The sequence below is a fragment of the Megalobrama amblycephala genome, linkage group LG6, assembly GCF_018812025.1.
Source record: "Megalobrama amblycephala isolate DHTTF-2021 linkage group LG6, ASM1881202v1, whole genome shotgun sequence".
Classification (NCBI taxonomy): domain Eukaryota; kingdom Metazoa; phylum Chordata; class Actinopteri; order Cypriniformes; family Xenocyprididae; genus Megalobrama; species Megalobrama amblycephala.
In genome coordinates, this window is record NC_063049.1 from 31,724,338 (window position 1) to 31,786,157 (window position 61,820).

General features: G+C 36.1%; 5 protein-coding genes and 1 long non-coding RNA gene across 11 annotated transcripts in view; 4 read left to right on the forward strand and 2 right to left on the reverse strand.

The window, feature by feature from the left end:
* The window catches only part of LOC125270432 (ribosyldihydronicotinamide dehydrogenase [quinone]), a 10,810-nt gene extending 6,385 nt beyond the window's left edge, over positions 1–4,425 (forward strand). The window contains exons 4-8 of the mRNA XM_048194040.1: positions 3,113–3,280; positions 3,391–3,521; positions 3,616–3,729; positions 3,867–3,968; positions 4,082–4,425. Of these exons, the coding sequence (XP_048049997.1) occupies positions 3,113–3,280; positions 3,391–3,521; positions 3,616–3,729; positions 3,867–3,968; positions 4,082–4,258 (692 nt within the window). The 3' untranslated portion in view covers positions 4,259–4,425. The remainder of the gene's footprint in view (positions 1–3,112; positions 3,281–3,390; positions 3,522–3,615; positions 3,730–3,866; positions 3,969–4,081) is intronic.
* Positions 4,426–12,601: 8,176 nt separating this feature from the next.
* ackr3a (atypical chemokine receptor 3a) lies at positions 12,602–19,518 on the forward strand. Of its 2 annotated transcripts, none has more exons than XM_048194038.1 (2): positions 12,602–12,912; positions 17,172–19,518. In XM_048194038.1, the coding sequence occupies exons 1-2, from the start codon at positions 12,904–12,906 to the stop codon at positions 18,318–18,320; spliced, it is 1,158 nt and encodes a 385-aa protein (XP_048049995.1). In that variant the 5' UTR covers positions 12,602–12,903; the 3' UTR covers positions 18,321–19,518. The 2 variants fall into 2 exon arrangements, with proteins under 2 accessions (XP_048049995.1, XP_048049996.1); XM_048194039.1 differs by lacking the exon at positions 12,602–12,912 and adding an exon at positions 15,914–15,974.
* Positions 19,519–29,416: 9,898 nt separating this feature from the next.
* rpe (ribulose-5-phosphate-3-epimerase) lies at positions 29,417–36,823 on the forward strand. The gene is made up of 6 exons (XM_048194041.1): positions 29,417–29,590; positions 32,871–32,950; positions 33,194–33,333; positions 35,722–35,856; positions 35,939–36,025; positions 36,130–36,823. Exons 1-6 carry the CDS (start codon positions 29,469–29,471, stop codon positions 36,250–36,252), a joined length of 687 nt encoding a protein of 228 aa, XP_048049998.1. The 5' UTR covers positions 29,417–29,468; the 3' UTR covers positions 36,253–36,823.
* Positions 36,824–36,850: 27 nt separating this feature from the next.
* prlh (prolactin releasing hormone) lies at positions 36,851–38,103 on the reverse strand. Its single transcript, XM_048194042.1, is given in 5 exon segments — positions 36,851–36,904; positions 36,907–36,941; positions 37,148–37,228; positions 37,320–37,458; positions 37,832–38,103. Coding segments are annotated over 4 exon segments (276 nt in total). The 5' UTR covers positions 37,426–37,458; positions 37,832–38,103.
* Positions 38,104–38,243: 140 nt separating this feature from the next.
* mlphb (melanophilin b) lies at positions 38,244–58,783 on the reverse strand. Of its 5 annotated transcripts, XM_048194034.1 has the most exons (15): positions 57,442–58,782; positions 55,772–55,911; positions 49,191–49,412; positions 46,719–46,858; positions 45,426–45,467; positions 44,208–44,278; positions 43,514–43,606; positions 42,744–42,912; positions 42,215–42,426; positions 41,901–41,999; positions 40,308–40,553; positions 40,052–40,198; positions 39,873–39,944; positions 39,623–39,662; positions 38,244–38,666 (listed from the first exon to the last, which is right to left on the reverse strand). In XM_048194034.1, the coding sequence occupies exons 2-15, from the start codon at positions 55,909–55,911 to the stop codon at positions 38,620–38,622; spliced, it is 1,740 nt and encodes a 579-aa protein (XP_048049991.1). In that variant the 5' UTR covers positions 57,442–58,782; the 3' UTR covers positions 38,244–38,619. The 5 variants fall into 5 exon arrangements, with proteins under 5 accessions (XP_048049991.1, XP_048049993.1, XP_048049994.1 ...); XM_048194036.1 differs by having other exon boundaries at positions 40,154–40,198; positions 55,772–58,783; XM_048194037.1 differs by having other exon boundaries at positions 40,154–40,198; positions 40,314–40,553; positions 55,772–58,782.
* On the forward strand, positions 47,580–49,735 carry LOC125270435. The gene is made up of 3 exons (XR_007185345.1): positions 47,580–47,799; positions 49,183–49,379; positions 49,704–49,735. It is a non-coding gene; the product is annotated as an uncharacterized LOC125270435 (long non-coding RNA).
* Positions 58,784–61,820: the final 3,037 nt, after the last annotated feature.

Below are 61,820 nucleotides of genomic sequence, written 5' to 3' on the forward strand. Positions count from 1 at the left end.
TGAATTCTTATTTTGATGATAATTTTCTTTATGATTCTGTACCATTGTCGCACAACATTGAGGCAATGAAAAAATATTTTGGGGTTGTGGGAGGGTGGGGGCAAACATTTTTTTTTTTAATTAATAATAAAACGTTCCCAAATGAACCAAAAAATTATGTGGAATTTTTTTTTTTTTTTTCATGTGCCATCAATATGTGTGCAGTAGAGGGATAAGTTAATAAGATAAATAGATAAAATGAAATACTGTACAACTATATATCTTTTCTTATGCACTTTTGCCCATTGATTTTATCTTATACAAAGTGAGATTCTTTGACTTAATTTAAAAAGTACTTAGATATCTAAAATTGTGGTCATATAAAATCTTCTAGACCCAGTTGTGGATGTTACTACAGTCCGCACCCAAAGAGTTGTCCGAGACATTGTCTTCTTGGTGGATGGATCTAGCTATGTTGGAAGTAACTTTCAATCTGTGCTGGATTTCATAACTGGCGTGGTGAACAGACTAGACGTTCGACCTGAGCGAGTGCGCATTGGACTAATGCAGTTTGCAGAGGGGCAGAAAACTGAGTTTTATCTGAACACTCACAACACCAAACAGGATGTTCTCTCTGCCATTGATCAGCTGATTATGATGGGAGGACGTGCATTGAACACTGGTGCAGCCCTACAGTATGCCCTTCCAGCCCGCAGCCGGGTCTCGTAGGAGACAGGGGATCCAGCAGGTACTGGTGCTAATAGGAGGACCATCTCAAGATGAAGTGAAGTGGGTAGAGAGTGTTTTGACTTTTGCTGTTGGAACTGGCAAAGTGGAAGAGCGTTTCCTGAAAACTATTGCATTTGCTGAAGGTTTGGCATACTACAGAAGTAATTTTGCTGACTTGTCAAGTGTTGTTGAGCAGATTATGACACCACTGATCACTGTTGTTGGGGAGACTGATACAACAATAACAGGTGAGCTGAATCATGCTGACATGACTTCATAAAAATCTTTCAGTTTATTATTAAAGGGCCATTGCCCTAATGGTGGTAATTCCAAATGTGGAAAAGACAACAACATTTAGTTTCTTATATTAATTCCATGTTAAAAGTGGAATGTGGCAAAAAATGGCATCCAAGTAGAACCTCTAAGAACATTTGCTAAAATTACCGTTCTCTGAAAAACTTGCCTGGAGCTCACAAAATGAACCAACAAGTTTTGTAAAATAATGTTTTAGTTAATAAATGTAGATGTGTATAAGGAATAACAGAAAATAATTATATTAATATAATATAAAAATAGGTGAGGTGATTACAGTATTACTGTAAAGTCTGAGAACAAATTACTTTTTGCACCTCTCTATTTTTTTTAACACTTTTAGTGTTTTACTTTTGTATTCAGAAATGTACAATGTAACTTGATGTAGATATTTAAGCATTTTATTGTATTTCATTAATATTTTTTTTCTTTTTTCTTTCTTTCTTTCTTTTTTTAAGAAAGCTGTAATTTATGCCATTAAAGGATTAGTTCACCCAGAAATGAAAATTATGTCATTAATTACTCACCCTCATATCGTTCCACACCCATAAGACCTTTGTTCATCTTCGGAACACAAATTAAGATATTTTTGATAAAATCCAATGGCTCAGTGAGGCCGCCATTGCCAGCAATAACACTCCCTTTTTCAATGCCGAAAGCTACTAAAAACATATTTAAAACAGTTTATGTGACTACAGTGGTTCAACCTTAATATTATAAAGCGACTAGAATACTTTTTGTGCACCAAAAATAACAAAATAGCGACTTTATTCAACAATATCTAGTGATGGGCTTTTTCAAAACACTGCTTCATGAAGCTTCAAAGCTTTACGAATATATTTGTTTTGATTACGGATGTACTGTGTCTCATGTCTCTGGACCAGAGCAGACTGTTGTGCTCACTCTGCGGCAGTTCACGTGACAAACGGACTGCATTCGCATTAATGTTTGGTTCAGGTGTCCAGCATGTGTAGCGATGCCCTGATGAGAAGTACCAAGAAACTGTGTCTTGGCTACAGTCAAGCATGGTGGTGGTAGCATAATAGTCTGGGGCTGCATGATTGCTGCTGATACGGGGGAGCTCTGCTTCACTGAGGGGAACATGGATTCCAACATGTGCTGTGACATTCTGAAGCAGAACATGATGCCATCCCTTCAGAAACTGGGCCGAACGGCAGTTTTCCAACATGATAACGACCTCAAACACACCGCCAGGATGACAACTGCATTGCTGTGGAAGCTGAAGGTGATGGAGTGGCCAAGTATGTCTCCACACCTGAACCTTATTTGAGCACCTGTGGGGTATCCTCAAGCAGAAGGTGGAGAAGCGTCATGTGTCTAACATCCAGCAGCTCTGTTATGTCATTATGGAGGATTGGAAGAGGATCCCAGCAACAACCCGTGCGGCTCTGGTGAATTCCATGCCCAGGAGGATTAAGGCAGTGCTAGACAACAGTGGTGTCAAAATATTGACACTTTGGACACAGTTTTGACATGTTCACTTAGGGTGTCACTCACTTTTGTTGCCAGCAATTTAGACAATGATGGCTGTATGTTGAGTTATTTTTAGAGGACAGTAAATCTGTACTACTATACAAGCAGCACTAAAGTATATACAATTTTCATTTCTAGAGTACTGTCGCTTGAGAAGATATACTAAAATGTGAGGGGTGTACTCACTTTTGTGAGATACTGTATGCGTTTTATTTGTATGACTCAGACATGTGTATAGCTTCAGTTGCTGGTGCATGTTGACATCTAGTGGCAAAAAGTTAAACTTAGAATGCAATTCTAGGTGTTTTTGTTTGTTTGTTTAAAAAAAAAAAAAAAGATTCATATGCTGCTTTTGAAAATAAATGCATCCAGTTAAGAAACACTTATTTATTTATTTATTTTTATTGGCCTAAAATTTTAGTTTTTGGTAGGCTGCCATTATTGAAATTACTCAGCTATGCTCAGGTGATTGAGATTTTAAAAGAAGCTCATGAAGCTGTTTGTGTTTAGTAGATGCTTTGAGGCGTGTGTGTCTATACATAACATATACATTTTATGTGTTTGTTTGTTTGTTTATCCTTTGGATTTTTCTTTCCAGATTCAAAGACAGTGTTGATCGTGTACGCGCACCAGAGTGCAGGATCTTTCAATGCGGCCGCGAAAGATGCTGCTGTGGATGTGCTGAAGAAACAGGGCTTCAATGTGCTTGTGTCTGACCTGTATGAAATGAGATTCAAGGCCACAGCAACCAAAGAAGATATTACTGGTGTGGGAGGCAGTGTTATATTTGTTTATAAAATATTAAACTTAGAACGTGTGCCTGTATCTGAGCGAAATGGCAGTTCTTGCACTTTTATTTTTTTTTGTTTGTTTCAGGACCATTGAAGAACCCAGAACACTTTTGCTATGAAGAAGAGACCATGCTGGCCTGGCAGGATGGGCGACTAGCTTCTGATATCTTAGAGGAGCAAAAGAAACTAAAAGAAGCAGATATTGTTATCTTTCAGGTAAGGCACTTTTTTCAAGAGGGAGGGGAGGGGGTGTACTTGTAGGTTTTTTTTTTTTTTTTTTTACTACTATGTTTTATTGTTTCTCTACCAATTTCCCATGTACTGGTTCTCTGTTCCTGCCATCATGAAAGGTTGGATGGATCGGGTCCTTACCCTTGGTTTTGCTTACACTTTGGAAAAACGCTACAGTGAGGGCATCTTCAGGGTGGGGCCTAAAAATCACAACATTTTTTTTTTCTTTTCATTACATGCATTCATCACAAAAGGTTAACATGTTGGTTTAATGAAATATGAGAGGGCTGTTAGTATCGGTGTAATATGAGTGTTGTTTTTTTATTTCAGGAAAAGAAAGCCATGTTATCCTTCACCACTGGCTCCCATGAGACCATGTTCAACTCCAATGGGATCAATGGAGACATGAATGTTACTCTGTGGCCAGTTCAGGTAAGAAGCTTCATCCCTTATTCTCTTACCTCAACCAGGCTTAATTTTACACTCTATTAATGAGTTTGCATGTAATACTAACCTGAGACTGTTGTTAATGTTTTCTTTTATAGAATGGTGTCCTCAACTACTGTGGCTTCCAGGTCCTCGCACCACAGATCTTCCGGACACCGACACATCTCTCTGCTGAGGCTCGTGGCAGCCTGTTGGAAGGCTGGCGTACTCGTCTTCAAGGTCTCTTTAGTGAAGTGCCACTCGCCTTCCCACCAGTAGACTTGTCTCAAAGCTAATTTTTTTTTGTAGTGCTTTACCTGGATAACAGTAGTTTAATCCATGGAATCACAGAGCTTGACAGTGAAAAGTCTGTATTGCACATATTTAAGAGCAGGTAAACAGGCAGCTCATACATGGAGAATCTCTTTGTGAACATTAAAAATAAAAGCAAAAGTATAATAAACTTGTAGCGCAGACTTGTCAACTACTTTTCCTTGCACAGTTACACAGTCTCTTAAAGGCACCCTGCATACTAATGTAATATATGTAAATACCTTGTTTTGGCTGTTACAGTCTTCCTATAGGGGCTTTAACCAAACAATTCTATGGTCGGTCCACATACCAAGTATGTTTGTTTCAGAATAAGCAGCACCTTAATGGGGCACATAAATTGCCTTCATTTACTCTTGGAAAGGTATTTGTCTCCCAGCTGTGCACAGATTTCCAATTTCCTGTGGAAATTCCTTGGAGGCCTGTACTTTTCTGCAGCAAAGTTCTTCGGCAGATGTCTGCTGATAACGCTTTGATATGCGTTCATCATACGGAAGGCAAGCCTGCAACCTTTAGCCAAAAAATGGATGTCAATGGATGAGAGGCTTCACTATGCTGATTAAACAGCTTTTGTGGGCAAATAGCTAATCATTTAATTATTCGATAACCTGTTTGCTTATCTTCAGCATGTTTTACACTAAACAATACTTTAGTTGAGAACTATATGTAGATTTTGTCTTGATAAAAATGTATTTTTTCAAGAGAAGGCAGACTAGGGAATGTTGCGACTGATGTCACTGCCATTACACGATAGGCTGAGAGGTGAGCACGTGATTAAGTTAGCCGTTACGCTTTCTCCAATGGTAAGAGATACAGACCTTCTCATCTCCCTATAATATACAATCTCTGTTTCTAGTAATCCTGAATACCTTGATTAGCTTGTTCAGGTGTACTTGATTAGGGTTGGAGCTAAACTCTGCAGGACAGTGGCCCTCCTGGACTGAAGTTGCCCTGCATTGCCCTGCCTCTTGTGGTGGCACTGAGTATATGCTCAAATATCCAAGGGTGCCAGGTTTGACTGGTTAGCATGGTCTTTAACATCATTTTTCTTGTTAAATCTATATCTTTTTTCATAATAACGACATATGTCATAAAGACAATGTTTTTTTCCCATTATAACAAGATATTAAAAACAACATATTTTGTATATGACGTGACAAAATACTCCATGTGCACTAAATCAAAATTCTTCCTGAAAGTAATGCACTCACATAGACATAAAAACATCTTTTTCCTAATCTAGTTTTTAATAAACTTGGCATTGTATATTACAAATATAATTGCCTCTGTGACAAATTGCTTTGTTCTTCTGTAAATAGCTTTGGGTAAAAGCGCCTGCAAGGATCCAATTTTGAGTAGATTATAAATCAATGCATGTCTGACACACATGCTGGAATGCATAGCTAAACTTTGATGGCTCTGCTGAATAAAACAAATCATCTTCTGGCTCTGTTCACAAGGTGGTTTGTATTAATATATCTAATTGCTGTATGGAAAACCACATCCAACAACAATGTTAACCAAGAAATGATGCAGCTAAATTTATTTTGGAAGAGATCTCTCTCTAAACAATGGTCATAGAATAGGTCACAAACAAACCTTCTACACATTTCACAATCTTAATCTTCAGTGTCTTTGTTGCATGACAAAATGCAGCAGTTATATTGTCAAAAGATAGAGAAGCAGGTGACAGAAATTATTCATTTAGTCAAGACAGTTATGTGGCTCTGCAAGGGAAGCATTTGCGGTTTAGGTGACAGTCTTGTTGCACAATCTCCTGGGCGTAGTGCAGTTTTTGCATCCACCACACCTTTCCTGATGTGCCAGTCCATAACAGACACTCTCAGTACTCTCGCATGCAAACCACAAGCAAGTCTAGCATTTAAATGCACAGGACATTTTCAGAGACAACTGTGTAAAATTAATAATAAATTCTGAAAGTGACAGTTGAAGGCTTCTACTAGTTAGCTATAGTATAATGCTTATATAGAAAAGACAGTTGTTAACCCTAAATTAAGCCTTCAACTTACATTCCCAAGATGCACCTAAAAGAGAAGCTTTATGCAAAAGCATAAAGATGACCAATTTTTTTTTTTTTTTTTTTTTTTTTTTTGTGGGACCATAACAATCAGTTTTTCATGAGACCACTAATAGAATTAAACTGATTGTCAAAACTGATCAATTATTTGGTGTTTGACAATGGATGAATTACATCTTTGAATATAGATGTAAAGCACATGATGGGATTGTTCTGTTTTGTTTTTTGTAGCGTGCAACACATAAGGAATCTCTTATATAATGTTTCCATTACCAAAAACAAGGAGCCAATTAGAGACTTCAAAACAGCACACAGTATTCCGCCATGTGCATGTGGTATATCAAAGGAGCTTCCTCAGTAAAGAGACTGTCCTTCTGGGAAAAACGTGAAAGCTTGACATGGTTTTGGGTTCTGTCCTCAGAGTTATTAGATGAAGTCATTTAAACTTATGGCCTTTCATTCAAAGATCCTGATGGTGAATTTTGAACATTGAGAAAATCAAGTAACAACAGGCATACCAAATTTGTAATTTGGTTTATTCTAAGGACAAAAGATGAGAACATTTTTGACAAATGATGGAAACGTTTCTTCCTAAATGTATTAGCATTGCTTTCACTTATTTTAGTTGTTTGTTATTTTCAATACTGTTAAAGGGATAGTTCATCCAAAAATTAAGAGTATGTTTACATGACAACTTTGTGTTAGTGAGGCCATTAGGGGGTGCTCACCCTCATCCTGTGGTCTGTGTGGGTCCTAACGCCCTAGTATAGTGATGGGGACACTATACTGTCAAAAGCACCATCCTTCAGATGAGGCATTAAACCCAGGTCCTGACTCTCTGTGGTCATTAAAAATCCCAGGATGTCCTTCGAAAAAGAGTTGGGGTATAACTCCGGCATCCTGGCCAAATTTGCCCATTGGCCTCTGTCCAAAATGGCCTCCTAATCATCCCCATACACTGATTGGCTTCATCACTCTGTTTCCTCTCCACCGATAAGCTGGTGTGTGGTGGGTGTTCTGGCGCAATATGGCTTCCGTCGCATCATCAAGGTGGGTGCTGCACATAGGGTGAGGAAATTCCAGCCTTCAATGTGAAGCACTTAGAGTGCCTAGAAAAGTGCCATATAAATGTAACTAATTATTATTGTTATAATTAATTATTATTAATTATTAACTTTGTCAAAACAGTCCCTGTTTACACGGATCCACAAAAACTATTAAAAATGCTGTATTATGCATGCCAGGCCAGTAGTTGGTGAGGTCACTTTGTAAAGAAAAACGATGTGCCTATTGACTGAACATTTAATACGCATGCGCATGACGTCACCGTTTTCACAAATTCACGTTTTTGTAGTTTACACAGGGATAATAACAGTATAGTTTTCAAAAACTTGCACTTTGAAACCTGTTTTCAGAGTTTTCAGGACCCCAAAACGCTGTTGTCATCTAAATGAACTGCCAAAACGCATAAAATGTTTTTCGTTTTTAGTTGTGTAAATGGCCCCTCAAATTCTGTCTTCATTTTCTCACCATCATTTGGTTCCAAACCAATATGTTTTTGTGTGTGTTTGAACTTTTTTGTAGTTTTTGTCCATAAAACTGCCAATAGTCAACGTGGACTAAAAAACAATATCAGACCATATTGATTTTCATTATATTGCCCAAAAGAGGGACCAACATTTTTCAAAAGATGAGCATGAGTGAATGATGAAAGAATTTTAATTTCTGTGTGAACTATCTCTTAAATATCTTGTATACAGTCTTAAAAAGGTTTCACCTTTAGTATACTCAAAGTTTCATTGCTCTGTGGTCACAGCTGTTTTGGTAACACAACGGAGGGAGCTTTCATCTTAAAATTTCAGAGTGCACAGTAATATTTAATTACACTGTGCTTTCTGAGTCAGGATGGAACAAAATGAGGCAGTTTTATATTATTAACACCAATGAGGATGGAGTTTTTCCATTAATAGCACAGACTGGGAGTCACATACTGTAAATTCCCGTCTCCAATAAACTGTCTCATTCAGTTAACACAACTAACACATGAGCTCCTGATGTCATATGGAGTGCTGGTCCATCCCCCACACTGCTTTCAGCCCTTCATGGCACTGAGAATGCACACCAGGGAGGCTTGAAACTGGAACCACCTGGAACACAATGGCGTGGCCTGGAGTCTGTTTTCCTCACACGATGGCACTCACCACATGTGCATATTTCACAGCAGTGCTTCTTTCTGCGGGCTAAAGTTTTTTTTTGATGTATGCCCCTTCTGCGTGATCTTTGTTAATTGATGGAACAGCAACTCAGCTGCTGCAATGTGCTGAAATACAGAATATTATTTCTTTACTGAATGAAACCATTAATAACCTCCATTTGTGCACATGCAACACTAAATATTTAAATTAAGCTTGTATACTATCATTCAAAAATACTGTAAAAACAGTAATATTGTAAGATATTATTTTCTATCCATTTTTCATCACATATTTTAAAATGTAATTTATTTCTGTGATGGTAAAGCTGAATTTCAGCGGCCATTACTCCAGTCTTTGGTGTCACAGGATCATTCTCATTTCAGTCATTCTAATTCATGCTGGTTTGGTGATCAAGTATTATTATGATCAGTGTTGAAACTAGTTGTGTTGTGAAATATCTTGTGAATTTTTTTTTTTTCCAGAATTAATAGAAAGTTCAAAAGAAGATCATTTGTTGGAAACAGAAATGTGACCCTGGACCACAAAACCAGTCATAAGGATACATTTTTTGAAATTGAGATTTATATATCATCTGAATGCTGAATGAATAAGCTTTCCATTGATGTATGGTTTGTTAGGATAATATTTGGCCAAGATACAACTATTTAAAAAATCTGGAATCTCAGGGTGCAAAAAAAAAAAGAAAAAAAAAAGAAAAAGAAAATTGCCTTTAAAATTGTCCAAATTAAGTCCTTAGTGATGCATATCCACTCACAAAAATCATTTTTTGATATATTTATGGTAGGAACTTTACAAAATATCTTCATGGAACATGATCTTTACTTAATATCCTAATTATTTTTGGCATAAAAGAAAAATCGATAATTTTGATAATTTATTGTTGGCTATTGCTACACATATACCCGTGCGACTTATGACTGGTTTTGTGGTCCAGGGTCACAAATCTTTTGTAACATTATAAATGTCTTCACTGTAAATTTTGATCAATTTAATGCATCCTTGTTGAATAAAAGTACTATTTAAATAAATAAAAATTTCACTGACTCCAAATTATGAATGTGTATGTTAAAGTAATTTGTTTTGTTTATTTATGCCACATGGCATTAATAACACTATAGCATTCAGTTTATTATTTAGAAATGAAAGTTTGCAGACCCCCAATATTTGCACATGAAACACAATGCAAACTGTTTCCTCCTCTTCCAAACTGAGAGTATAGACTTTTCCTGGTGCTGTTCATCACACTAATGAAGTGTATTCAGTGTTTGTGAGAGAAGCAGTATAACCCGTAACCAAACACCAAGACCATGCTTAGCAAATTGCTGCCATGGGAGCTGATATTGGTTACACTATATAACTGCCCAAATGTACCAGCTGAGGTGTTTTTCAACCAATTAGAGAGAGTGAGCTGTTGAGGGTCTGGGAGCTGTAGAATAATTGGACTGAAACTGGCCAGACAGAAACTGATCAATCAAACCACTGTAAATGTACTTTCCTAAAATAGCAATATAGTAATGGAATGATGCAATGACTTATATGAAAACTGCAAAGGTCACTAGTTCTAGTTCATATTTTTACAATACCCAATAACTGTGGAAATTAAATTTGGATTTTCAAACATCCCTTAAAAGTTATATCATTAATTTCTTGATTTGTTGTAGCAATGCTGTTGTAAAATGAAAATAATTAATGTTTCATGCTGTCAAATGATGGATTCCATGCGATTTGTTTTTGATTTTCCTCTTTTCAGTCTCTGAAAAGTCTCAGACATATTAAAGTCAAATTAATACCAAGCCCACAAGCCAGAAAAATGATTTTACACCTCGTAGAAACATAATCTACTTTACCACATTCCCTACCAGCTTACAGAACTAATTATAATGTACTTAGAAATATTAGATTCTATGAAATTCATAATAGATATAAAACACTGAATACAAGAAAAGGGTCTTCAGAGATTTTTTTTAGGTGTCCCTAATATTTCGGAATACAAAGACAGAAACAGAGAAATAAGAGTCAATTTCTGTTATGTTTCACTTAACTTTCATCTGACACTTAAAGAAAGAGAACACTTATGTAAACCATTTCCAAGTAAGTTCATGGGAAGAACTTACATATTTGCATATAAGTTATCTGCTGGGCAGCAACGAGTTGTTCAGAGAGACAATGTGATCTCCATTGGCCTTGACCCTTAAGCAGAAGAGGGCATGACCCAAGTGACACCTATGGACAAGTTTATCCAGAGCAGTTCAACCTTCAGCTGTCACCACCAGTCTTCCATGTTTATTGAGACATCTGTGGGATCAAGATTAAAACAGGAAGCTTTAATCCAGTCACAATGTTGCGCTATACCAATTGACAAAATGATGCTGTTTTCTTAAACATTAACTAAATGAAACAAATTAATCCTCCACTGCAGGAAGTTATTTAAAGGTCCTTTGTTCTCAAGCACTGAGTCACTCATTTTACCACAGTTGTTGCTTAGCAATGGATGTTAAAGTGTGTGTTTGAAAAGTAGAGAGAGATTTTTTTTTTTTCCCTTTTTGCTCTGTTCCAGCAGCTTTGGACCCCTGCTCTCTTCCCTCCTTAATTCACATCATTCAATCTCTGTTTCAAAGCCTCCACCAAAAAAGGAGCCAAAAGGTCTCTCCCCTCCTCTGTCTGTAGAAGAAAGCTCAGATAAAGAAGCTGGCACAAGTGCTAAGGAGAACCGAGATGCTTATCAGTGACTTTTTGAAATGTGCGCTCTGATACTTTTGATAGCTGGGGACAATGGATATCCGTGCATGCTGAGGCTGCCCTTTCATGCAGGTTATCGTGATGGAAACAATCACTCCCTCATCGATTCATGTCCTTCATGAGGTCAGACTTTTTTTCTGTCAGATGATAAAGAAAACCATTTCACATCCATCCATACATGTCCTTACAAATAACAATAGCCTGTTTTCACAGACAGGGCTTAGACTAAGCCAGGATTAGACCTTAGTTAACTTAGGGCATCTAAGTAACTTTTATAAATGTGCTATAGAAAAAAACATTACTGGTGTGCATCTTGAGACAAAAAACTAATGGAACTGACATATTTTAAGTTGTGCAAGTTGCTTTTATTTAAAACAGCTCAAACATTGTATTTTAGTCTGGAACTAGCTTAAAGGGTTAGTTCACTCAAAAATGAAAATTCTGTAAGTAATTTACTCACCCTTATGTTGCTCCAGTATTCCACTAAAAGTATTCTCGTCGCTTCATAAAATTAAGGTTGAACCACTGTAGTCACATTAACTGTTTTAAATATGTCTTTAGTAGCTTTCTGGGCATAATTATCTTGCTGGCAATGGAGGCCTCACTGAGCCATCGGATTTTATCAAAAATATCTTAATTTGTGTTCTGAAGATGAATGAAGGTCTTACAGGGGTGGAACGACATGAAGGTGAGTAATTAATGACAGAATTTTCATTTTTGGGTGAACTAACCCTTTAAACCTTGTCTGTGAAACCAGGGGATGATGTTTTTTTCCATCGCATTTGGTAAAGACACAATGGTAGCCTTTGGTTTGAGGTTTTGCTACCTGATTTTTTTTTTTTAAGATTGTCAATTGTCGTTTTGGGTGGTTGTCTTTCATAATGTGTAATCAGGCATGGGAAATGAAATGTGGGCTCTGAGGTGTTAGGCAGGCAAAGTTGCATTTGTGGTTAACTGCCCTCATCTAACAAAAAAGAAAAAAGACAAGCAACAATATTTTTTTTATATAAAGAGCATAGCCTACAGGCCTGTGTTTATTTTTTATTTGATTGATTGTGATATTCACATTATTTAATCATATATATATATATATATATATATATATATATATATATATATATATATTTTTTTTTTTTTTTTTTTTTTTCTTGAAATATAAAACTTTTTTTTTTTTTTTTACTTGTCCTGTAGCTCAAATTGTGCATGACGCTAACAATGCTATGGGTATGGGTTCGATTCTCTTGGAAAGCAAGGACTGACAATAAGTGAAAAAAATACCCTTGCCAAAACGCCTTCCAAAAGTGTGTATAATAAATATTATAAAATATATGGTTTTAATCACAATAAAAATAAAAAATAAACTCTTTTTTTTAAACTCCTTTTTTTTAAGGGGGGCACTATATTATAATTCGATTTGGGGATTTAGCGAGCAGCGTTCCTGTTCACCAGTGTTATGCATGATCGTGCACAGACTGAGGAACATGAGCGCAGCTCTGGTCTCGGAGCCGCAGATGGGCGTCACCACTTTCATTCACTCTATTTAAACAACCTGCGCCAACGACAGAAGCGCCAACGGGATCGGATTAATGTTGAGCACTGACCGAGCATTAAAGGCAAAATGACTGAGGTGAGCAATACCTTTTTGTCCTAAAGAGCGAGAAAAAGACTGTAGAAGAGTTTTAGTAGGCTGTATTAATTTCACTACTGCCTGCTTCATACACCTGCACTACACTAGACGATTTGTTAAAAGCTCCGCAAGGGTAGGCTGGGCTGGGAACTATGAAATCAGATCTTTTTGCTGGATGTCTCTTCTGTTAGTATATGGGGTTTCGTAATAAAGTTGTAAGCATATTAAATAGCTAATGTTTCAGTAAAACTAACTTGTTGTGCTGAGTCAGTTACTTACAGCGTGTTTTTTATTTCTTAGTTCAAAATGAACGACAACAGAAGTCGATTTGCCTAATTGAGGACGTAATCATGACAACATGATGCTTGTGCGCTTTCCGTTTGGATATTGACAACATCACGTGCTGAAAATGTTAAACACTTTATGATAGATTTATTATATAGTAGTATTGTTGTCTACTTTTGGCTTAATGTGGTAGTTTTTGGGTTGTACCCAATAAATCAGACACAGTGACAGTGAAATTCTACAAAGCTCTACAGTTTGATTCACTGACATTTTGCTTTAAAAAAAAACAACAGCTCACATATGCTAAGAATTTTAATCATAGTTCATTACGTCCACGGTTTGGCTTTATACATAAGTGTTCTGCTTTCTGCCTTTCAGTCTGTCATCAGTTCCTGCTTAGAGCTTTACTCATTCTATTACACTGTTTACATTTGTCAAAATCCATAACCTCAAAAAAATAAAAAAAAATAAAAAAAATAATTGGAAACAGTAGATTAGCTTGGGGAGCAAGAACAGAAATGCACTTCATTTTAAGTGAAAAGAAAGAAACATTTGCTGCGTTCATGGCAACTTGACTGTGCTCACTGATGAACAGAAACAGAGGCACTACAGAGGTAATCATAAATTTGATCTTTAGTATGTCCCCTATTCTTTTAAAGATAATTCACAGTTTTCCATAAATCATGATTTATTCAACATCTAAATTCCTGCCAGCAAGAGCAGTGTTACAAGCTCAAGGCCCTTGAGGTGTTTGTTGTAATAAAGCATTTGACTTTTGACACTGCAGTGTCCTTGCTGCTTACTGTGTACTGCTGGGAGCCCAAATAACATTTAGATGTCTATCAGAGTTTACATGGTTAGCTGCAGAGCTGGAACAGTGGACCATCTATTATAGATAGTCTTGAGTATATATGCATAAATAACTAAATATAAAGACTGAAAGAGAGACAATGAGACAAATAGAGAGAAGGCAATGAGTGTTTGCATGTGTTTTACAGTCCTTAAATGATCAATTACATTTTGTGCTATGAACTTCCTAAACTGTTTCCTCATAGGGCTAAAGCATATAAGCAATTCTTAAACAAACAAACATAAATGCTTTTAACAAACAGCACTATTGTGTACTTACTAAATGGAAAACAATTAGATTTAACTTTGTAATGAACTTCAAACAGAATACAGGTGGAGCAACAGGAAATTTGCTTTTGTAATGGAACATTATGTGTAATACAAGACCCCAATTAAAACATGTCGGTGCATAAACACAATCACACACCCTTTATGTTATGATAAGTCTTGCAACACAACATAAGGCAGACTTATTTTATATTTTTATAGATTTGCACTAATTCAGAACAGCATTATACTAATATTCACATCCACTGTTGCAGCGCTGCTGGAGATGGAAAGGTTCCACTAAAAAAGGATTTAGTGACCAGAGAAAAATCAAGGGTCAAGGGTCTGTGACCTCACCAACCACATAGCAACATGTCTTTTAGAAAGAACCACTTAGATGTTTAAGATGGCGTGACAAAATCCCTAAACTGAAATTACTTTGCTCATAGAAATCACTGTGAAGTCATAGAAGTCACTTTGATTTTTGAAAAGCAGAACCAGATTAAAAGGTACTTCAGCATGACTGGCTTGAAGCCAAACAGCTTTGAGCTTTTGAAGTAGTGTCAACTTTCGAACTGAGCTGAACCATGAAATAATAATAGGATGCTGTGACAATTTCACAATATGAAAGGCTCTGGTTTGTCTTGCATGATTGTCAAATGTCAAATAAATAATAATAATATTAATAAAATATGAGAAAAAAATGAGTAGTTGTTAGTTCATAGCAATTAGTTTTTCATAGCAATTTAATAATTGATGATCGTTACAACAGAACTGACTTCAGTTGGACAATGACACTATTTTTTTTTAGAGCTGCTGTACAGCCGAAATGAACTCAGTTTGAATCATTGAATCATTTTTCTGTTGTCACCGTAAAGCTGCTTTGAAACAATCTGTATTGTATAAAGTGCTGCATAAATAAAGGTGACTTAACATAGTTGCTTGCTTGTTTTTGGAACTGACAATTGCCCTTAAATCCTAAGGCAAGGCAAATCTGGTGAATGAAACCTGTCAAGGACCGAGGCAGGTCATATTTGACCTCACAGTCAGAAGATGAAAATAAGAAAATTACTGTTTTGGGGGGAATGTGCTTAAAGGGATAGTTCACCCAAAAATGAAAATTTGATGTTTATCTGCTTACCCCCAGCGCATCCAAGATGTAGGTGACATTTTTACTTCAGTAGAACACAAATGATGATTTTTAACTCCAACCGCTGCCGTCTGTCAGTCAAATAATTGCAGTAGATGGGAACTTCATCTATAAGAGTAAATAAAGCTTGCTTAGACAAATCCAAATTAAACCCTGCGGCTCGTGACGACACATTGATGTCCTAAGACACGAAACGATCGGTGTGTGTGAGAAACTGAACAGTATTTATATCATTTTTTACTTCTAATACACCACTATGTCCAACTCCGTTCATGACTCCTTTAGTGATGTCTGATCGCGCTCTGACAGCGGATGTCTTAGGACATCAATGTGTCGTCACGAGCCGCAGGGTTTAATTTGGATTTGTCTAAGCAAGCTTTATTTACTCTTATAGATGAAGTTCCCATCTACTGCCATTATACGACTGACAGACGGCAGCGGTTGGAGTTAAAAATCATCATTTGTGTTCTACTGAAGAAACAAAGTCACCTACATCTTGGATGCGCTGGGGGTAAGCAGATAAACATCAAATTTTCATTTTTGGGTGAACTATCCCTTTAATGCTTATTATTACACGGCTCAGTGGAATACTTGATTCTGATTGGTCCATTGTGCCATCTAGCGGTATGTTATTCCCTGATAACAACCGCTAAAAACTGATAACACAGGCTTATCCGTGTTACTGAAGTCAGCAGTGCTATACACTTGCTAGGAACTTTTTTTCTTTGTCAAAGTTTTGCGTTTGGTCAGCTAATAAAATATTAAAACTCAGTCAAATCAATATTTTGTGTACAGTTATTTAAATATGTCAAACAATATCGTGGACTTGCACTCTATAGATGCAGCTGCTGCCATTTTGCGACTATTGTTTTGTACAGTGTTGGATTATAAGATAACAAACAGTTATGATTTTAAAACGGTTTAATCTCAGATCAATATCTCTTATCCCCATAATTATTTAATATGCCGTTTAATAAGTGGTGTGACTGTACCGTATCCCTTAAATGTCCGTCTATTTTGTACTTGCCGTGCTAGCAATTGCTCTCTCAGCAGAAGCTTTGTAATAAGTGGGATAATGTACATCCAGCTGGTTGTTATATCAAAATAAACCCCTTCAGGCTGATAGAAGATGCCTCCGCTTCGCTTTGGGGTCCTGATCACCCTGTCGGGGTTTATTCTGATATAACAACCTGCTGGATGTACATTATCCCTTACATTAAGATTATTCATGTAAATATACACAAATGTTGGGGCTCAGTAAGATTTTTAAATAGTTTCGAAAGAAGTGTTTTGTTCATTTATTTGATCAAAAATACAGTAAAACAGCTGAAAACATGTGTTTTCTGTTTTAATATATAAATGTAATTTCAGTCTTCATTGATCCTTCAGAAATCTTTCTAATATGCTGATTTGGTGCTCAAGTAACATTTCCTATTATTAATGTTGAAAACAGTTGAAACCAGTATATTGATTTAAAATAAATATTATAAATATGTAGATTAATATTAATCCATTTTATATATATGAGAGAGAAAATTAAATGTCCAATCCCATTTTCTACCCATCAATTCATGTTATTAAATTAATATTTGATATTTATAATTGTCATTTAATAATCTAATGATATAGTTCTTTCGGTAATCATAACAGAGAAAACTTTATTCCATCTTGATGGGTGTTTCACTTCAGTTTCCTTTCCCTTCCACAGTTGCAGTCTTCAACACCAAATGAAAAGATCAGTCTAAGTGGCAGCGAACTGACTGAATTCTTCGCCATGTGGGAAGAATTAAACTTCACAGACGCCAATGACAACAGCTCACGGGTGGAAGCGCAAATGTGCCCCACCTCCTTCAACCGTACTGCTCTCCTCAATGCTATGTGCACCCTCTACGCCTTCATTTTTGTTGTGGGCCTGGCCGCCAACGCGCTAGTAGTGTGGGTCAACTTGCGCTCGGAGCGTCATTACCACGAGACACACTTGTATATATTAAACCTAGCGGTGGCTGACCTGTGTGTGGTCGCTACTCTCCCAGTGTGGGTGAGCTCGCTGGCACAGGGTGGTCACTGGCCATTTGGCCAGGCGGCTTGTAAGCTCACACATCTTCTCTTCAGTGTCAACCTTTTCGCCAGCATCTTTTTCCTGGCCTGCATGAGCGTGGACCGTTATCTTTCGGTGGTACGCTCGGAGGAGATTTCTCCCAGACGAGGACGACAAATACGCCGTTTAGTGTGTGCAATAACATGGCTGCTTGCTTTATTCGCCTCAGTACCTGACACATACTTCCTGCAGTCCGTAAAGTCACTACACAGTCATGTGACCTTGTGTCATCCAGTATATCCAGAGGACAACCCTTTGCAGTGGATGGTGGGCATTCAACTGAGTTTTGTGGTTCTTGGTTTTGTCATTCCCTTCCCTGTTATAGCAGTGTCCTATGCACTGCTGGCAAAAGCTCTGGGTTCATCTTCCTCTCATTCCTCTTTAAATGGTGACCAGGATCGCAGCGTGAGCAGGAAGGTCATCCTCACGTACATAGTGGTTTTCATAGCTTGCTGGGCACCATATCATGCTGTGCTGTTAGCCGACGCTCTAGCCATGCTAGGTGTGCTCCCACTGGGCTGTGGTTCAGAGAACGGCCTTTTTGTGGTGCTGCACCTCACGCAGTGCCTGTCGCTGCTGCACTGCTGCGTGAACCCTGTTGTCTACAGCTTCGCTCACCGTCACTACCGCTATGACCTCATGAAAGCCTTCATCTTCAAATATTCCACTCGTACGGGGCTGGCACGACTCATGGAGGGCTCTCAGGGCACCGAGACAGAATACGCAGTGGTGGAGAACAACCCTATGGCTGTGAGTTAGGACCCTCGAGACGTCACCCTAAACCAAAGTTCTGCACTTCTTCAAAACAGGAACTCATCTGACATGTTTTCCTGAAGTTCAGATAAACAAAACTGAATTTGAACATGTTATGCATCAAAATAGCAGACAATTCTGAACAGTGACCCCAAAGATACTGAATAATTCATTTGAAATGTGCCAAAGAGTGGTGAGGTCAGAAACACTCTGACATGTTTTCCTAAATTCTGATAAAACTGAATTTGAACATGTTTTACGTCAAAATTGAAGCAAGTGCTCAACAGTGACCCCAAAGATAGTGAATAAGTCATTTGAAATGTACCAAAAACTGATGGGATTTTATTGTAAAATGAGAACCATAAACATTCAACCAATGAATTGATTCCAAACTGACTAGCAGCCAAAATTGTACCATTTTAAACCACTTTAGAGAAACATGTAGTTACAGCTTGGTGCTGTATCATTCAAGAAACAAAATCTCTTATAATTCTGTCAAATCACTTCTTAGAAATGTGTGATTGCTTTCAATCATCATAAAATGATTTATGATGCAATATATACAAGAATTGAAGCAAAGGGAAGGTCAACAAACCATTAAAATTTGATAAAATGTATTAAACAAAAAAGAAAGATTTTTTTTTATTTATAACATTTATGTCATATAAGCATAGTGATGTACTTTTAGTTCTTTTCTTAATTGTGTTAATATTTACTGACTGAATTGCTCAGAGCACTTTCCTTGATGAAAAGGGGTTTTTGTATCTGTGGCAAGAGAATTGGCATTACTTTAGTATTTTCACATGTTCTCCACAACAGCACATTCCAACATGTTTGAAGAATAGAACAAGTTAGAACTTATTTTCAACTGGGTTTTAATTTGCAACTGTGTTTGTACATCATTGTAGGCTTTGTTCATGTGTGTATATGATGTTTTATGATTGGCTGTCATCTTGTAACAGAGCCTTGTGTGTGTGTACTTGGAAGGGCATTTACTTTATTTGGTCTTTGATAGATGTGTATATTTCAGTTATCTAAAAAGTAAGTTAAGTATATTGTTATATTTATCTTCGGCATACATATTTTGTTAGTTTTCAGTTCTGTTGGAACACTGAATATTAAATGTGCTTGGAAATAAATAATCTGATTCACAGTGCCAATTAAATTAATCTCACCTCAGTTTAATTTGAGAAATAATTGAACATCAGTTGTCCTTGTTTAAATATTTTACTCACACTTGCATATATAGCTTCAGTATGGTATCTAATGGAAAATGCATGGTTATGATTAAAGGGATAGTTCACCCAAAAATAAAAAAATCTTATATTATTTACTCACCCTCATGTTGTTCCAAACCTGTATAAATTTCTTTGTTCTGTTAGGCACAAAGGAAGATATTTTGATGAAAGTTTGTAACTAGGCCACTTCGGGGCACCATTGACTTCCATAGTAGGAAAAAACTACTATGGAAGTCACTGGTGCCCCAAAACTGTTCAGTTTAACACATTCCTCAAAATATCTTCCTTTGTGTTCAACAGAACAAAGAAATTTATACAGGTTTGGAACAACATGAGGGTGAGTAAATGATAAGAGAATTTTCATTTTTGGGTGAACTATCCCTTTAATCCATGATTGAGATGGACGTAATATGGATCTAATCTAGCCATGCCTTTTATTTTTGATTACTGAAATCAACACTGTACTTTACTGGTTCACCATCTGTTCAACAATGGTGGCCCTTTTTATTTACACCCTAAAGGCATCATAAAACCTTAAAGGTAATGACTTCAATAGTACAACAACACAAGTTATTGTGGTGGTGGAAGCTGTAAATATTGTCTCAAGATGGTCATAACTCCAGATATTAACTTGCACTCAAACAGATTTAACCACATTCTGTGCACTCATTGTAGCTAAAATTTGTTTAAAATGTTGAAACTTAAGGGGATGTAACTGGAAATACATAAATGCCTATGAAAATAAACTTATTGTCTTAGTCCTTACGGAAATTAAGCATTTTTTTTAATAGTAAAAGTGTAGTAGCCATGGTTTTTTGGTGGATTGATTACCATTTGTATAACTACAGTTTTGCTACAAATATCATGTTTAAACTACGGTTAATGCAGCAAATCCGTTAATTTGTGGTTAGTTCAAATAAGCCTATTATTTTCATTATAAAAACAAAAGTACAATTTATAATACAACTTAAAGTAAAACATTTCTGACTGAGGCCCAGTTTCTTCAGGGTAACTGTCAAAACAATAATTAGCTAAGCAATCTCACACAAGCATATCTTCACGGTTGTAATTCGGCCAAGTGATTTATACCTTTACTTCATCCTGCAGATTTCCACTCTTGGAGAGTAGTGCTTCGTGCCTGCTGAAGAATCAATGTTTTTTGAACAAATTGGTTGAGTTAATGATTCAGTGACTACTCAAAATCACACTTGTTTTGGTGCTAAATGAATCAGTTTTAAAACGAATCAACTGTATGTATTTATGATACAGTGATTCATTCATAATGACAGTCATTTGTCGCACCTACTGGCTAATCAATGTAATTTGAAGAAACAGTTCCAATCATTTCAATATTTAACTTTTTACATAACCTTTTTTCAATATCAAAATGTAATAATAATTAGTAATAATAATTTACGACTTACTGTGCAGGTTGAATTTTAGGAAACTTTATATAACTCTGATCCCTACTTTTTTTCAAGGTGTACATATTATGCAATCCATTGGTTTAAACTCTTTAAACATTTACCAGATTTTAGAGGTGCCAGAACAAAGCTTGAACAGTACAGCATATTCACTTCTCAGTAGAACCCTTTTACCTTGATTTTTTTCCATCTCAGTCAACTAATGCTGAGCGGCATTCCCACGTCAAACAGATGCAGGGGCACAACAAGGACACATCAGAGTCTGATTTATGCTAATCTGAACTCTGCAACCAATGTCATGTCTATAATACTTTCAACCCTTTCTGAATTTAGACACCTGCAAGGCCTGATCAAAACCACTTAGGGTTGCATTAGCGGCTGGATCTAAAAGACACAGTCTTCTGTAACCACAGTCCATGGCTGATCATAAACTGCCTTGTTATTCAACATCTTCTGATGGCTTTTTTGAAAACTTGTTTACAAACCCAAGGTCTCTTATATTTAAAAACAAACAAACAAACAAAAAAAAAAAACATAAGAACAAATGGCTGGTTGCAAAATAAAAAGTAAAAAAAAAAGTCAATATTATTGCCTCACAGTCAAGTTTGTAAACTTATGGATCAAACACAAGGTCAAAGTCATTCAGTATGTTCGACACTTTTGAGCATCAAAGAAGTTTATATATCTGAAGAGTTTTCGCATATTTAGCAGTTTGTTTGATTAATCCAGTTTGACCCCTCTTGAACTCATCTGGTTTCAGTTAGTCTCTAATCTGTTAATTCCTTTTCACACGAATCATGGTGTGACATATTTTCATCCTTAAACATCCCTTGTGTCTTTCTCGGCAGCTATTAATTTATTTTGTCATGCTCAAAGTTTTCATTTCTGGAAAATACCACAACACAACAAAACTGTCAGACACTTAGACAACACAGTCGAAACTTCAAAAACATTAAACAGCTTCATAAAAATCTATTCTTTCAAACACAACATTGTCCTGAATGTAGGCTGTGACCATGTTAAACTCACACAGGGAAAGAAAAGAGACCACCAGATTGAAACAGGTCATGACTCACAGCAGTTTTTTTTCTGTTATACAGGGCCTCAATTTACAGGCTGTCCAACTGCAAAGACAGTGAACGGTCCAATTTTAACAGTGCTGAGACTAAAGGAATTAGAATATTGAGAAACAACGTAAGGTTGTCAAATTACATTTGTATTATATTATATTATATTATATTATATTATATTATATTATATTATATTATATTATATTAAACATCTAAAATGTCAGTCAGTGTTGTTGTTGGTCTGAATATTCAGTGTGAAACTTAGCCTAATGATATAATTTGTCATGTAGGGCCCTGCTATTTCAATATAGCCTTTCATTACATTTTTGTTTTGTGTGTTAGTCTCCTCCTGTGGTTTGGCTGGTGCTCCAAAAGGGACTCGAGAACAAGGCAGAGAGCCACTGGTTCAGAAAAGACTGAATGAACAGCCCAGGATGGCGTGTAATGTGAACAGCCGGTATTCCTGGATGTTGGTTTTACAACAAAGCTATATGGATTTGTCTGTGATTCAGCTAATGCTGTTTATGGAATTTTGCATCCATACATTCTTTTTTTTTTTTTTTTTTACTACATTATTATTATTATAAGACTCCCATTAAAACATCAGTACTGCTTATATAGTCATCATCACAATTCTTATGGTCAAAAGCAAGCAGTAAAATGACAGTCATCCTCCTTCAGCTTACACATACATAGGACAAATCAAATTATGATATAGAATACAGAAAAATAATAAATGTTTTTATTATTTTTATTATTAAATAATTTTCTGTTTTCTGTAATGTGTAGACCAAAAAAAAAAAAAAAAAAAAAAAAAAAAAAGAGTTCAAGCCATGGGTTCCATCTGGAATTTCCCATGGGTTTTTAATGGTTTTTGATTTCGGAGTAAAATGTGGTGCACTGTGGTTCACATTGCATTCCAACACAAGTTATGATCATACCTCAAATGTGAATTTTAATACTATTGTGTGCTTTAAAACGTAACAATTTGCTAACAGTACATAACTACAACTACCACAAGAATATGAGTTTGCATGTGTGACGAACATTATAAAAACCCATTCGAAGTTCCATAGGGAACATAGCCTTGTAATATTCAAAACAATTGCCATTTGTTGGGTGAATTTACAAACACTACAAACACCTGGCATATGCATTACACTTACAAATGGTCACCGATTCATACTGCCAAAGATTAGATCAAAGATAAAGACTTTATTAATGAACATTAATAAAGTCCATTTCCACCCCTGAGAAAAAAAAATGTAGGTATGAATTTGACATGATGACTAAATTGACAATGGCATATTGACAAAATTTTAATTTTCTGTATAAAAAACTGACAAAAATTGACCAAAAACACACACACAAAATCTATTCCAGCTCCTCAAAAGCTTCCACAGTCAAAAGGTTTTTGCAGGAAATTGAACAAATATTTGGTAAGGATGACTGGAAGGTCACATAACATTTCATTTCTTCCATGTCTTGCCTCGAGTCATTGGTTGAATCATTTTTCACCATCACCATCACCATCACAGTTACAGACATCAATTGGCGAGTCTACACATGTACAGTTACGTCATTCTTAAGATGTGGATATGTGGCAGTGAACTACGACTGAACTTCACTCGAAAACATTTTCAGATAGACTGTAAATCTGACTGGCCAAGTTCACTGTGGTCCACTTGTGATCTCATTACATCATGGAAATTTATAAAAGCTCTTAAGTTTACATAGGTGCTGATACTAAAAGCATTACCCTCTTGACCCGTCGGCATCAAATAAACTTTTGATCTATAGTTTAGAGTTGGTCACATTTTATATGTTTTACAGGACAGATATTGTTCTGTTTACACTCAAAATTTAACACGTCTTGTCATTTGGGTTCCAATCATCTTAAATCACTATACCTTTGTCTTCCTTTTCATACAGAAATATATCAAATCATATAAGGATTCTAGCGGTAATATGTGCCATGTGCTGATTCGTTTAGACAGATCCTGAGAAGTTTACTTGCCTATATTTTTGATTTAGACTCTAAATTCAATGGAAAATTCAATCTCAGACTGTCATTATGAGTAATATGTCTTTGTTTTGTGCATAAGACATTATGTCTTTTTTCTCTACTCTCTTCTATTTCTTTTTTATTGGCTGGTGGCACAGAATGTCTGGGCTGGCCCTAAGTTTAAACCCTGGAAGGGAAGAGTCGAAGAGATGTATGAAATGGAGAGTTTTTAGTTCTTCCATCATTATTGTGACCTTGAGCAAGACACTTTTTGGACAAAAAGCATTCATTAAGTGATGAATAACCAAACCCACAGTCAAACAGAGTCAAGTTTCTCTCTAGAGGTAGATAAGTGTGTGTAGATGGGCACAGAGTCTTGTTTTCACATCCTGGAAGCATCAGTGTTTCTCCTATAGACCCAGCATGAATTCCCACGGGAACCTCTGGTCTGCTTTGGTTAAGGGAGCAGAACAAGACTCTGTCCCTTTTCACGTTCACCACAAATATCAGCTCATACAATATGTTGAATCAAATATGTATAGGATTGAGTTTCACATGGAAACTGTAGCTTGATTAGTAAACGAGGGAAGCAGGTTTTCCCCACCCACTATTCTTTCTATTCATCCACACGTTTATGTGTCCCAAACTGGATCCCTGAGTCAGACAAAGACTCCATGGCATCTTTGTGACTCAGCAAAGCGAAAAGGAGATTAGGGTTGTTCCATGATGGAAGACTACAGTATTTATCTTCCTTTTATTTACATATTTTATATCACACAATTGTCACTTCACTTCATATTCTAAATCCAGACCATATATACTTGTATTTACAGATGTGCGTTGATAAAAACACAGAGTATTCCATGCTCACACAAACCAGGGTTAACAAAACACATGAATTACAGGCTCAAACTGAAATAAATAAAGAAATAATGTACAGAAATGCATCTATCAAATAAATTAATCAAATCAAATAAGTATATTAACATTTCACTCTCATAACACAAGCAGTGTTATAGTAATGTGAATAATGTAGTAATCTGAGGATCATAAATATGAGGAAATATCCACACAATTGGGTTACATACTGGGTATATTTCATTATGAATATTTTTTCTTCATAAATAAATCAGTTTGTTGTTTGCTAACACATTTGTCATCCTTTTTAATGGCTTTTTCACATTGGTTGGTCTTTTCCTACCAAAACATTGACTGTTTCATTTGGCCTGTTCTGTGCCCAGCTCCATTTACACTGATAAACAAACAGGTGACTCCAGACTCCCTGGAGGCATCATTCATCACTGCGCCATAGCATGACAGGTAAACTCACCATGAGGAATATGATCCAAACCACAGCACAATACAAACCAAACAGAAAGTCTGGTTACAGTCTGATTTGACAACAAAAGAAGATTGTTCAGAATATCTCAAAATGCTTTATCAGCTAATAAATAACTTTAAAAGTAATTTAAAGGTGCCCTAGAATCAGAATTTGAATTTACCTCGTCATAGTTGAATAACAAGAGTTCAGTACATGGAAAAGACATACACTGAGTTTCAAACCCCATTGTTTCCTCCTTATGTAAATCTCATTTGTTTAAAAGACTTCCGGAAAACACTCGGATCTCAACATAACACCAACTGTTATGTAACAGTCGGGATCATTAATATGTATGACCCCAATATTTGCATAATGCCAGCCCATTCGACGCATTAAGCCGAGTTCAGACTGCACGATTTTCAAAGCAGTCGGGTCACTGTTCTTTTCACACTGCATGACTATCTTGGCCAGCATTCAGTCGCTGCTGTGTTCAAATTGCACGATGGATCGGCGACAGAGGGTTTCAAACTGCATGACTTTACAATAGGAAGAATCGCCGACAACTCTGTCTGGCACGCAAACTACGTTTCACAACCAAACACACGCGAGACGTGACAAGGAAACAACGCGATATCACGCGTTCAAGACCGGAGTTCTCACGTGAGACTGGTCCTGCGTTTCAATCAGCTCCCTAGCTCCCTAGGTCGTGAATCAGTAATGAAAGTGAATGCGGCTGATACCCTGATCAGTGCCCTGACTGCTGAACTAGGGAGCTGATTGAGACACATGGTGGGATTATTATTAAAAATAGTAGTCCGCAAGAAGCTTGAAATATGAATTGCCTGTGCGCTGATTTGCAGCGAAAACAACATAAATAAAAGAAGAATATGGAGGAGGATATGGTTGGGGAGACTGTGGATTGTGTGTTCTGCAACGAGAGTTGGAACTAAATACATAACTTTTCAATGTGCTGCTGTTGCGGATGGTCAAGCAAATGTTTGTGCTTTGTTTTTGTTTTGTATAATTGTAATGTTTATCTGAAACGAAGCCATGCTTGCTGATCTTGTGGTCTATAACTCCTCCCCGAACTCCCCGCTGCTCTGTATCTTGCTCTCTCATTGGCTGTCGGTCATCGCCGATGTAGTTTTCAGTCAGAACACTTTTCACACAGCAGGATTTTGAATCGCCGACAGGTCCAGATATTTAGCATGCCAAATATCTCACGGGCGTCGGCGACTCGTCGGCGATTCTCTCAGATCGCGTCTTTGCTCATTCACACTGCGTGATTGTCACTCGCGTGAACGAGCACCGATTTGCCTGTGATTTCAGGCATTTGTCGGCGATTTCTCAAAACCTGTCGCGAGCCAAAATCGGGGCTAAAATCGTGCAGTCTGAACTCGGCTTTAGACAAGGAAAGGCACGGCTGGATCTGTGCACAGACAAGGTAAGCAAGCAAGAACAACAGCGAAAAATGGCAGATGGAGCAATAATAACTGACATGATCCATGATCATGATATTTTTAGTGATATTTGTGAATTGTCTTTCTAAATGTTTCATTAGCATGTTGCTATACTGTTAAATGTGGTTAAAGTTACCATCGTTTCTTACTGTATTCACGGAGAGTCGTCGCTATTTTCATTTTTAAACACGTGCAGTCTGTATAATGCATAAACACAACTTCATTCTTTATAAATCTCTCCAACAGTGTGTAATGTTAGCTTTAGCCACAGAGCATAGCCTCAAACTCACACAGAATCAAAGGTAACCATCTAAATAAATACTTTACTCACATAATTCGAAGCATGCATACAGCATGCATGACGGACATCTTGTAAAGATCCATTTGAGGGTTATATTAGCTGTGTGAACTTTGTTTATGCGATGTATATATAGTCGAGAGCTCGTGGGGCAGAGGGAGCGCATCTCTTAAAGGGGCCGTGCTGAAAAAATCAGTGCATAGTTAATGATGCCCCAAAATAGGCAGTTAAAAAAATTAATTAAAAAAAAATATATGGGGTATTTTGAGCTGAAACTTCACAGACACATTCAGGGGACACCTAGGACTTATATTACATCTTGTAAAAAAACAATCTAGGGCACCTTTAAAAAATAAAATTATTAGTTCACCAGTGTCACTAACTGTGTTATGATACAAATTATGATGATATTCATCATAGCATATAAATGAAAGAAAGTAATCACAAGAAACGCAGCAACATATGGAAATGTTATGTTACGCTGTATCTGCCAAAGAGCAGAAGTATATATGTGCTTGACCCCTGTCTCATCTTATAAATGTTCTGGTTTGTTGTGTTTATACCACAGGAATGTGAGACTCAGAAAACTGAATTATTCTAGCAGCAGACAAATGAACAAGATTTCTGCTATTAGGGAATATGTTTTACTGGTTTTTTTTTTTTTTTGTGATGATGTTTGAAGCAAAACCTAGTAATAATGTAACTTTGTAAACCCATCCTCCATTCTCATTTTTACCATCTGTTTCTGCTGTTGGCTCAGAGATCGAACCCCTGCAGAACTAGTCCTCTAATATGAGGAATCAGAGGAACGCAGCTGAGACAGTGCTTCTCACGTCAGAGCTATCAGGAATGAGGTAGGAGATGCCAAGACTATTCCCAGAAGCAATGTACACCATCATTCCCATGCAGATACACACCGGAAACCCTTGTTAAAAGATTTCAGATGGCTCTCAGCAAAAAAATAAATAAAAATAAATAAATAAATATTTCAACATTATGTGCTGCACAGAATTATTGTATTTCAATGTGACGGTCAAACAAGCAGATTTTCATCTGTCTATGGCAAATGTGCCAAAACTTTTTACTCTGAAGGGCCTTTACTATGAAGCTTCAATGGAATGTTTTTTTCCCCTTTCTCTTATGATTCGGCATGACATTTAAGGTCATCACTGATAAGACAGATGCTTATTCCTTTTATTGCCATATTTATATTTTCACACAGTCAGGTTTATACCACATATGGAACTTGTATATATAAATTTGTGGTTGTGCTTACAGAAGATAACTGTTACATACAAATATTATATACTTTTGTGCAGATACTTTTGTGTCTCAAATTTAGATTTAAATATTCTCATTTTATAAGCTCAAAAGCTTCAGATGGTTTCTTTTGAATATATGGTCTGTTTCAGTGAGCACCCTTGGTTTAGTTACCAATGTCATCATCTCTCTCTCTTTTAAACAGTATCCTGACACCCAAAAAAAAAAAAAAAAGTTCAGGAAGACAAAAATTCTGAAGACAATTGAAACTGTTTACTCCTGCAGAGATGGAAGGACGGTGGAGGAGGAGATGGGAAAAGGACATATCCGTCACAGGCCGAGTTATCAGCCGGACTCAAAGGATCGGAAAGGAGAGGCTTTCAGGATGTTCTTTTGTAAACATTCAAGCTCATCAGAGCCACTACTGTACATCAGTGAAAGTTGCAATTAATATAAGCGTAAATCAAACATTAACATGAAAGGGGGAGCCTATACTTCCTGATTTATCTTATGTGGTAAATATTTATGTTATAGCTCTACATAAGATGTTAATTTACATAAACATGAACATGAAAGCATTTGTACACGTGCATTTCAGATTGGGAAAAAAGGTAGGCCTAATCAAAAAGTAGTGGACCAGGAGTCAAAGGAGTCACAAAGGAAGATATTCTGAAGAAAGTTTGTAACCAGGCTGCTTTGGGGCACCAAATTCTGTCATCATTTACTGGGGCAGTAAATGATGACAGAATTTTTGTTTTTGGGTGAAATATCCCTTTAAGTGTAGCTTGCTAGGAAGGTATCACCCCTACAGCCCATCACTGCAATTTTGCAATTATGTTTTATTATTATTCAAAATATAAAGCAGTGGATTCCCACCACATTCGATGACGATGAGTAAAAGAAGAAGTTAATCGTCAATGTTAATGATTAGGTATCTGGGGATCGACAGATATTAGACGGGTTTTCTTTTTTCAAATCGCGCCACCTCCTGGCGGTAATGGAATAACGCATGACTTTTGTTTTGAAATGCGTCTGTGAATGAATAGCGGAAGTGTGCAGTAGTGGCAGCAGTAGCAGCATGGCGTACACGGCGAAAATCGGACCATCTATTTTGAGTAGCGATCTGTCGCAGCTCGGGAGGGAATGTGAGCGAATGATGGAGTGCGGTGCTGATTATCTGCACCTTGACGTTATGGATGGGTGAGGAGGTGTAACGTTTGCAAGTCTTCATGTAACTTTCTCATCTCACCTGATGTTGACCTGCAGGCAGTTACACCGATCAAATGTCACAGAGAGATCATATTAAGTCATTTTAAGTACCAAAAACATAATATTTAGTTGTCCAACATTTTGGCACACTTGCTGCCGCATCGATTCACTCATATTACAAAACTGTGACACTCAAGAAGTCATGCACAGCTTGTTAAAGTAAAGCACTGCAGGGTGACTAGAAGTAAATGATCTGATTTCACTCTGTATTTTTACATAAAGTGAAGTGTTGACTAGATCCACCAGGCTTAACATATTTGTAATGTTCTTGAAGGCTTTATGATCTCCAAAGGTGCATTTACTTGATGATTAAAATACAGTACAAACAGTAAGAATTTGAAATATTATTACAGTTTAAGAACTATGAATTTATTACAAAAAAAAAATGCCTGCCCCAAACTTTTGAATGCTATATAATGATATATTCATTAATTCATTCATTCAATCATTTATGAGTGATTGAATGAATGAATGATAAATGTAAATGGTGTCAATAATACAAACCAATATTTGGCACAAAACTAATTTGCCGCTACTGTAAAAGGTTATTATTAAGCTATATTTGCAACTCTGTTATCCGTTCTTCCATGGTGTTCATTTATTTTGAGTTTCAGGCTCTATTTTGTACCCTAGTTATATGGCGTTATTTTACTGTCAATTGTCGAGAGCACATTATTGTGACGCGAGAGCATATCAATGTAATGCGCGAGCGCAAATCTGTCCGCTCGCGCGCGGATTTCCTTTGCTCTCGCGCAAATCTGGACGCGCGCGCTCAAATATACAGTGCTCTCTTATGAACTGCCTCTCCTCTCGCTCAGATATTGCGTGTGCACGCTCAAACTGTTTCCTGCGTGCTCAAACGTGTCCTGCGCGCTCAAACTGCACATGTGCGCTCACGAATCTCTCCGTGCTCTTGCAGAAATTAATTTGCTTTTGGATTAAACGCTGTCAAAAGTTATAAACCAATCAGAAGAGACGACTGATCCATGAAAATGCTACATGGAATCTTATTGGCTGAGAGTGAACTGCGCCTGGAATTCTTTCGACAAAGATATGTATTTTATTTATTCACAATTTAATAATATTTATCAAATGTAACCTAGTCTAACTGCATCACATTACAGGTCAAACCCCTATTTATCTAAACAAACAAACAAAAAATGTTTCTTAAAGTTATTGTGGTCATACGTTTTGTGTTGAAATTTAAAAAAAAAAAATAGGTAACATTTTACAATAAGGTTTTTATTTGTTAACATTAGTTAATGTATTATCTAACATGAACTAACAATGTACAATACATTACTGTAATTATTAATCTTTGTTAACGTTAAAAATACAGCTGTTTGTTGGTTGTTTACTTCACAGTGCATTTAATAATGTTAACAAATACAACATTTGATTTTAATAACGTATTAGTAAATGTTGAAATTAACATTAACAAATATTAATAAATGCTGAAGAAGAGCAATTCATTATTAGTTAATGTTAACTAATGCAGTTAAATAATGTTAACGCAACCTTATTGTGAAGTATTACCAACAAACATCTTCTGATTTAAGACCGAACAAGATCAGGGTCAAATCGTCATTCCCTTAATACTTAATGTGGAGATCACATATACCACTATAGTCAATTTCTTTTGAGGTCTGGAATTAATGATTCTGATACATCAAATACATTTTAACAGTCACTGGTCACCACCTACTGGCAGAACAGTGTAACAACATTAGTTTCAACATTCATTTAGCTACTTATTTTAATTGCTGAAATCAGTGTATATTCAGACTATAAATTGTTATTGCAATACTTGCATTATTATTTAATGTTTGCAACACAGATGTAGCAATAGTATGTTGTTGAAAACACTTTGTGAAGCTGTTTAAAACATATAGCTTACATGACCACTGCTTTCAGCAGCAATGCAAAAGCAGGTTTAAATATTCTGGTATGATTGTAATTTCAAAAGGTTTAATAGACATAACCGAATCGTTGTCATTTAGGAATAAGATCGCGTTCTTTTGCTTAATCGTGCATACACAAGAGCTTAGGTATTTTTGTATGTCATGTTTTATACCAGACCTCAAAAGAAATTGACTATGGTGGTATGTGATCTCCACATTAAGTATTAAGGGAATGACGATTTGACCCTGATCTTGTTCGGTCTTAAATCAGAAGATGTTTGTTGGTAATACTTTACAATAAGGTTGCGTTAACATTATTTAACTGCATTAGTTAACATTAACTAATAATGAATTGCTCTTCTTCATCATTTATTAATATTTGTTAATGTTAATTTCAACATTTACTAATACGTTATTAAAATCAAATGTTGTATTTGTTAACATTATTAAATGCACTGTGAAGTAAACAACCAACAAACAGCTGTATTTTTAACGTTAACAAAGATGAATAATTACAGTAATGTATTGCACATTGTTAGTTCATGTTAGATAATACATTAACTAATGTTAACAAATAAAAACCTTATTGTAAAATGTTACCTATTTTTTTTTTTTAAATTTCAACACAAAACGTATGACCACAATAACTTTAAGAAACATTTTTTGTTTGTTTGTTTAGATAAATAGGGGTTTGACCTGTAATGTGATGCAGTTAGACTAGGTTACATTTGATAAATATTATTAAATTGTGAATAAATAAAATACATATCTTTGTCGAAAGAATTCCAGGCGCAGTTCACTCTCAGCCAATAAGATTCCATGTAGCATTTTCATGGATCAGTCGTCTCTTCTGATTGGTTTATAACTTTTGACAGCGTTTAATCCAAAAGCAAATTAATTTCTGCAAGAGCACGGAGAGATTCGTGAGCGCACATGTGCAGTTTGAGCGCGCAGGACACGTTTGAGCACGCAGGAAACAGTTTGAGCGTGCACACGCAATATCTGAGCGAGAGGAGAGGCAGTTCATAAGAGAGCACTGTATATTTGAGCGCGCGCGTCCAGATTTGCGCGAGAGCAAAGGAAATCCGCGCGCGAGCGGACAGATTTGCGCTCGCGCATTACATTGATATGCTCTCGCGTCACAATAATGTGCTCTCGACAATTGACAGTAAAATAACGCCATATAGTTAGTCACTGAGAGTGCCACATATACATAAGGAGGTTATAAAAAAATTGATGAATCATGTGTCAGAAATTAAGACATCTAATTGTGCCTCCCTTTATTTTTTTCTTCATCTTTATATCTAAAGGCATTTTGTTCCAAACATCACATTTGGGCATCCTATGGTGGAATGTTTACGACGCTGTATCGGACCTGATCCATTTTTTGGTGGGTTCCAGTCTTTGCAAAATTTCATCTACTCTTGTTTCTAATACATTTGAGCTGCACACATTCTGGTTCACATCCTTTTTGGGACATTTTTGTTAATAATTTGCTAAAGTGGGCACCCTGGGCTCTTTCACGTTTTCACTCTCTCTCTGTATTGTTGAATAAACATTGCTCATAGGATAAACCAGATAAGCTAAACCTTGCAATGTTTGGAAGCTTTGCTTACTCTTTTCTTTATTACAGACATGCATATGATGGTGTCTAGGCCAGAGCAATGGGTTAAACCCATGTCAGCAGCAGGAGCCAATCAGTATACTTTCCATCTAGAAGCCACAACCAACCCTGGCAACCTCATCAAGGAAATCAGAGAGAGCGGCATGAAGGTCTGTGCGAAAGGGAGGAACAACCAGTTTAAGACATCAAATTTTATATTATATTATATTATATTATATTATATTATATTATATTATATATGTATGTGAAGCATATCATATAAAAATGTGAATGAATGAATGAATGAATTAATTAATTAATTAATTAATTAGGCATACACTTATATTATAGGCAGATGCAACAGAATGTTTCTTTGACTGCTATGGCCCTGATTATTTAGATTTTAGGCGCCCTCTGCTGACTAACAGAGGAAATTATTTTTCTTTATTTAAAGGGATAGTTCACCCAAAAATTAAAATTATCCCATGATTTACTTGTGTATATGACTATCTTCATTCAGACGAACACAATTGGAGATATATTTAAAAATATCCTTGTTCTCCAAAGATTTATAATAGTAGTGAACAGGGGGCCTGTTTTAAAGCCAAAAATGAATGCATCCATCATAAATATAAATGAGACACCTGTGGCCTGTTGCATGAATTAGTTGAACAAACTCTAAGTTTCAGAGTAGGTTTGGAATTGACAAATCAAGATAAATCCAACCTGGTTTAGATCAGAATCAACTGTTGCACAACGCTTGGTATAAACTTTCTCTGTCAACTCAGGTTTAATCCAGAGTTTGCAAAGCGCATGCACGCGTGCGGCAAACAGCCAATCACACGGAACAAGGAGAATGTCAGTTTGATTCACTTCTCGCGAGAGAGTCTCTTACGAAGATTAAGAGATCGTTATGAAAAATAATTAAATTAAACGCATTAACAAGGCAGGAATAAACACTGCTGCAGTGAAAGTTTGAGAAGGCAGCTGAAAGAAAATACCTGACTATATCAATGCATGTGAATCAAACAAATAGGCCAAATGATTTATATGGTTTCACAAAGAGCTCAAAAGAATACATGTAATCTTAATCTGTTGAAAAGCTTTATATATTATGCATGTATTATATTTATTTTAATTTAAAAGCAAAGTTTAATTAAGTTAATAAAGGCCTTCTGAAGCGAGGCGAGGGGTTTTTGTAAGAAAAATATCAATATTTAAAACTTTATAATCTAAAATAACTAGCTTCCGTCAGACGACCGTACGCAGAATGCGCAAGTCGACTTGCACCAAATGAGTAATCCCCTGACGCGATGTATGACGCAGGATGTAGGAGTATCGTAAGCTTAGACACCACTCGTGGTTCAAACAAATAGGGCTGTGCAACAAACTGAAGCTGTTCTCTTATATCGAAATCCTCGACATTTCTCTTTAAAATTGATTATTTGAGACGTACAGTTGTGGCCAGAATTATTGGCACCCTTCATAAATATGATCAAAGATGACTCTAAAAATAAATCTGCATTGTTTATCCTTTTGGTCTTTAATTTATAAAATTAGCAAAAATCTAACCTTTCATTGAAGGAAAAGAATTGAAAGTGGGGGGAAAATCACATTATGAAATAAATCTTTTTCTCCAAAACACGTTGACCACAATTATTGTGAGAACACCTGACAAGAGATCAGAGATCATTCCTTCATACAGAATCTCTCTAGATCCTTCAGATTCCCAGAGCCATGTTGGTGCTGCTACTCTTCAGTTCACTTCACTTCACTCATTTTCTTTAGGGTTCAGGTCAGGAAACTGGGATGGCCATGACAGAAGTTTCATTTTGTGCTCAGAGACACATTTTTGTGCTGGTTTTGATGTTTGTTTGGATCATTGTCCAAACGGATTTCTAGCAGAAGCGGTCAGGTTTTGATTTTTTTATCTGTTGGTATTTGATAGAATCCATGATACGATATATCTGAAAAAGATGTCCAGGACCTCCAGCACAAAAATAGGCCCACAGCATTAAAGATCCAGCAGTATATTTAACCGTGGGCATGGGATACTTTTTATCCATGTGTGCACCAAACCCATCTGGTGGGTTTGCTGCCAAAAAGTTCTTTTTTTAGTTTCATCTGACCATAGAAGCCAGTCCTGTTTGAAGTTCCAGTCTTGTCTGAGTTTGTCTGCCAGAAGCTAGTTATTTTACTTTATAAAGTTTTAAATATGGATATTTTTCTTACAAAAACCCATCGCCTCGCTTCAGAAGGCCTTTATTAATCCCCTGGAGCCGTATGGATTATTTTTTTTATGATGGATTGGATGCCCCTGTTTACTACCATTATAAATCTTTGGAGAGCCAGGATATTTTTAAATATATCTTCGATTGTGTTCATCTGAAAGAAGATAGTCATATACACCTAGGATGGCTTGAGGGTGAGTAAATAATGGGATAATTTTCATTTGGGTGAACTAACCCTTAAGGCATGTTGCAAAAACAAAAGACCTAGTGCTAATGTACAGAGTAAAAGATGTAACAACCATCTTATGGTTTTTATTTTTGATGCAGGTTGGTCTTGCCATCAAACCGGGAACAACTGTTGAGGAATTGGCACCATGGGCAGGACAAATTGATATGGCTCTCGTCATGACAGTAGAGCCCGGCTTTGGTGGTCAGAAATTTATGGAAGATATGATGCCAAAGGTATGCAAGTGTATTTTGCCTCTAGTAGTCTCATTTAGATTCCTCAGTCAACAACATTGAAGATGCTTGGGCGTCTGTACAGGTGAGTTGGCTCAGGAGTCAGTTCCCTTCTCTGGACATTGAAGTGGATGGAGGAGTCGGCCCAGACAGCATCCACAGATGTGCTGAGGTACACAAGTCACTTACTTCTCACAAATTTATTGGTATGAATACAAAAGCAAGAAACTTTAAAAGTGTTTTACTCATCTTTACTTGTTACTTCAAAATTCCTAGGCTGGAGCAAACATGATTGTGTCGGGAAGTGCCGTGGTGAGCAGTGATGACCCTCGTTCTGTAATCGCTCTCCTCAAAAATGTTGTTATTGAGGCGATCCAGAAACGTTCTTTGGACCGCTGAGCATCTTGACTTTTTACCTCAAGTCTGATTTCATCCACCACTGATAGTCATTCCTGCAGATTCTGAGAGTCCTTTTTAATGTACAAATGTGTTATTGAATGCTCGGTGCTTGTGAACGGATGTGCCGAGGGTGTGTTTGCACATCTACAGAACACAAGAACTGCCTTTGCAAAGACTTTTGTTTGGATTCAGCAGGAGTTTTCAGATGCATATGGCCTTTAAGAACTGTGATCAGACAGAATCTGTTCTCTCCCCAGTGACATCAGTTTGATGATTCCCCTCATAATTTTGACCTCATTTAGTTTGATTTCTCACCTATTGTTTGTCATAGTACCAGTCACAGTGGTTGAGTCAACAAATTGATAAATCATTGAAAAAGCTGCTCATAACTACTTGAACAGTTATTTGTCAGTTGTTCAGGTTTGTTGGTTATCAAGTAAAGAATGACCTTTAAGCTTTACATACTGTAATACATTTTCTGCAGATTGAGTTTAAATCGATTTTGACTTTATTGAACATTCCATCAACCAATCTTTCTAATACCCTGATATGATAAAAGTGTAAACCAGAATACTTTAAATTGTGTTATTTGCTTGTTTTACCCATTGATGTCATATGATCATGCATTGATCAGTTTTAAGCGTTACAGCAACGTTTCAACACTGTTTCAACAAGCAAGGCTGCTACGTCTTAACAGTACAATGACACATTTTAACACATACATTAATGTATAGTTTTGAAATGAAATGTAGTGAAGTAATTTTAAAATAAGTACGTACATAACAGAAGCATATGCTTTAATGTCATTTGTAATTATTTGTAGGTTTAAGTTGTTAGTCTACAGCCTGGACCTCAGGATGGCAAAACCTGTGCTTTCCAAAATATGATCCTTCACCTCTTTGTGCCATCCTTCGCCCAAATCTTCCAACAGGTCGTATTCCTCTGTCTTTATACCAAACGGCATCAATGTTTGGATCTACAGGGAATAATATTAGGAACAGGATCATCTGGTATTTTATATTATTATAGCAAACATATTTAAAATATTTTAATCAGTAAAATCATACCTCTGATCTCCATTGAGCGTAATGGAAGCTCATCATGAGGTTTTGGCTGGGTAAAACATGCCAACAGCATAAGGAGACAGAGCAAGACACACAGCTTTACAACCATGATTTAGTGTCTGCCACCAGACTGAGAAGTCACCTGGGAAAAAAAAACAAACAAAAAAAACAAAAGAGAAAAACGGCAATCAAAATTATAATCAGTCTTTTTTCACCATTAAATAAACTAGTCAAAACAACAAAAATGACTATAAAAATGCTTTCCACTGGCTTACTACTTTGGTTTCTATGTTTTGCAGATTATGCATGTATATAAATCATGGCTATAAAAATGTCTGAAAATATATTATTTGTAGAATAGCACCAAATAATGACTGTTCTTTAAGTTTAATTGTAATGTTTTCTATTTGAGGCTGCTAAATTTCACAAGATAATTGAAAATAGTAATTTTATTAAATAGTAAAATAGTCTTCTAAACCACCATATTTTGTAAATTACAATGCATTGAAACTTACAGGACGTTGTAGCTGTTCACCTCTTGGTATTCTGTGTTCCTCAACTGTCAGATGAAAAATCCTTTAATGCGGAAGTAGCATAAATGTGTGTTGTCTTCAAAGTAGCAGTTGTTCAGAGGATTCGTGATCTTATGGTCTTGTCATAGCTGTGAGTATAGGAAAGAACTTCTGAGCAGCTTTTTTGAGTCGTTCTCAGAGGTTGAGGATATTCCCCTCTGGATAGCCTGATCCACTAATTTATACCTCCTCTGGGGGAGGGTGAAGACTGCGCAGCTTCCATATTACACACAAAACATCCTTACACTAAATATGCAAAACACAGTGGTAATGTGGATATGAAGAGGGTGGTAACCCATGTTGGAATTGAGCTTGGCAATGTTCGCTGACATAGAGGACAAAGTGATGGAAAAGATAAGGGTTTAAGATATTTAATGAGCAGAAAAAACAAACATTTATAATACATGAAAAATATATCAAGTACAATATTTCATGAAATATACAAAAGAAAACTACATAGATATTAAATATTGATTTTAAATATCAAAACTACAGCAGTTATCAAGTGTAGTAAAGACACAATTTCTAATATGTGCATAACTGATATTTTGTATTCTAAGAAACAGCACATGCTACAAGGTGAGCCTTTCTTTTATCTGAATATGACGCTTCAATCTTTCATTAGATGAGTAAGTATTAATTATATATTATTAATGTGGGATGTTCTGAGTTTGTATTTTACCACGGCCCACTGAAAATATGTGAAAGAGCGCTAAATTGCTGAATTTGCTTCACATAATGACCAGCTTCCGTAAAGATTTTGCTTCACTGCTGCCTCCTTTAGAGAAAACAAAAAGAACAGTGTAAGTACATAATACTTGTTTCCTCGTGATGTCTTTTACATTAATCCTGAGTGAATTTTGTTTCAAAACTGACCAGTAAAGTGATTTTGGTGACTTTGTAGGCAACCTGTTACGCAATTAATTTCATTACAGCTCCCATTATAACCAAACTGAAGATTTTTCATAGGCACTTTCATGACCACAGGAGATGGATAATCGATTTGTTCCAGAGGCTGAGCAGGGGACCTGATTGCTATCAGTTAATGCGTTAAAATCACTGTGTGTGGTTTAGAATTTATTATGAGGAATGAAGAAATAAAACAAACTATATTGGGATTTGTATCTGGCAACTGTTGTAGCCATCTTTATTTGTTTTCATTTTAAACAATATGTCTATTTTATAATCTAAAACTGGACAAAATGAATGCCATTTGGTTTGACATTTTGTTTTGTAATTCCAACACATTTAAAGAGATAGTTCACCAAAAAATGAACATTCTGTCATCATTGACTCACCCTCAAGTTGTTCCATACCTCTATTAATTTCTATCTTATGCTGAACACAGAAGATATTTTGAAGAAAATGGGTAACCAAACAGTTGATGGTCCCCACTGACTTCCATAGTATGAAAAAAACAACAACAACAACAACAAAAAAAAAACATACTATCCTCAATGGGGCCCACCAACTGTTTGGTTTCTGACATTCTTCAAATCATCTTCTTTTGTGTTCAGCAGAAGAAAGAAATTCATACAGGTTTGGAACAACTTGAGGGTAAATCAATGATGACAGAATGTTCATTTTTTTGGTGAACTATCCCTTTAAATGTAGTAAAATAAGAGGAAGACAATCATAGCTCTTTGCATTGTTTTACAACACGAAGTGGAGTTAAATGAATGTAAATGACAGATTACATGTTATCGAAAATGCAGTATAAAACTTTGCTCTTACTAATTGGAAATTCATGCAACACCCTTGATGGTTGAGGAGCCTGAATGGAAAAGGGAAGAACAGAAAACTAGATTTAGCCTCTTTCTGAACTTGCTATATTGCTCATGTGTCGAAAGAAAAAATATATATATATATATTTTTCTCCATATATATATTTCTGTGAGAGTTTCAGTACATTCTTCTGTACTGCCAATGTGCTGGAAAACTAAACCGGAATATGTGACTGTGAACAGCTGAGATCTCCACATACCCGTCTGCGGGACGTCTCCACTGTCATCCCTGCAGCACTCAAAGCAGCAATTCTTTTCTGAATGTCTGTAACCTTTAAGTAAGCAAAAAGCAACTTTTAACAGACAACTATGGCAAGATATGAGAAGTTTATGGAGTGCATTCTGGAGTACATTTTGATGTTTAGACTGAGTGGCATACCCCGCTTTGAGTGCTCTGGACACTGGCGGCTGCCATTGCAACTTTACCCTCTAGTTGCGACAGTTCACAGCTGGTTGTATTACTAAACTCAAAGGAACTCACCCGCTTCTGCTTTTTTAAGGATTTATGTATATTCGGCTTTGCTTTCTGAAGTATACAATTAGAAACATATCAAATTATTAACAACAGAAGAGTTAACTAAAACATTTGTAACACTTCATATTTAACAGGTTTTTAGTGCTGATAGTTTACATACTCTTACCCACTCAACCTCAAGGGGCCACTCATGTCTGACATTTCCAAGTCCAGCTGAAGCTCCTCTCATAGTTGAAGCATGGGAAAGGGCCCCTTTCTTTTGAGAGTCCTCTGAAGATTTCGTTGCATCCTCCTCATCAGACGACAGGCCTTTGTCACTTATTTTTTCAGTAAGTTCATCAAGCTTTTTTCTGAGCTCAAGCTCCTCTAAGTCAGCTGGAGACAAATCCTCCACTTTCTTCTCAACCTAAATATAGAGCAGAAGAATTACATGAGGATTTAAAGTCAGGAGGTTCCTATTGATAAAAGTGTTTCAGACATAGGCGTAATTTGCTGGTGGGGCGGGTGGGACATGTCCCCACCACTTTTTGCCAGGGTCGATATTGTCCCCACCACTTTTTGAAACATCTTGCGGTACGGATGTGTCTAATACAAAATAAACGTTGATTAGCAATTCGTTCGTTTGTGTTAAATATTAGGCAATCTGGTGCTGGGATGTGTTGTTTTTGAAATCATGTTGCTCATTGCCGCTATTAGTGGCAACAGTGTTCTCTTGATGCTCGTGCACACTGCGCAGTCTTCACACGGACGAGCGCTTCTACGCTGTTGGCAGAGACTCTCTATTCGTTCCGGTGAAATCACAAAACAAAATGCACATAAACGTGTCCCTGCTCTTGATATACAATCACTGATGATCATATTTGGTTTTAATGAGAAAAAAATAAAATTAATTATAAAAGGGCAGATTAGAACCCAGAACCTCTAACATGCCAAATGAAAATTCTACCGCTAGTCCATCCGAACAATTAAACATTTGTCGCGGATCTACGTATTTATTGACTAATGTAAATTTCTCGAGACTAACAATGTAGTAGATATAAGGATGAACCTATCATATTAAAAATGAGGTCTATGTCAATAATTTTCTGCATTTATTGTAATAATACAATTACAATACACCAAAACACACATTACTCCTGTCCCACCCACTTTTTAAAACAAAGTTACGCCAGTGGTTTCAGAGATGCCAAGTTATATTTCATGGACTTATTCAGAAACGTTGATGGAATGTTTCTCCTTTTGTGGGTGAAACAAATATAGGATGCTATGCTACTAAAGAATTCTTCAAATTTAGTAATCCACAAATGCACACTACCATTCAAAAGTTTGGGGTCAAATATATATAATAAAGAAATTAATAGTTCTATTCAGCAAGGATGCATTAAATTGATCAAACGTGAGAGTAAAGACTTATATTCTTACAAATAAGTACAGTTTCTACAAAAATATTAAGCAGCACAACTGTTTTCAATGTTGATAATAATAAGAAATGTTTCTTGAGCAGCAAATCAATTTCTGAAGGATCATGTGACACTGAAGACTGGAGTAATGATGCTGAAAATTCAGCTTTGCCATCACAGGAATAAATTAAAATTTAAAATGTTTTAAAATATAAAACATTTATTTGTAATATTACAATATTACTGTTTTACTATATATTTTTGATCAAACAAATGCAGTCTTGGCGAGCATAAGACACTTCATAAACCTAAAATCATAACCTGTTGTTTTGTGCAAATTACTTCAAACTTACCAGTTCTGTTGATCCCCCAATTACCGGAAAGGCAATTTTCTTCTCCAAGCGGCTCAGAAGAGTCTCGATTGATGACATACGCTTGTTGAGCTCAATAATCTAGTGTCATAGAGATACAAAATGTACTGTATGTGTTGCATGTCCCAAAAACACCTGCACTGATTTTAAATGAAGCTGTGAAGCCTCATTAGGTTATAGAAGTATAATGGACATTAGTCTCTATAGCTTTGCATTTAAACAAAGACATTATGGCAAATGTCAGTTTGACAGGTGATCATCATTACCACAGTTTTTGTCATGAATTTTGACTTTACCTGTGGGGGAACCTCATCTGGTGAGGGCTCCCTAAGTAGGGCAGGACTGTATATGACATTCATCTCAGATTCATCATCATCCTCTGAGTCTTCCAGGCTGTAAGAAAGCTCACGGTGGAGGTGATAGTTAGCGCTGCCAGCTGAAGAGAGACTCATCTTGGAGAGGGAACGAGATTTTGTCATCCTCTGTTCTAGGTGTGGTGTGCAGTCGTCTACAGAAAGTAAACAGAATACTTCATGAGTTATTCTATGATGTAAATACTGGAATGAAATATAGAGGCATTTATGAGTCTATCCAACAAGCCTGGCAAGAATTTTGTCCAGTCAGTTCAGTTAATGTAATTTTAGTATTGCGTTTATAGTGTCTATATATTATATTCCCAGCACAAAGTAGCCTAAACCTTACTGACAGTAAGAAAAAAACATTGGATGGCCTGAAGGGGAAACCCATTCACCTCTACAGAGTCTTGAAAATAATATAAATCCTCAGAAATCTGTAAGGGAAATTGAAGCGGACGGCACATCTTACCAAAATGAGAGGGTTTGTCCAGACTTCTCAGGCTGATTTGCAACATGTCCTTCATCTCATCACCTCTGCCATGAGTTCCATTCTCCAGGATCTGCTTAAAGGTTGTGCACCAGTTGTCTTCATTTACTGAGTCCTTACTCTGGGTTACTTTCTCTTGGCTACCTGAATACTTTAAAAAAATTAAAAACAAACAAACAAATAAATTTATTTAATGAATTATTAAAACAAGATTATGGTCATAGCACTGACCTGACCTGAAATCATGTGCTTAAAATGTTAGCATATTTTATCAAATCAAATAAAATGTACTATTTTACAAACTAAACTAAATATTGTCTATATACCAATTCAGTAAGTGTCTTTACTGAAATAAAAAGGAAACAATCCCTGATGCTGTCATTTCAACTTTGGCTTGACTAATTTTGTGATGATTTGCTTCAGTGAGGAAACAATCCAGATTTAAACAGTCTTATCACTGTTAACATTCAGAAAATGCTCAGTGGGTGCACTTTGTTTAGCATGCTGGTTGGACAAATCACAAATTTTTCACACCACTGCGAACCATTTATTTTTTATTTGCCAATCTTATGTACTTTTCCTAACAATTTAAAATTCAAAGCAGCTGGCACTGCCAATTAGGGTACTTTTTGTGACAACAGAGTGTGGTAATGTTTCTTTGCACGCTTCAGTATTTTAGTGTTTGCTGTATTATATGTTCAAAACATTTTCTTAATTCTGACATCAGATGTGCAAGAACAGAACATACGAACCAGAAGTAAGGGGGTACGGGAATAAGCGGAGTTCTCAACGCCAATATTAAATTCAAGGGGATCAACAGGAAGCAGCCGTCTGCCTTTTCTCATCTTTAGGGAGAAAGAAAATGGTTAAATAAAAGCAGCTGATCTACAGAATTGCATACTGACTTTCTCACAATAACAAATAAACGTTAAGTAAAATATATTAGCAATAGGTATTACTAAAGATTAGAACAGAAGGGTTATACAAAAGGTTTGACTGTCTAGTGGGCAGTGAATGTGCTCATGCAGGTTCTGGCCAGCATCATGCCCAAATTCTGCTCTCTCTTTATTTTCCTGTCTACTCTCAAAGGCCCATAAAACTAAACAAAGCAATTGAGATTTAGACAGATTTAAACAAAGATTGCGTATGTTCTTCAAACTGGCATTCTGTCTGCAGAATTACAGCTGTTCATGTGATCTTCAAAACCACCTCCAGGTGACAATGTAAGGAGTCAAAATCATATAATGAGAACAAGGGAAAATTCAGGCCATAACTGAACTAAATAAATCTTTTAAAACTAAAATAATATTTGAGCACCAGAGGGCGATCTCGCACTACTGTTTAACTAACAGAACTGCTAACATGTTATAATGCACTGGTCCTGCCTCTGGTTTTCCCTGTACTCTAATAACATCAGTTTCTCATGTTTAAGGGATGGTACACTACCAGGCTGAAGTGGCGTCTCTCAGCCCTCTCCCTCTCAGATTGCTCATCTTCCTGGTTAAACAGAGAGCCAGCTGTGTGGATGGAAGAGTTACAAACATGAATCCTTTGATCTCAGACAAGAAACCCTGAAGTGATTATCGAGTCTGACAAACACATTTTAACTAATATATTCAAAATTATGTTTTTCATTTTATGTAGGTTTTAGGCTTTCTCTTGGATTTGGCATTAAAAAATTATGACAATTATTTATTTATTTTTTACCAACTAAACGCTTTTCTCTTTTACAGCTTCAAACGTAGAAGATATCAGATAGATGAGTATGGCCCAAAATTAGGTAATAAGTATGTTTTCAGGTACTGTTATGCTGGCTAACATAGATGAGTTCTACTCCAATGGCATATTTGTTTTCCAGAAAAGATTTATAGTTTAAAATATCATATAGCTATTGTCATGGAGTTATAAAACTGCATTGTTTACAGATATTATTTAAAAACATAATACATTTAGTTGCAACATTTAATGAAAAATTATATTTTTCCCTCTGATATATAAAATTATCTTGCCAAAAAGCATTTTTTTGTGTTTGTGACATATTCCTGGATCAACATATTTTGTTGATCCTGGAACTACATTCCTGTCCGAAAATTTAGTCTTAACCCTATTCCTACCCCTAAACCTAATCCTACCCATATGTTATCCCTAAAATTAGAGGGGAAAGATATGTGAATAACACTGATGTAGAAGCACCTAACCCTGGTTGTGAGCCTAAACTTGACATAAATGGTAAACTTGTCCCTCAAATCTGATTGGTTGATTGGAATGTTGTTCCAGGATCAACAAAGATGTTGATCTTACATAATTTATCACATTCACCGTGGTGGCACAAGAGAAAATATTCACAGGGAATGTGCAAATCTGAATGACTTGCTTGACCAGGACAGCAGAAAATATATTTATTGTTTATTCCTGTAAAAGAGCCAAGAGCCAAAGCTTTTGTGTTCAGTTCTTTTCATGGCTATGTAAGATGTTTTTCATCCACAGACATTTTGTTATCTATGTTCCCTGCCTTATTAAATCAAAGATAATGTGAGAGGAGATGGCTGCTGTATTGTTTGGACAGATGAAAGACATTCGCTGATTACTTTAGATTCCTGCATGACATCACCGTTCATAATGTCTATATCACAAAGGAAGAGGATTTTTTTTTTTTTAACTCACTGTGAACTTCAGGCATGCTGTGCGTGTCATCATCTCGAGGCTCTATGTGATGGGGGTGGGGGGTTAGAGAGAAAGAGCGAGAGACAAGAGACAGAAAATTAGCTGTGATTGGTTACAGAAAGCAACTGCTGTTGAAAGCAGCAAAACAGGAATTAAACAGTGGCTTCAACTGAAGTTCAAAAAACAGCAAATATCAATGGCTGTTGAGATTTTGCTGGATCTGTGTGTTAACCACGTTGGTGTTTTTTGGGGCAGTGTGAACAACATTTAGTCTACTTTTTCCAACAACAAACTTTATAATGTTGGTGTTTGTTGGCCTTTATTCGCCAGTGAGACACACCCTTAAATATTATGTACATCATTATATAATTAAGATATAATTGTAACATTTTTGTTTGGAACATTGTTAATCTCATTTTACCCAAACAATGTTCTCTTGCTGACCTCTGTATTCAGGACAGATAGAGCTTGAAAATTGGATAAAAGAGAGACACTCGAGTCCAGGCACTGGAGAGAAAAAAACATGTGACTGTTTAAAAAAGTAAATCACATGGATGATTCGGCACAGCCAATTCTCTCTCTCTCTCTCCCTCTGGATCCCTTACTAAATCCTTCAAAGTTATAAGGGCCTCTCTCCTCTAAGCTCTGCCTTCAGTGTTCCCGCTGTAAGTCATCTGTCAGACATTACTTAAAAAATTGTTTTCCATTAACAGATGGCATAGTAAGAATCAAATCTCATTTTGTAATAACTAAGTGACTTTCTAAATTGATAGTTTTCCTATTAGAATTCAGTAGAAATAAGAAGAATGAAGCATGCTAACTTGAGTGGTTGGAACAGGGTAGAGGCTCTATCCTTTTATATTTAATTTTCCTTTTTTTGGGGGGAGTGATTACCTCTATAGTATCAGTATATTGAAAAAACACCATTTTTTAGTTTACTTGGTTTAACCACAGTCAGTGACTGTCTTTGTGTCATGGACCACAACAAATTTTGGGTTATACAGACCGTTTATGGAAACCTCTATATCTCAGCTAAGGATGGCCCTATAGCTCCGTGAAACAAAAATTGTTTCCTAGTGAACATTTCAAGGTACGAGTATATAAAAGTATATAAAAGTAAAAATTGCAAGTACTGTATATAAAAATTTGCAAATTCTTGTTCCTTAGACTACAGATTTAGGTCCAAATGTGATGAGCAAGATTGCTCACTGCTCAGCGTTCCACTTTATGGTCAGTTTATAATGGAAGGAATTTGAGTATCATGGAATGACCTTGCTCAATTAAACAGGCTACCTCTGAGGTCAGTTTGAGAGGAGGCACGGTCACTGTTCAGCCTCTTGAAAAGTGAATTCATGACCTTTGCACTGCCAAAACGCTTGAAGCGAGAGCGTACATTCTCATGGAACCATTCCAGAGTTCCAATCTTAAGGATTCTATAGGAACAAAGATAAAAACAAGAAAAAACAAAATTTATTCAGTCAGTCCAACCCAATCTCATGAGAAAGCATAACTATTTTACGAGGTGGTGATTTTATATGAATTCGTATGATGTGACGTATGAAAATGTAAGATTTTTAGAAAACATAAGCATGAAGGTCCAATTCTAAACCTAACTGTTGGTGGAGTATACGAAGGTTGTACAAAAAAATAAAATCGTATTCACCAAAATTCAACCAATTCACCAAAATAGTTATGGACTGCCATGAGAGTGTGTTGGTCAGTCAACAAAAAATGGTCATTTCATAGGCTGGATCTACCACCAGTATTGTTTAAATTCAAGTGACTTATTTTCTACTTCGTTCTTCTGTTTCTTCTCCATACAACATAATTTACTTAAGCAAGACATGAGAGATCACGCTATATTGCCAACTAATAATGTTAATGCAAGACTAAAGGGCGTTGTTAACTCACCAACAATGGCCAACAATATTCAAAATTCTGCATTGCTTCAATAGAGTACACTAGAGTAGTAACAGAGCAAAAGTGAAGTGTGTGTGTATATATATATATATATATATATATATATATATATATATATATATATATATATATATATATATATATATATCAGAGGTCGCGTTAACCGAAAATTATCCGTCATTGACGGAATTTTTTTAACAATGACGGAAAAATCTGAAGGCCGTCCGTCACGTTGACAGATTACACTGAGGGTGATCTATTGTAAATTGTAACTGTAATTCACACCCCTGTCCAGTTGGTGGCGAGTGCGCTCCAATGTAGCAGCAGAGCACTGGATCCAGAACAAAAATTAAACTGGCACGAATCTTTTGCTATGCGCTTAATACCGCACAGGCGAGTACCCAGAAGCTACAACGATAGCCTATATGACGCCACATTAAAGAGCGCCAAAACGGTATTTATTGCTTGAATTTCTTAATGAAATGGACAGAATTTTAAATCTGAGACTTTGTTCCATATCAAAAGCAACACAAAGCTTTCAGTCTATTGCGATTTATTGGGTGGGAGGCGCACTATGCACTGTTTATTCGTCAACTGAAAAAGGCATATAGCCTGGGATTTACGAATCGATATTGGTCTTATGAATGTGACCAAAACAGCAAGGAGACATTTTAATTGTTTATTAATAAAGTAATGTTTTCTGAATCAGTGTCGGCGACAAAGATGAAGTTGACATTGACTCTCCTCATCTCCTCATGGACGCGCTTAGAGAGAGAATGCACAATTCATTCGGTTTATTCTACAAACAGAGTAGCCTATTTATTTTCGTTTTGAATTATTTAGTTTTCGTTAAAGTAGATATTTCATGCTTTCTGTAGAGATATTTCTCATGTCTCTGAGGCAAGCAGCCGCTGAGTTTCGGTTTAAGACGCGTTCCAGTTCACGCGCCAGTCATCGCGTCCGCGCCTCCATGTCATGATTATATTTTCTGCTATATTTGCTTCTTATTTATTACATCCAGGCAATTGGTTGATGAAACATTGATTAAAATTAAGATACAATTTTTACAAAACAAAATTCACTTTAAAGAAAGGCTTTCTACAAAATAAAACTTTATGAAGTTCATAAGAAATCATGTCTGACACACTCCATGTCTCCCGACATGCGCATCTTATGATGCATCTTACTCATGCTCTTCACTTTTCATAATCAAATAGATGAATTTAAAACATAACATAGGACTATTTAAACATAAATATGAAACCACGTTTTCTTTAATAGCTACCAACACGTACAGAGAAATTTCACGTGTGAATTACCCGTCATTTTAATTTCATATTTTAATTATGATAAAACATTTAATTGCTTTTATTTTTGTTCAAATGTGTTATTATAATTAAAAGATGAAAATTAAAATGACGGGTAATAATAGATTATGACGGATTTTTTACGACCCTGTCCGTCAAAATGACGGACAAAGTTACAGTCTAACGCAACCTCTGATATATATATATATATATATATATATATATATATATATATATATATATATATATATTAAATAAAGTTTATTTACAGGAAGTGAACGTTGTGGTTTAGTTAAGTGTAAGCAGAACTGGTGAAGATGAGTCATCAATCCAAGCCAAGTCATTCAAACAATATGTAAAACAGTCTAAAACTTAGTCCTTATTCACGAATCAAGCAGAATAATTCAAAACCCCATTCTTACATAATTTATCAATTGAATGTTACAATTTACATAATAATAGTTATGTATTCGTAATGATTGTGTTTTATGTCCAATTGCCCTGTGTGTTGTTCCTTTGATATGTGTCAGGTGCTGACCTGGACATGTGGCATGGATCACACACCCAACCGCGGTCCTTCTTGTTAAAACGGCTGCAGGACTTGCAGACAAATAGCTTGCAATCCAGACACTGGCGCTTGTTGTTGACAAGGAATTTGAAGGGTTGCAGACAGCGGATGCAGAGTGAATCACTGAGTTTAGGCTGATATTCCAGCAGCTCTCTCTTCGTATCCTCTTTCATTATTTTGGTCTTGAGTTCCCTGCAAGAATAGTAAAAAATTGAGATTTACTTGCTCAGATGCTGATTTTTTTCATTGTGGTATGTAAAACAAAGTTGTGGCCTCTTATCCAAATGGTAAATTGTAGTCAACGAAGTTAAACAACATATTTTAAAAAATGAAACATCATTTGACAAAACTGCTAGAATATGGAACACTGACTGGTTAGACACATTAGCACCCCCCACCCCTAGTTTTTTAAATTAAGTCACCGGTAAATTGTATGGCTCCTACAGTAAATGTTGTATTGTCTTATATGTTTTATTTTACCAGTTGTGGAATCCAACCATTCAACCATCTGAGGTAACGTAGTTAGCCTACTTTATTGAGTATTTCCATTTTATGCAACTGTACACATTTATTAATAGTAAATTAATAATTAATAAATTTAAGATCATCATGTTTGCAGCGAACAATATATTTCAGACCTAGTGGAGTACCTAGGTCTGAATTGAAATAGGCTGTAAGTTTTAATGGATCACGCTACAAACATAATGATCTTAAAATACATGATGCATTGCTGTATCCATTATTGCATAATTCCTTTTGGCCACTTTTGCTTTAACATACATTAGACAACAACACTGCAAAATCAAGCTGTTATATTCATATATTTATTGTCCAACATTCCCAATTTTTCTGATGCATGTCCTTAAAGGGATAGTTCACCCAAAAATGAAAATTTGATGTTTATCTGCTTACCCCCAGGGCATCCAAGATGTAGGTGACTTTGTTTCTTCAGTAGAACACAAATGATGATTTTTAACTCGAACCGTTGCCGTCTGTCAGCCGTATAATGCGAGTGAATGGTAACACAATTTATAAGAGTCAAAAAATATACATAGACAAATCCAAAGTAAACCCTGCGGCTCGTGATGACACATTGATGTCCTAAGACACGAAACGATCTGTTTGTGTGAGAAACCGAACAGTATTTATATAATTTTTTACCTCTAAAACACCACTATTTCCAACTGCGTTCAGCACTCGCTTAGTGAGGTCTGATCGCGCTCTGACAGCGGCAGTGATGTGTCACGCTTATACCAGAGATTGTATATAATGGGGAGATAAGAGGGTCTGTATCTCCTACCATTGGAGAAAGCGTAACGGCTAACTTAATCACGTGTGGCACCTCTCTGAGCCTATCGTGTAATGGCAGTGACGTCAGTCGCAACGTTCCTTAGTCTGCCTTCTCTTAAAAAAATACATTTTTATCAAGCTAAAATCTACATATAGTTCCCAACGAAGGTATTGTTTAGTGTAAAACATTCTGAAGATTGGCACACAGGCAGTCTATTAATTAAATGATTAGCTATTTCCCCACAAAAGCTGTTTAATCAGCATAGTGAAGCCTCTCGTCCATTGACTTCCATTCAAAAAACAGCCTCCGGTCTCATTCCCTGCATACCGCGGGGGGCGGAGCGTTAGCATTAGCCGTTACGCTTTTTGGGCTAAAGGTTGCAGGCTTGCCTTCCAGTGGCTTTGCTTATACTTCAATGAGTGCTAGACATCATTAAGCAAGTGCTGAACGCAGTTGGATATAGTGGTGTTTTAGAGGTAAAAAATGATATAAATACTGTTTGGTTTCTCACACAAACCGATCTTTTTGTGTCTTAGGACATCAATGTGTTGTCATGAGCCACAGGGTTTAATTTGGATTTGTCTATGCATATTTTTTGACTCTTATAAATTGTGTTACCATTCACTCGCATTATACGGCTGACAGACGGCAATGGTTCGAGTTAAAAATCATCATTTGTGTTCTACTGAAGAAACAAAGTCACCTACATCTTGGATGACCTGGGGGTAAGCAGAAAAACATCAAATTTTCATTTATGGGTGAACTATCCCTTTAATTTAATTTAATTTAATATGTTGGTATTAATTCAGTGTTTATAATGCAAATACTTTAACTTCAAAGAATTTTAACCCAAACTGACTGGGTTTCTAGAGAGCAAAGGTTTTGTGAAACTGTTTTGGAAAGGGGATTTAATGGGATCAATCGATAGATTTTTCATTTGATCAATCAATGTGTTCATACAAAGAGTCAACAGAGGAAAAAACAAACATCGTAAGTATCTAAAATCCTTGTAATAATCTTAGAATATGACTTTTACATTAATTGAAAGTCATAACAGAACTTTTTTTGTTAAATGATCCGTACAGTTGTCTAAAATATTCAATCAGTGCCACAGATATTTGGCAATACTGCTATACATTCAGCACCACAGCCATGGAAAATTTAGCTGGGAATCAAATAAAGAATTTTAAAGTTAAGATTGTAATTGGAAAAGTGGAGTTTCAGCTGATCAAAGCCCAATTGTTAAAAAGTGTTAGGCTATGATACAGATCTGGAAATCAGTAGGGCCTATATTTTGCTCTCCAGGATCAGGTAAACCATTTTACTTTTGTGCCGGTTTTTCAAAGCAACATTGGATTGGATCGCCCAGATCCCCTTCCATTTCTTATTAACAGTCAGACCCTCATCTGACCCATTACACTTAAATGAAAACAAACAAATACATGCAATGAGGGATGCAATTGTTAGAAACTGTTTTAACTGGTTCATCTCTGATGATTGCGTCTTTGTAAACTAATATACAGTAATAATAAATTAGTTTTTTTTTTGTTTTTTTTTGATACACTGGAAGGCTTAAGGTCACCTAATGTCTACACACTATCTACTTTATCACTGTACAACAAATTAAGTACAAAATATAAAAGTGTATAGACTATACACTAAATCAGGGGTACTCAACCCTGTTCCTGGAGATCTACCTACCTGCAAAGTTTAGCTCTAACCCTGATATAACACACCTGAATCAGCTAATTAAGATCTTCAGGAGCTGAACTCTGCAGGAATGTACACCGTGTGCAGAATTATTAGGCAAGTTGATTTTCTGATCATATTTTTTTCCCAGGCACATTTTTACCAAATTCAAACCACATCAACCGTAATAACTACTATTAATTTTGTATTTAATAATTTATAAGTGATATATAGTTGTTCATGAAGGCTGGAAATGAAAAACACCTTATATTCAGGTGTACAGAATTATTAAGCAGGTTTTCTTTTACAGGCAAAATGAGCCAAAAAAGAGATTTAACTCAAACTGAAAAGTCAAAAAATATGAAATGCTCATGAGAAGAATGCAATATAATGCAATACTAGAAATTGCAAAGTTAAGGCATGACCATTGGACAGTGAAATGTTCATTGGATCAGCAGGGTCAGACAAAAACAGCTGGAGAAGAAAAGACACATGTTAACTGCTAAAGAATTAAGGTGAAGAACTAAGGAAGTGCAAGGTGTCAGGATCTCAGAGACTTAGGTTAGGTAAAGAATCCTAAAAAATGACCCACACTTAATAAGAATCACAAGCTGAAGTGTTGTAAAATACACAAAGACTTTATTTTTATTTTTATTTTATTTTTTATCGGTTTTATAGACAGACAGATTGAGAGAGACTCTTGAAGGACCAGCATCACATCCTCTTGGACCACTGTTTGAAGAATTCATCTTCTGGAATCTGGCAGTAAGTTTTGGATCATTTTTACTCCATCTCCTATCCTGAAATGTCCGTCTTGCAGATATGGAATGATCTTCCAAAACTTACTGCCAGATTCTGGAGTGGGGGTCATATTTCAGGACTCTTTACCTAACCTAAGTCTCTGAGATCCTGACACCTTGCACTTCTGGAGACTCCAGCTAGGTTGCAGTTCTGGAAAATGGTGGCGCTGGAGACTAAAGGGTTCCTGATGGTTTCACACGCTTAATTCTTCACCTTAATTCTTTAGCAGTTAACATGTGTCTTTTCTTCTCCAGCTGTTTTTGTCTGACCCTGCTGATCCAATGAGCATTTCACTGTCCAATGGTCATGCCTTAACTTTGCAATTTCTAGTATAGCATTAGTATTGCATTCTTATCATGAGCATTTCATATTTTTTGACTCTTTTTTTTTTTTGGCTCGTTTTGCCTGTAAAAGAAAACCTGCTTAATTCTTCACACCTGAATATAAGGCGTTTTTCAGCCTTTGTGAGCAATTATATATAACTTATAAATTATTAAATACAAATCCACTCTGAATCTGCCTTCAGGATAATCCTTTTTTTTTTTCTTCTTCCAAAGGTATCCCATCTTACTAAAATGTTAAGAACAACACATTGAAAGTCTGATTCAGAAACCAAGACTCGATTATTAATCCGATCTCAATCAATCCTATCAAATTTCTTTTAAACAACTAAGCCCAGATTGCTTTAGATCATCAGCACAAGTCAGCATAATAGAGAGAGGAAATGACTATCCCATAGTCTAGTCTTCTTTTGAAAACCTCCATTCTTAATGTGCCAGTTTCTCAAGCTTTATGGCCAAAGTGATGGCCTTCTAGCACAATGACCTCTCTGTATCCCAGCTGTGTAGCATTAAAAGCGGGATATTTAAGTCATTTCTGCTAAATCTGCTCTTCTCAAGAAGAAACCAGCTAAGAGCTTTCCTCCACATGTTGAATGGTTATGTGCCTGTGGCTCTTTCAACTTTTATTTGGCAAAAGTTGAAAGCACTTCAGCATAAGTCCAAGTGTATGTCAAATATCTTACATCACAGCATAATCAGTTCATATAAGACACATGAAACTTGAGATACATAGAGAATAACTCTTTTTAAAAATGTGTCTTTTTTGTATATTTTTACAATAATATTTTTCCCCTTGCATATTTGTGACCCTGGACCACAAAGCCAGTCATAAGTTGCATGGGTATATTTGTAGCAATAGCCAACAATAATACTTGTATGGGTCAAAACTATCGATTTTTCTTTTATGCCAAAAATCATTAGGATAATAAGTAGGCCTAAAGATCATGTTCCATGAAGATATATATCAAAAAAATATTTTTGTTAGTAGCTTTGCATTGCTGAGGACTTAATTTGGACAACTTTAAAAGCGATTTTCTCAATATTTAGATTTTTTTGCACCCTCAGATTCCAGATTGTCACATAGTTGTATCTTAGCTAAATATTATCCTGTCCTAACAAACCATACATCAATGGAAAGCTTTTTTATTCGGCTTTAATATGATGTATAAAGCTCAATTTCAAAAAATTGACCCTTATGACTGGTTTTGTGGTCCAGGGTCGCATTTCACCCAGTGACAATGTGCTTGGTTTCGAATATGTGAATTAGATCTAATTAAGCCATAGTGCTTGAACATAAAACAAGAACAGTAGCAGACTATAGTATTCATATTTACTATGAAAGTTTGAATTGCCTTAATTCACTTGGCTTATTCAGATCATCTGCTTAGATTAGCACAATGTTCAATGAAATTGAAGATTGCAATGCATGAGTAACAATTGCACTACCACATCATACTCCAAAGGTTTTGATCATCACCACATTACAAATTCTCCACAGGCCTTCCAACTGTGAGAGAACTGAGAGAAAAATGTCAGTCATGTGATGTTATTCAAAACGCTGAGACAAATCCTATTACCTCTTTTAAAATGACTGGAATTTAGACATACATGGGCTCAGCCTGCTGATAAAGTTTCTGAGGAGGAGTCTAAAGCTTAACAATTGTGCTGATTTTTAACAAACAACATGAAGTAAAATCGTCACAACAGATTAAAGACAGGCTGATAGCATATGAATGAATATCAGGCCTGTCACAGGAATTGCTCTTTACTTGCTCTTTTCTTCAGCATTGCCTACAAATTTAACACTTGACAGATATGCAGATGGCGTGAACAAGTATACCACGTGTCTGTAAGTGTGACTGTGCCACATCCGTGACTTTATTATAAAAAACTGAATAGTTATGGTCCAGAAAATATTGGCTCACAAGATATGATGTACATGATATAACCCCAACTTCTTGGATAGCTGAGTCATTAAGCCACTCCTTAAAAGAGATTAAAAAAGGCCAATTTAACTGAACTTTAGAGAATGAAGAGTATTGCACCAATAGACATGTTTTTGGTGGTTTGAAGGTTCTTTCAGAAATTATCAGTGGTAGTGACCTATACTTAAAGAAATTCTCTTCATAATAAGTTCTCCACTGGAAATAATTTCAGATTTATTTTTAATGGGTTCACATAAGGCTAAGTGCTGTGGAACTGTTCCTGAGATCCATATTTTCAAGCATAATAAATTAATGACAGACAGATTCCAGTTAAATGATAAATCCCAGATGAACAGACTACAGAAGACCTTTAGTAAGCAAATACCAGCAAACCACTTAAGGTTTACCAGATTCACAATATGAGTAAGCAGTCGTTCAGATAGGGCCAATGATAGGATAGTCAGACAAAACCATCAGTTAATGCCATGATTATGGGTGTCTCACCCTAGCCTGTCTTCTTCTTTCTGTCGCAGGTGGAAGTCTCTCTGGATCACCTGCCAAACGTGCTTGGCTTCATCATCTGTCAGCCTGGAGAGATCCAAACTCTTCCCATTGCTGCTGCTGGGCATCATCTTGAATCTCATCTGGTAGAATGAGGAAGCCAGTGAACCAAATCACAATGAGACTTTGTTACCAAACGTGTTGAGTAGTTTTCAGAGACAGAACAAACGATTCGGCCTCATTAATTGCATGCAAGCACCCAGCTAAACAAGTAATTTTCTCACAGGTTTAACATTTTATTTCAGCTCATTTCCTTGAGAATGAATGGCCACATCAAAGGTTTAATATGCAACAACATTTGTGAGTGAGCATTTCGTAAATGAAATGGTTATGTTGCATTTTCCATTCTGTCATTAGACTGGCATCCATTCATACTTGGGTTGAATCTACTTATAAAAACTTTTTTATTTTTTTAATTGAACATTTTATGATCTTATTTTGCTTGGGGTCCACTTATGTTAGTCTAAAAAAGTTTTTTTGTTTTTGTTTTTTTTTGTTTGTTTATGTTTTATTTTTTATAACCATTTTCCACCCTATCTCTGACCCTCAGAATAATCCCCCCCACCTCCCCCCTTGCTTATCCTATTATGCAGACTGCGGGTCAGCCATTGTATATTTGCAGATAAAGGGATGTTTTTTAGTTCTCCTAAAGGAAAACAACATCAATTTGTTTAATGGTATAAACAAATCAGCCAATTAGAATCAGTCATTTAATTTGTCCTTCCTTTAAATGCTTGAATAGCCATGTAGCCGTGTGACTAGCTGTTCACAAGCAGCTGGAAATGATTTTTAAGCTCTGAAAATCATTTTTAAATCCAGTGACTTCATTCTCTTAAACATGTTTCCATTTTCCCTTATATAATGATGAGTTGAAAAGACGCAGTTATACAATGTTTATTCAAAGATGCATTAATTCCTTCTCAACTGCAAAAGGGCAACTAATCAGCGGTGCTCTAACAAGTTATAATGCTTTCAAGTTCTCTGCCTTTCCTGTATATTTCATGGCATTAAGTCTTTCCACCAGATTTGCCATTCTGCTAAAGGAAAAGGTAGGGATTGTTGATATTTTACGTACAAAGCGCAGTTTCAAACAAACAAATTGTGGAAAAAATAAGTCCAGTCCAGTCCACTGCATTAAATAATTTTTAGGGAAATGATTAAAATTATTTAAAAAAAATTAGAGATGTAGAATAATTTTGTAACATTGCACAAACTAAAATTATAGTATTTGTGTATTTATTGGAATAGATTCACACTGTACTGTATCTGCCATTCCACTGAACATCTGCGCTTAAGCTCTTATATCCTACCGCTGGCCCTTAAGGTCTTTATACAGCGGAAAACTGGTTTATTGTTAAGCAATAAGAAATAATACACCAGCCCTCTAGGCATGTTATTTCATTCAGGAGGAGACTACCTGATACACAGCTATGGCAAGCTTGGCTTCAAGGATTTAGATGAATTTTGCAAAATCATTAACACTATACAAAATACAAAACAACTAATCATTTTACACTTATTAAGTATACACAGGACCTTTAAACAGATTTTGTTATTATATAGCCTAATAACAGCTATGTAGTAAAAAAAAAAAAAAAAAAAAAAAGGTTTACCTGAACTTGATTCACCAGCCTGTAGTAGTCCAGTGGGATTTCAGCTGTCCAATTTCAGGCAGAAAATCAAACTGCTGTGTTTATCACATGTCCAATTAACTGTGGGGTTGGGAAGGGCCAGTGAAATATTTAAACCCCACCTCAGAGTTCTCTTTGAAACAACATCTGATTTAATCTGTTAAATTAGCTTCAGCAAAAGCTGGACATTGTTACAGCTTAAATCAGTGTAAATGTCACAGTTTTAAAACTCGTGTTCCAAGTTTGTTTTTAGTACCATATACTTAACGTATATGTTTTTGCATTACATACTCTTTCTCCACTAACAACTTTTTCCCCCCAGTATATTTGCTGGCAATGCAAGTTGTGTTTACTACTGTGGAGGAAATGCATTTATTCATGTTGTGTTTTTCTGACTTGAAGGTAGTGAAGTTGGTTTCATTTATTTAGTTATGTTTAAAACAATACTTATTAAAACAAGTTATGATTAAAATTATTTATTTTAAGTATTTATTACAATTATTAGGGATACAGTTCCCTAAGTGTGTGTGATTTAAACAAAAAACAAAAAAACATATAGCATAACAGTGTTGTTATTGCTGTTTGGGTGTTTTATTTAACAATATTTTTGTGTAATTATGGCATGCAGAAGATATGTGCATGATGTGACAGCATGGACAAATGAACTAAAATGCTCTCTTTATATTCTGCTCAACTTCCATATAATTATTCAGCTTAGAGACCCCTCAGTAGTGGTTAAAATTCTGTGGTTCATCCATTTTAATTGATTGTCTACAGTTTTTATACTGTTTCCATTCAAAGCAAGTTTAAGTTATTGCTTTTGCATGGACTTGGAAGGAAAAGTGCCTATCGCATGACTTCATTTCAACCGGAAAAAAAATATTAATTCTAGGCTGGTGACTCTGATTAAGTTTGCCCAAGTTAGATTCTTCTGCAATGCATGTAAATGTTTCAACCATTTGCATTTTCTTTATACAGGGGCATCTATTCATGACTGTGGGAAAATGACAAATCCCAAGCTACAACTACGTTCAGAAAGGTCTACCTATGAGTTTCTAAAATACTAAACATCCTGAAGCTTGGTTTGTTACCTGTTGTGAGAATAAATCTTGAATATAGTAGGCAATAAAAAAAGACTCAGGGTTTTATTTCGACTGATTTGAATTGAGGATCTCTAAGATGTATGCAGTCTGTAGACTGACATATGGTAAAAGCAGTGTTGAATCATACTATTTATTTGTATCAGATAAATGCATACAAACACATATAGAAAAAACCAAGGTACATATTGTGCTAAGGAGCATAAGAAATTGAAATGAACTGTCAGCAGAATGTGCCTCTATTTGGAAGAGGTTGTTAGCAAGAACAGCCCCCTCTGCTGTCAAGAAAAGAAATAACATCTCTAAATGTGTTGCAGTGGTCCTTAGATAGATAGCAGGGTAGATTAAATTTTTCGTTTTGCACGAATGACAATGACGCTTTGTGGGGTAGGAGAATAATCTGTTCAATGTATTTTTTACTGTTTTAAGGTTGCATCTAATTTTCACAACCCGATAATCCTCTGGAATTTTTTTTCAGCCTTGTTTTTGTTAAATGTAATATTTGAATTAAATATGACACTGAAAATGGCTTGTACTTTGGCTAAGTTACAAAGCAAATTTGTATTTTATTATACATCCCCTTTTTTCGTACTGTCTTTAAGAAACAATCTCTCGTCACATGAAATTGTGCTCTAGGATGTTAAAGCAGGAAATTTTATGTTTTTAGTTTACTTGGCACAGACAAGAAAGGGATGCCTATCAGTTTTAGACAAAACATGAGGAAATAGCAACATTCCGCACTGAACATATGAGCTCATGTAACTTTACTTAGAGCATGTTTGCTGATGGAGTTTTGCAGATTAAGATATGAAATGCAAGATAATCATACAATAACATTTAACTTACTATAAGCATGCATATTGTTCTCATTATAATGAACACAAAAAAACTAATACTGTCTAGCATTGCTTTAAAAAGGTGCTCATGATGGCTGTAGAACTTATGTGATTTTTTTTTAGGCTTACATCTAGACAATGTCTTAGCTTGGTTCAAGAGTCTAACAGACTCTATTGCTTTCCATTTTCTAAGCTGCCTTAGTGTGGAAATGTGCCTGCAATTTATGTGTTAGACACCCAGATGTGTAACCATTAGGAGTACACTATTCCTTCGATGTAGTTTCTTTCCTGTACTACACCAGTCTTTCCTCATTACTCTCTCAGTTTACACAAAAACCTTTCCGTTTGAGCTGGACGGGAGTTGGATGTGATGCTTCCCAAACAAACATTAGGCATGATTCATTTTAATCATGGAAATTCTAATTTCCAGCCTCAGTACATATGCACATCATGGAAAAAATGAGTATGATTTTCAAGCACAATGTCTTTTTCAAAGGCACATTTTCAGGACTCATGTTCTGCTGTATATTCTAAAAGTTCCATCACACCAAGTTTCCCTACATTTCCAGCTCTGAATACTGTATGCATTATGAAGCGTTAGTCATTGCGGCATTGTAGTCATGGTTACTAGGTTCAGAATTTTAAAACAGCATCTGGCGGTACGGGACACCCAGTGAGATTTCAATCGAGTTCATTGTTCAGATAGATTGGTGATTCAATGAAGCAACAAGGGAGGGTTAAACTGTGGCTGCTGCTGGCAGCTGGAACGGGGGATTTGTTATGCGCTTAGACCATTCTGAGGGCCAAGGACTTTAACACAGGGGTTTTTATTCCAGATTGTTATAGTCTCTTAAATAGTGGGCATAAAAGTGATTCTTGTTCATGTTGCGAAAACCTATTCTAAGATGTAAACTGCAAACAGGTAAATGAGGGCCTGATTGCAGGTTGTCTTTGATGGAGAAAAAGAATATGTAATGGTGCAAGAACTTGTTGATCATAACACCAGTTTTTATTTATAGCATAAGTGCTGTTAGTGATTTATTAAATTTATAACAGATTTGCTGAAATACCAATGGTCACAACTTTAGCTAGCCAGAGCAATCTGGACACAGTGTGCGACCACAGCTTTTGTTCTCATCACTAACATGTAATCCTGACTCAGTATATGCATATTTTTATCCACTAAAGCTTTGGATGTGCAGTTTTGTTTGGTGCCAGCTTCTTTGTCTTTAGGCTGCAACAGGAAGAATCTTAAAATGCTGAAGTCAAATTCAAAACAGATATACCCCTCAAACTGTCCAGAGAGAGAAAAAGGAAAAGATTACGGTGAAAGGAGGACTTTAGAAATGTGTTTTGCACATGGTGTGCACAGCTGCCAGCCAACTCTGAAAATCCATTTCATCTGATTTAGAGTCTTCTCACAGAAATGAAAGAGAGAAAGAGTTTGGAAACGAGCGCAATCAGATGATCAGCTGTGATCAACATGAACATTCTGTCTTGTAGACCCTTTGAGTAGAATCCTATAGGATCTCCCTATGAAGACAGCTGGTGCCTTTTTGCGCCTCAAGCTTAGTTGCAAATTCATTTAGATGTCTTTGTTCAGCAAGTCTGTCATTTATGATGATTTTGCTTTCATTTTAGGTGCATCAGAGTCTTGCAGTTCCTTTAAGACCAAACTTCCTTACCAGCCTGTGTCCAGCTGGAACTAATCTGCAGTCTGTGAATCATCTTTATTGATGGCCTGTGCCCACCTGGCCTTGTGTAAAACTACAGAAAACCACAGCTCATGTTGAAGAGAAAGGGATTTTTTTAGACTCTCAAAGTCTAGTTAATGAAACTTGCTGAACGTGTAACTTTATATTTTTGCTTCTAAACAGATTTGCTGTTTTAACATTAGAATATTTGGCATTCAAAAGAGTTTGTTGATTTTGGAGTACACTGACACTTTTGTTCAAATCCTTTGCTAAAGTAGTTCTAATAGCTGGATGAACATTGGTGAATTTTATAGTGCAAGCCAACACTGCTTGGTAAACAAGCTAAGTATTTGCAAATGATTGGCAATGATTCTACCTATTTACTTTTTATTTTCACTGGATCTAGCAACAGGCTATAATTCAGAACCAAAACAAACACAGTGTAACAGTGTAGCAGCAAGATGGACAGAAAACTGCTACCATTAACAGATTTTGTTTATTTTGTAAAAATATTATGAGAATGATCAACTAATAAATGTAACATTGTCATTTGAATTGTACATGTATCTTTATTACTTTCTCAAAAACTGAATGCACATATCAAAACATACATATTTAGCTCAAATTTACTTTTATGATATAAAGGAGCAGAAAAGAACTGATAGACCAGGAAGTAAAGGGAAATCATTTGACAATACCATGTGATGTGGTATTGGCAAAAACCAAAAAAA

Bases quoted from the DNA above. Each gene is read 5' to 3' on its own strand.
- mlphb (XM_048194034.1), bottom strand. From the start codon at position 55,911: ATGAGATTCAAGATGATGCCCAGCAGCAGCAATGGGAAGAGTTTGGAT. The intron at 46,859-49,190 runs GTCAGCACCTGA...TTGTTCCTATAG, and splicing joins GATCCATGCCACATGTCCAG to AATCCTTAAGATTGGAACTC. The intron at 44,279-45,425 runs GTGAGTTAAAAA...CCATCCACACAG, and splicing joins CAGCATGCCTGAAGTTCACA to CTGGCTCTCTGTTTAACCAG.
- rpe (XM_048194041.1), top strand. From the start codon at position 29,469: ATGGCGTACACGGCGAAAATCGGACCATCTATTTTGAGTAGCGATCTG. The intron at 29,591-32,870 runs GTGAGGAGGTGT...TTATATCTAAAG, and splicing joins CACCTTGACGTTATGGATGG to GCATTTTGTTCCAAACATCA. The intron at 36,026-36,129 runs GTACACAAGTCA...CAAAATTCCTAG, and splicing joins GCATCCACAGATGTGCTGAG to GCTGGAGCAAACATGATTGT.